This window comes from Primulina huaijiensis, chromosome 3, assembly GCF_012295235.1.
Source record: "Primulina huaijiensis isolate GDHJ02 chromosome 3, ASM1229523v2, whole genome shotgun sequence".
Classification (NCBI taxonomy): Eukaryota; Viridiplantae; Streptophyta; class Magnoliopsida; order Lamiales; family Gesneriaceae; genus Primulina; species Primulina huaijiensis.
Genome location: NC_133308.1, coordinates 6,333,731 through 6,405,819, shown reverse-complemented (window position 1 = coordinate 6,405,819; position 72,089 = coordinate 6,333,731). Strand labels below are relative to the sequence as shown.

General features: G+C 33.6%; 2 protein-coding genes across 3 annotated transcripts; one reads left to right on the top strand and one right to left on the bottom strand.

Moving 5' to 3' along the window:
* Positions 1 to 19,810: 19,810 nt before the first annotated feature.
* LOC140973381 (protein SPIRRIG) lies at positions 19,811 to 38,830 on the top strand. 2 transcript variants are annotated; one of them, XM_073436123.1, is made up of 19 exons: positions 19,811 to 20,388; positions 21,614 to 21,683; positions 21,799 to 21,884; positions 22,452 to 22,587; positions 22,695 to 22,751; positions 23,393 to 23,569; positions 24,731 to 24,922; positions 25,050 to 25,115; positions 25,458 to 25,572; positions 25,714 to 26,888; positions 27,277 to 27,976; positions 28,060 to 28,162; positions 28,262 to 29,376; positions 29,485 to 31,135; positions 31,296 to 34,340; positions 35,576 to 35,884; positions 36,016 to 36,322; positions 36,412 to 36,558; positions 37,110 to 38,830. In XM_073436123.1, the coding sequence occupies exons 1-19, from the start codon at positions 20,195 to 20,197 to the stop codon at positions 38,286 to 38,288; spliced, it is 10,824 nt and encodes a 3,607-aa protein (XP_073292224.1). In that variant the 5' UTR covers positions 19,811 to 20,194; the 3' UTR covers positions 38,289 to 38,830. The 2 variants fall into 2 exon arrangements, with proteins under 2 accessions (XP_073292224.1, XP_073292223.1); XM_073436122.1 differs by having other exon boundaries at positions 21,611 to 21,683.
* A 7,417-nt stretch (positions 38,831 to 46,247) lies between these two features.
* Positions 46,248 to 46,736, bottom strand: LOC140972154 (uncharacterized). The gene has a single exon (XM_073434622.1). The coding sequence runs from the start codon at positions 46,734 to 46,736 to the stop codon at positions 46,248 to 46,250; it is 489 nt and encodes a 162-aa protein (XP_073290723.1).
* Positions 46,737 to 72,089: the final 25,353 nt, after the last annotated feature.

The window sequence follows — 72,089 nt, the reverse complement described above, 5'->3', positions numbered from 1 at the left end:
TTTGATCAAATAATACTAAACAATTAACACGAAATTATTTTCAATTTAGAAGAGTCGTTCTATTCGAAAGGGAAGTTTTATTTAGATTTTTTCTATGTAAAATATGAAATGGCTTGAGGAGATTTTTACTAAGATAAGAAGGATAATTATGGAATTAAATATTTTGATTTCTTTAAAATAGTCAATCTAAAAGTCTCACACTTAATACTATCGTATGGATTATGTTTGGTCATACGGATGGTATAATCTAATTTAGTGTTTTTGTACAATTTTTTATTAATTATTTATTATATGATTATATCATCAATTATTTATCTCATATCTTATTCAAATATTTTAATAGTCACAATATTATTTATCAACACGATTCTATGAAAAGTGATATTTTTAAAACTCATACTTATATAAGGTCAATCATCTTTATACATAAATAAATATATATATATATATAATAATTTTTTATTTAGAAGTCAAGAGTCATATTATAAGGTCAATCATCTTTATAAACTCATTAAATGAACTTTGAACCCTTCTGCGTGTAAATATTGCTGCCTAGTGCCTACATTAATTAATCAATTCTCTCTTCTTCTTTGGTTGGTGCTTTCCGTAACACTTTTTGTGGTCCAATTAATTATTGGTGAGCAGAGGAAGATATTAATTTTGTAATTCGAAATATAGTTAGAAAATTATTGTAAGACACGCATACATACATACATACATATATATATATATATATAATTAATTATTGGTGAGCAGAGGAAGATATTAATTTTGTAATTCGAAATATAGTTAGAAAATTATTGTAAGACACGCATACATATATATATATATAAATATATATATATATATATCTTTTTGGTTCTCTAATTTTACTTGTTTTCTATTTTGGTTTTGTAACTAAGCAAATTTAAATAATTATTAGGCTAGATGGATGTGTTTAAAACAAGTGAATAAACACATCACAAATTATTCATCTTACAATGTATGGCGTTCAAAACTAGAGTTAGCAACAATAAACTAATCTCGATCTACTGAAAGTGGAAGGAAATTTTTTGAAAGAAATGCAAAAATAGTCTCACCGGATACAATGAATCAAAATACTTCCGAGAATTCAGTACACCAAAATGAACAACAAGGATGTAATTGCAGATATTTAAAAACTCGGAGACTTGTTTCTGGAAGTTCGAAAGATAAATTCTTTCTACGTCTTTTTTTTTTGTTTTCAGAATGTATCACTATAATATTTTGATTGATACAACATTTTGTACAACGCACTTTGACATGACTTACACAAATGCCTACCGAAACTTCTAGTATAAAATTTCACTTAAACAAACGACAATTTTGTAGGACTCATTCACACAATTACAAATAACTCAAACTAAGAATTTTTTTTAAAAAAAAAAAAGTCGAGATTGATAGCGAGTAAATAATCAGCACATAATGATCATTCAAATGATCTGATAAGACTTTCGGTGTGTGCTTTTCAATTCAGTAGAGCTTCTTGAACTTTTTGACTATTTGAATTAAATAAGATTGATCTCATAGTGTAGAATAGATTCGAGTCTTGAAACTACCTTATAGAGATTATTTACAACGTTTAAATTTGAATGATTATAATTAAATCATACATGGTCATTATCCAAAACCTGTACTCGGTGTCATGTTTTTTTTTCATTTACCAAAAAAAATAGTACGCCGCATTAAATGTCTGATACACTGATATCAAACAGTCGTATTTAATTTGTTTTACACTCCAAACATTATCTGAAATTTAAATTTTTTTTGATGATTGGGTTTTTGGCCATTTAAGGATGAAATCAGAGGTATGCTAATTTTGAATTCTAGTTCCGGCAAAGGCACTTAGACTTACTTGACGTCTGCTGATCTGAGCGTACTAAATTATTTTACTACTAGTTTTATTTTCAGCACATCACCGAAATTTAAAATGTTCCAACAATTTTTCCAATTTTGTTAATGCCAAAAACTCATGCAACGATATCAATACAACAATATCGGGTAAGTAGATAATAATTCCAGATTCTCAATTCAATACAATAAATAAACAAAACATCAGAAATAATGAAAATGATATGGTTGAACATAGAAATCTCTAGGTTCTGGTACATCTTCGTTTCTTGCTTGAGAACTTTCACCTCTTTCCCTTTTTGGGTATCAACACTCCGGAGATATTGGAGGAGTTCGAAGAATTGTGAAGTAACCAACACTTGAGAGTGTTTATTTTTCTCATTGAGCATTAGAACTCTGTCCATCTTGGCATTAAGCTCTTGAATCATAGCTGAAAGGGAAGATTGAGACTGAATGAGCAAGGACATGGAATCAATATAGTTGGTTCCAGTAGCGGAGCCAGAAATATGGCTCTGTCCGAACTAGAATTTTAAATTTTAGAATCTTTTAATATTTTAAATTGATCTAGCTAATATTATATTATTCTAAAATTATACAAAATTTACATATAATTAAAAAAAATTGAACCACCCGAACGCTTATATCTGCATGTGGCTCCGTCACTGGTTGGCTCTGCCACTGATTGGCTCTGAATTTAGATAGAGACACTTGGAGGCAATGGCGGAGGTACTTGAGGACACTTGGACTGTAGCCCTGATGGCCCAAAAAAATTATTTTTATATATTAATTTTGGCCAGACATGTAATTAGCCCAGTGGACTAATTGTAAATATAATATATGTATTTTCAACCCATAAGAAAGTGGGCTTCGAGAAAAAAGATTTCAGAATTATATTGCCATCATTTTCCTCTTCTGCTCTTCCTCTGGCTAGGTATTACGAGTACGCCTTCTTGTGGATGATTTTTGGTTGTTCAGCTTCAAGTAATCTTAAGTTTTAACACTAGATTTTTTTATGTTTCTCAAACTATTTGTTGATTGATTTCCACGATTCCATTACTACGTTTCGATTTTTATAGGCGATAAGCACGAAAGTGTTTGATAATGAGCAAGCACGAAAATGTTTCCCCTCTTGAATATATCGGGTTCACACTTGATCTCANCTAAGCAAATTTAAATAATTATTAGGCTAGATGGATGTGTTTAAAACAAGTGAATAAACACATCACAAATTATTCATCTTACAATGTATGGCGTTCAAAACTAGAGTTAGCAACAATAAACTAATCTCGATCTACTGAAAGTGGAAGGAAATTTTTTGAAAGAAATGCAAAAATAGTCTCACAGGATACAATGAATCAAAATACTTCCGAGAATTCAGTACACCAAAATGAACAAGGATGTAATTGCAGATATTTAAAAACTCGGAGACTTGTTTCTGGAAGTTCGAAAGATAAATTCTTTCTACGTCTTTTTTTTTGTTTTCAGAATGTATCACTAGAATATTTTGATTGATACAACATTTTGTACAACGCACTTTGACAGGACTTACACAAATACCTACCGAAACTTCTAGTATAAAATTTCACTTAAACAAACGACAATTTTGTAGGACTCATTCACACAATTACAAATAACTCAAACTCAGAATTTTTTTTTTAAAAAAAAAAGTCGAGATTGATAGCGAGTAAATAATCAGCACATAATGATCATTCAAATGATCTGATAAGACTTTCGGTGTGTGCTTTTCAATTCAGTAGAGCTTCTTGAACTTTTTGACTATTTGAATTAAATAAGATTGATCTCATAGTGTAGAATAGATTCGAGTCTTGAAACTACCTTATAGAGATTATTTACAACGTTTAAATTTGAATGACTATAATTAAATCATACATGGTCATTATCCAAAAACTGTACTCGGTGTCATGTTTTTTTCATTTACCAAAAAAAATAGTACGCCGCATTAAATGTCTGATACACTGATATCAAACAGTCGTATTTAATTTGTTTTACACTCCAAACATTATCTGAAATTTAAATTTTTTTTGATGATTGGGTTTTTGGCCATTTAAGGATGAAATCAGAGGTATGCTAATTTTGAATTCTAGTTCCGGCAAAGGCACTTAGACTTACTTGACGTCTGCTGATCTGAGCGTACTAAATTATTTTACTACTAGTTTTATTTTCAGCACATCACCGAAATTTAAAATGTTCCAACAATTTTTCCAATTTTGTTAATGCCAAAAACTCATGCAACGATATCAATACAACAATATCGGGTAAGTAGATAATAATTCCAGATTCTCAATTCAATACAATAAATAAACAAAACATCAGAAATAATGAAAATGATATGGTTGAACATAGAAATCTCTAGGTTCTGGTACATCTTCGTTTCTTGCTTGAGAACTTTCACCTCTTTCCCTTTTTGGGTATCAACACTCCGGAGATATTGGAGGAGTTCGAAGAATTGTGAAGTAACCAACACTTGAGAGTGTTTATTTTTCTCATTGAGCATTAGAACTCTGTCCATCTTGGCATTAAGCTCTTGAATCATAGCTGAAAGGGAAGATTGAGACTGAATGAGCAAGGACATGGAATCAATATAGTTGGCTCCAGTAGCGGAGCCAGAAATATGGCTCTGTCCGAACTAGAATTTTAAATTTTAGAATCTTTTAATATTTTAAATTGATCTAGCTAATATTATATTATTCTAAAATTATACAAAATTTACATATAATTAAAAAAAATTGAACCACCCGAACGCTTATATCTGCATGTGGCTCCGTCACTGGTTGGCTCTGCCACTGATTGGCTCTGAATTTAGATAGAGACACTTGGAGGCAATGGCGGAGGTACTTGAGGACACTTGGACTGTAGCCCTGATGGCCCAAAAAAATTATTTTTATATATTAATTTTGGCCAGACATGTAATTAGCCCAGTGGACTAATTGTAAATATAATATATGTATTTTCAACCCATAAGAAAGTGGGCTTCGAGAAAAAAGATTTCAGAATTATATTGCCATCATTTTCCTCTTCTGCTCTTCCTCTGGCTAGGTATTACGAGTACGCCTTCTTGTGGATGATTTTTGGTTGTTCAGCTTCAAGTAATCTTAAGTTTTAACACTAGATTTTTTTATGTTTCTCAAACTATTTGTTGATTGATTTCCACGATTCCATTACTACGTTTCGATTTTTATAGGCGATAAGCACGAAAGTGTTTGATAATGAGCAAGCACGAAAATGTTTCCCCTCTTGAATATATCGGGTTCACACTTGATCTCAGCTGCTAATTTAATATTTATAAATGACTAATTCAGTGTATATTTTTTAATAACATGTTGGATGTGTGATACATTTACAAACAAGAAATTTTATTCATTAATTATTGCAAAAATTAATGCATGACAAGTGAGAGAGAATTTAGTTTTTAATGCTTCCAAATTTATATATTAAATTGAAAGAGATTATCTACCCAAAATGCCCTCGGGATGGACAATTCAAATTTTTCGAATATTTTTATTGTGTTTGTGGTGGGCCCGGTGGGGTCTGAGGATCTTCAATCACTCCTGAATGTTGGCGCCATCACGCGTTTGAACTTTTAATTAATTAATTTTTAAATTAACAAGAAGAACGTGTGGGGCTGTAGTCGAAAATAAAACGCTGATTGAATTAAATATTCTCGTGAAAAGTATAAAAATTATTTAAAAAATAATATATATTTTATTTAAAAAAAATCAAACACATTCTTTTTTCTTTTTTTTTTTAAATCCTAATCTAGGAATGGGGAGGACTCGAACTCGAGTCTTTACGCGGAGAAATCCTAGGTGAAACTACTGAGCCAAGCGCCCGGTCTCAAAAATCAAACACATTCTACCTCTATAATATAAAAATTGGCAGAGGATTTTTAAAACACGAGATCTAAAATATTATTAATTTTATACAAAGTGTTTTTATAAATAAATAAATATAAAATATATGGGAAACCAAAACTTCCATTACTTTGTTAACATGCTTAAGCCAACTCTTGTAATGTTTAATTTCTTCTTTCATTTTCATATTCGACAGGAATTAAGTGGGATGGTGATGGGGTTGCTCTTTGTACTCTTGTAATGTTTTAATATAAAAAAAATTAACTTTTATTTTTTTAAAAAATGGATAAAAATTGAGTGAAGACTAGATTATTTGTTATTTATGTTTGTGTTTTTTTTATTGATATATTTTATGTGCATATATATGCTTGAAGGTTGATAATTTGTGTTATTTGCCAGATTTTTATAATTTGTTTTTGTTCATAATAAATTTTTCTCGTCATTTATGTGTTCGATTGGTAAAAAATGTCGTATTGATAAGATCGGTGTAACAATTTAAATAGGTGGTAAATAAATTGTTAGTGAATAGTATGCATGCATGCTCGTGAACTATTCAACTTGGAATTTTGATTTGGACAACACATTTCCACATACTCGACTCATATGATATATATACACAATTCATATTTTTTCCGACAAAGTCAATAAACAAATATGATATTATTCATAACTCAACAAATCAAACATTGTAGGTAAGTTGATGTGAAGAAAGAGAGACGTTAAAAGTTAATGCAACTATCGGTTATGGCACAATTATCTTTAGTATTTAGTATTATGATGTAGATTATTGGTTTGTAATTCCTTGATTTTTGTGATAATAAAGAATATCTAACTATTATAAGATTCAATCGTTTTTCTATATATTTACATATACCGGATTAGAGTTCAATAAGTCTAACCGCAGTCTTCTAGAACTAGACTGCTCAAGACTGGATTATATGAGTGCTCAAACCGGATGATGTGTCTAGCCGGAGTGTTCAAGCTGGACTATTTAAGTATCAAACCGGATTTCTCAAGTTCAACTGAACTCTGCAGGCCTCAGTGCATTTGGTCTTTGAGCTGAACTTCACAAAGTTCAAAGCAATTCTACATGCTAACTTGGTTATATCAGAAGATCTTTTTGACCAATCATGCACAAAAAACGAAGTCATCAGAAAACCATAATGTCTCTCAATAAGATATAGAATTGCTTTAGTCTTCTTTTACATGAGTATCAACTTTTCAAAGCCATTTGTTAGCATTTTTGAGTTTGGCAAGACATGGGACTCGAGGATAAAATGTATCGAGAATTGCCTCACATGTTCGAAAATTCCACAAATTATTCTATATACTCTAATTTTCCTATGTACTATCAATGGTAGAAGTTAAGGCTACTTTGTATGTAAGATGTGTTGTGTTATGATTTCGAAGACAAAATCTTTTATTATAGTGGGAGAAATATAAAGATCGTATGTTAATTATCTACAATGGTGAATTAAATTTTAACTTTAAAAATCTGAAACTCACTCTTAAGTTGTGGTGTCGGATACGGATCCATCCACATGATGAGTAGATATATGTATCACGTGTATTTCAACTACGAGAATACATAAAACTCCGGGCTTTTTTAAAAAATAATATAAATTAAAAAACTATTTATTAAAATATTCCAAAAGTGAGATTGTTATCAAAATAGTGTAATCCGGGACAGATTCTTCTGGATTCTAATTTTTTTTTTTTAAAAAAAAAAGAGGTCAGGGATTCTATGACTCCATCCGCTTTTATATTGCGCCCATTTCGTCTATTCATTTGCTTACATTTCCTCCGGGTTGCCACAGATTTTTGTTTTCGATTGTGTTTTCCGACTACGATGCGTTGGTTTATCGAGCATCAATAATTTTGAAGTATTTGATATGTATTAATTTATTTGTATTATTATTGAAATAATTTTGTTTTATAATGTTATTTTTTTTATAAGAATGTTTAACATTGTTTGGTGATAATATTGTTCGTTGATTTTGTCATTCATTTCATTCGAGCGATTCTTAAAAGGTAACGTTATTATATTTGTTGATAAAATTGAAATTATTTTCGTATTTAGTGTTGTTATTATTATGAGAACAATAAAAATTTTTATTTAGAGAGTTGTTAGTTGTACGAGATAAATTAGCATTTTTTGAGAAATAATTAATTATGAATCATTATTTTGTTTGCAATATGAGATAGACGTCGTATAGTTTTTATTTTTGTTTGTTTGTTTGAATGACTGTAATAATATTTGAGTTATATTAAAATAGGCGGACACAGAGGTGAATCCTAGCATTATGCAATCTCCAAAGATATTTGTCTGATCGGCTGGAAGTATGAGTGCATCCATGTTTTCAGCGTTGATATTATTTGAAATGTGTCTACCTCGCATATACAACACATTATCCGTATTTTCAGCCATCTTGCAAACAAAAAATCATGATATAACAAATATTGTATTTTTTTCAACAAAATGTAATTACATATTTTATATTAAATAAAATTATTTTGTTTCTCGGTCGTAAATAATAAAATGTAGATATTGATGATGAATTGATAAATGTTATAAAGGTGATTAATTTATTTTAAAAATAATTAATAATTATTAATACGTAAATAAGCTAATTAGTTTAAATGATTAAGTTGATCTTTAAGTAATATTAATTAAAAAAATTGATCTAAAATATTATTGTAGTATATCATACTAAAATTAACTAAATAATTTAAAAAAAATTAATATTGTTATTATAATTATCATGTGTAATATTTAATTCAGTCAATCAAATTTTTAAAAATATGTATTAGATAATAATATATTCAAAAATAATATAGATATTTAAATTAATCTTAGTTATAGAAAAATATATATATTTCCGTTTATTCTTAATTATGATTGACAAATATAGTAAAAGCCATTTTTTTTCAAAAACGATTATTATACTTTATCTAAATATGCTATTTTAAAATTAGTACTGTTTGCTAAATATTTCACAATACAACATTCTATAATTAAAAATATGCCACTCTTCAATTTGTAAGATTTTTTTAATATAAAAAATATATAAAAATTGTTTTAAACAAAAAAAAGACTTCCCAAAAAAATAAGAAAATTGGGATATATTTAAAAATATAAGAATTAGTCATTTCAATAAAAACATTATAATGAAAATTTAAACAAGTATATTTTATAATTTGGTGTACCACAACATAACAAACAATTCATTTACAAATCGTGTAGGAATGAAAATCACTAGTGATTGAGTCATACATTGATATTGGTTAATTCAAAATATTTTAATATAACTCAAATATTATTACAGTCATTCAAATAAGAGAAAACAAATTTTAAAACTATACGATGTCTATCTCATATTGCAAACAAAATAATGATTCATAATTAATTATTTCTCAAAAAATGCTAATTTATCTCGTACAACTAACAACTCTCTAAATAAAATTTTTTATTGTTCTCATAATAAAAACAACGCTAAATACGAAAATAATTTAAATATTATCAACAAAAATACTAACATTACTTTTTAAGAGTCGCTCGAATTAAATGGATGACAAAATCAGCGAACAATATTATCACCTAACAATGTTAAACATTGTTATCAAAAAATAATATTATAAAACAAAATTATTTCAATAATAATAAAAATAAGTTAATATCTGTCAAGTATTTCAAAATTACTGATGCTCGATAAACCAACGCAGCGTAGTCGGAAAACACAACCGAAAACAAGAATCCGTGACAACCTTTAAGAATTTTGTGCAAATGAATCGGAGGAAATTTGCGCAAATGAATAGACGAAATGGGCGCAATATAAAAACGGATGGAGTCATAGAATCCGTGACTCTTTTTTAAAAAAAAAATTAGAATCTGGAAGAATCTGTTTCGGATTGCACTATTTTGATAACGAGTGGGTCTCATGTGAGACCGTCTCACGGATCTTAATCTGTGACACGAGTCAACCCTACCCATATTCACAATAAAAAGTAATAATCTTACCATAAAAAATAATACTTTTTCATGGATTACCCAAATAAGATATCCGTCTCACAAATTTGACCCGTGAGACCGTCTCACACAAGTTTTTGCCTTTGATAACAGTTTCACTATTGCAATATTTTAATAAATAGTTTTTTAAATTAATATTATTTTTTTTAAAAAGCCCTAAAACTCCTTCAATATGCACGTGAGCTTCATTCAAAAAAATGCAAAGAAAAAGTATTAATTAAGAGGAGAAATTAAATTATTGTATTTGGATGTGCGTTGATGAGTCATCTCGAACCCTCGTATGTTTTTTTACATATGATTTTGTTTTCTTTTTATTTCCGACATATCATTTATATTTGAATATAAAATTGAGTTAACTTTATCTCCTTATTTAGGTTCATAAAATCGGCATAAACTTGAGTGAACATTTCGAAGTCTCACTTCCCCAAAATCTGGCGGGGTGTCAAAATCAAATACGACTTATCAACTCGACACAGTTTAATTAAAAAAAAATCAGGTTTGAGTTTTGGGTATTCGGGTTCGGGTCAGATCGGGTTGGATCTGATAGCTGACCTGATAAAAATGATCGGGTTGGGTCTGGGCGATCCAGGTTTACCCGAAAATTTTAATTTTTTTTAAAAAAAAAATTAATAAATATTACCTATATTTTTATATATTATATGTCTGAAAAATTATTTATTGTATATTTATATCATAAATTTTCATAATTTAATATTTATTTTGAACATTTTTATTTTTTAAACAATCGTTTATTTGATTTAGTAAATATACTTTATTTTTCTACAATTAGACTTTCAAATTTAAATCATATATATGAAAGAGATTTTGTTATTATGTGTTTAAATTAAAATATTATTATTATTTTTTTGAATTTTATTTTGAAAAAATTCAAAATCGGGTTGATCGGGTTGATTCGGATTCGGGTTCGGTTTCGGTTGAGAGTTTTCGAGTTTGCTCGGATTTGGATTGGGTTCGGGTTGAGTAATTTTTGAATAATACTATTGTTCAATCCAACTCAACCCACTCGAATTGACACCCCTACCATCTGAGCTTACAATTTGAGTTAGAGTGTCAAATCAAAGAAGAATTTGAGTCCTTTTGTTGAGATGTATAATTATTAATTCTGTTTTAAATGTAGATCCATGGTCACAATTCTTATTTCATAAGAATTGTTTGAAACAAATTTTATAAAATTTTAGTTGAATTTAAATTGTTATGAGATTGTTAAATGATAATAAGCTAATTTATAGTTAATATTCCAATTATTTGTTTGAGTTGGCATTTTCATGTTTTTTCTTGAGGAACTGTGTTATTGGTAATTGTTTGACTGAGGTACATAAGTGTCAATTATTTCGAGATGTCTGACAGAGGTACGTGATGATCACATGTATGATTTATCTTGTATTTGTTGATTTATGTGATATTATATGTTGATTCACATGTCATCAGTAGGTAATTTATGTACAAAATAAAATAAAATTTTATGTGAATATACCAATTTATCAAAGAATATGAATCCAACACAATAAGTTGACATTTGACAATTTATAACTTTGCTTAAACAAAGACCAAATCTAACCTAACTTCGTATTTTATTTATTAGCAACCAATTAAAAGCCAAAGTTGTGGGTGATTTGTATTGACCCCATGCGCCCCTCTTATGTTGGAAATTTCTTGTAAATAAATGGGTTTCGATTGACTTTTCCTACTTCTGTTATTTGTTTTCACAATCCATGTCTCTTATTTTAAGGTATACTTATTATTTATTTATTAAAAAATACCTTATGAGATCAGATAATACCATTCGCTTTATCAACAATTGACCAAAATATATACTTAGCAAGATACTGATCATTTTATTTTAAAGTTTGTGAGATACCGACATTGATAAGTCTTGCTGAAATAGGCAGTTGCAAACTGTTGTAATCGTCAAAGTCTGTTACTGAAATTCTTCTGTGAGGAATAAGGTGTGTGACGTATGAGTTATTCAAATATCCGAACATCTAAAAATAAACATGTGCAAATTACATTTGCAGTTACTCTGCTTTTCATTTTCATTTCATAGCCCAACTATTTCATACTTAAGCTATTTATTGTGTTCAAAACGTGTCAGTGAGCTTCATTCCGTAGAGTACCCAACTGCTAACTTATTGATACCCAACTGACGAGTATTTCATTTCAAAAGTCCAACCGAAATATTTTTAAAAATTGTTGATATTGTTTATCTCCCTTTCAAAATCAATCTCTGATCCTAACAATATAATATCTATCTTCTATATAACATTACACTGAGCCCGTTTGACTGGAGAATTCAACAAATACTTTTTTTAAAAAAAAAAAAGTTTTTTCTTTAAAACTATATTGTTTGGTTACAAAATTTTTTTTTCCAAAAAAAATTACTTTAAAACATATAATTTTACAATTTAGAATTTGTTGGGATCGAAAAAAGTTTAGAGAGGGTGAATGAACTCTTATAAAATTTCTTAAAAAATTAGAGCTAATTTTAGCAATTGTTAGTTGTTAATGTATTTTCTTGTGTGGCTAGAAGCAGCTGGACCACTTTAAAAAGTTTTACAGAAGCGGTCTTGTTAGACTAGTGATGATATATAATTCAATGTAAGCAATCTTTTAACAAGTGGGTAGATAAATAAATCCAAGAAGAAAGAAAGATGAAGCTCAAAGTAAAGAACACAAGGTTTTTATGAATGATCGGATATTAACAACTCATACGTCATCCTTTCTTCCATTTAAGAAAGAATCCACTAAAATACTCTGATTATATAACTCTTGTACAAATCTACTTTAGATAAAACTTATCACTGAAACTCTTAATATCACAATACAAACACAAACTATCTATTGAATCATCGGTTCAGACATATACAACACAACTCTGAACTGAGCAGCTTGATATTAAAAGAATAAAGTGATCGAGATCTTGTGGATAATAGATTATAAAAACTTCTATCTTTTAGTATTGTTCTTGTTTGCTTATTGTCTTGAATTTGCCTTTTTATACTGAAATTTCTTCCAATTGTAAGAAACTTTTCAACGATCATGTGTACTTTCTTCTGACATGAGAGCATAGTCAACTTCTATTTGTAGTATGCCATATTTAATGCTCCTTGTGATAAAAGGCTTAGACTTTTGAAAATATTGATTCTTGACATTTTAGAAAACATTATTGTCAACGAAAGTTGTTGGATATTGTGTATGATATATCAAAGGTATTTATCTAATGTATATGATCAACTAGGATCAGTCTGCGACTTGTGCTTCACTGATGAGGTCCAGTTAGAGCGTATCTTGAGCTGAAACAAATGTGGATGCCGCTTGACTTAATACGGTTCAACTTGAGTTTTATCTAGAATGTTGTCTGAATCGATTTCACGGTGTCCGGATATAAACCTGTAAATACAAGTAAAATAGCAGTTGAATCCTGAAATAGCTCAATGATGTTTGTTATCACAAAAAACATAGGATATGTTCAAAAATAAATTTATTTTTTTTGGTGATAACAAAAATTAAGCTATAGACTATATGCATTGATACATATGAAGTAACTTAAAAAATATCCAAACACAAATAAGAGAATATTGTATTTCATTGAGCAAATGAAATTACGTTTATATAATTACACAAAAGATTTAAAACTTAATACACCAATATGGAAAAACTTATCTTATGTCATTAACGCTACCACTACCACTGCCTCTATTCATTCTAGCATCCTCATACTTAATTTTTATTCATTCATATTTGACCCTCTTGGCTTCTTTATGTTCTGCTTTTTCGGCCTTTCTCTTCTGATCTTCTAGCTTTTTGTAATCTTCTTTTTTTTTTTGGTATCACCATGCTGCATATATTCCAGAGTTTCTTGCAACTGGCTGCCAAGGATGGACTGAAATTGATCAAGCCGCTCATCTATATGATTTTTTCCATGTTCATCTTTGCAGATTTCTTTTTCATAGATTTTTTATCAGTGCTTAACAGCTGGAAGTGTTTGCCAATATAGCTTATGTCTTTGAGCACTTGAGACTTGAAATGATCAAATGTCACAAAAAATGCTTAATTTTCAAATCATTGACAGCAGTTGCAATTCATTCAACATCTGTTGAGGCAAAAGATCTTATTCACTAAGGCCATAGAGCTCAGATAAATCATTATTAATTTGGTAAGAAGAGGCACTTTGAGTTATTCAGATAGGTTCTAGCTATGATTTAGGAGGTGGAGATGCAATCCTAACTACCAGTTCTCCATCAGTCAGATATGTGAAGAGAGATCCTCGTCTATTATGGTTGTTGCTTCATTGGATGGAATGGCAATATGAGTGATGAGAGTTTCTTCGTCAGGCTGCAGCTCAACCAATTCTTCCATGGGTTCAGGGCCCGGTTGGACTTCATCAAAACCAAATTGGGATAATGACTTCACCTCATCATCCACAGATTTTAGTGGCATTTCTGCCTAATGTTGCATTTGAGACGGAGACGGAGACGGAGGCGGAGATGCATGATTTGATTCTTTTTTTTGGTATTGGAACATCCTCTAGAATGGATTAACATATGGATTGTCGGAGTACCCAAATAGTTGTTCAAAAGAAGGAATGTCAACTTTTGGCTGGATGGGAGTTGGATAAGCTTGACTTGTGGGGAGTTCTTCTACAGAAGGATTCTCAACAGCCTAATTAGATAAATTTCCGACTAAAGTGTCCTTTGTAGGTATCTCAACCTCTAAACTTTGTGAAACTGTGGCTAGAAAGCTCACCTCTTGTCTCGTAGTATCAATATCCGGCTGGCCACAAGTGAGAGTCTCTTCCTCATAAAAAACGGTCTGAGAGTCTTATTCTTCCTCTACAGGCAGCTCATACTCTTGTCTTTTCATCTTCATTGAAATAGATAGGGAATCCATTTTTAACTGCTGAATAATTGTTTAATCATCTAGGTAGTGAAGGTTGCGGGGATTGAAATTCTCACATTTTTGCTTAATGATCTCCCACAAACAATTTTTGAATCTCCAATCCTATAAAGTCTCTTATTTGTAGAGCTTCAGAAACAAGTTTGGTTTTTTCCTGATCCAAAATTTTATCTTCAAGCTCAGCCACATCAGTGAGCTTTTTATTTTTCTTGATAGGTGAGAAGTGAACGACGATCTAATAGTTGACCCACTTGTCAAATAAGCCCAATCTCATCTACCCGTTTAATAGTCACATCAATTGCGACTTGATCGTTTGAGACTTTGGAAGATACTTCCACTAGCTTGGATTAGCCTTACTCCTTTGGGTCAATTGTGGGCAATCTGGACCACGTACCTATAACTTCCGGCTCAACAATATTAACTACTTAACAATCTGGAGATTGAAACAATTAGAATTGGTGCTGGTTGGAGCTGTTCAGATACATGCTTTATCAACTTAATCTTCTTTACCTTAGGTTTTTATACTTTTTATTCTATTCAGTAACTTTCTTTGATTCTCAAAAAACTTGTGTTAGGGGAACCTTCTCCCTGCCCTCATCATACTCTAAGTCTGACAACATACCAAGTTTTCTTTTAGTATATCTAGCTAATGTCTTGGGAGGTTTGAGTTTCTTCTTTGTGGCGTCTTGTTCTTCCATTTTCTCTTTGTTGATTTCCAACAACTCGATTCCTGTTGGAAGATTCTTCTTCTTAAGCATATTGACGGAAGTAGAGTTCATCAACTTGATCAGATGGAGCTTTGGAACATCCACTAGAATGACCTTGTGTTGTTCAAGAAGATAGCACAAAAAGAACAACAAATCCATATGGTTGAGGGATTCCCTTTACCATGGTAGTTAAAATAGAGAAAAAATGTCTAACCATTTATCCTTATGCGATAGACACCATCACCAAAAATTTATCGAAAACTACCTTGTCAAAAGCTCCTAACTTGGCCAAAATTGAATCGCTCACCAGATCGGCGAGTAGATGAAATTCTACTTTCAAATTTTTCTTCAGACATGTGGAGGAAAGTGGAAAGCCATAAAACGAAAACTTAGTTATCCAATGAGCAACATTATCCTCTAGAAGGCTTGCCACATGTGCTAGTCCAACAGTTGGCAAATCAAACTTTTCGGCAAACATCTTCGGTGTGATATTCAGATTTGAGCCTTGAACCGTACACAGAACCATACCGTGCTTGACCTTTGTTGATGAGAAAAATTCCTTGAGAACTGGCTCAGACACCTTCATGCTGCACCCCAAGAACTTCCTTACTCTGATCACCTCTAGCATTTTGATAATGCACACCGTGAATTCATCTTTCATTGATAGGACATATTAAAAGTCCACGACCAAAGTGTTGATGGAGTAGCTAATCTTTTTCGGATAGTTGTTGAAAACAACTTTAGTTGATATGTTGAAATGTTAGAAGGCACAGAAAGCAATGAAATTATTTTGCAAATAAATTTCAAGTATTAGAAAAAGAAAATGAGATATCAATATTTAGAATATATATGACCTGAAAAAACAACTATGTTAGTCTACATGTCTTCATGTTAATGTCTTTTTTTTGAAAAAAATTGAAAAGTCTGAAATTGTCTTTTGGTGGGTTGTATTTGTCCTCATGAAATTTAAAAGACATTTAAAGTGCTGATAATAAAAGAATATGCAATAAATCTAGAATTTAAAATTTGAAATAAATTAAAATATTGGACAATTCAATAAAGATTTATATAAATTATGAAGGTCAAACAGTCAGTGTATTTGGTGAAGTCAAGCTTCTGAAAACTCTAGCCGGAACAATCAAAATTGTGTACCAGCTTGGTATATAATTTCGCCATCTTGAATTTTATTCTTCCTAAATTTATGCAACTAATTTAACTATAAAAATTTAAAAATATTGTGAAAATATGAAAACTTAGCGTCTGATAATAGCTAATGAATATGTCCACAACTTGTTGATCTATTGAAATGTACTCTAGCTGGATGTCCTTATTCATTACACGATCTCAAATACAATGATGTCCAATGTCAATATTTTTAGTCTGAGAATGCAACACATGGTTATATGTGATGGCAATAACACTGATAGTATCACAAAATATTGGAGATTCAAAGGAGTTAATGTCATAATGTCAGAGTTGTTGTTGAATGTAGAGTAATTGAGTGCAACAACTGCCTGCAACTAGATATTCAGCTTCTGCCGTAGAGGTAGCAATTGAAGTTTGCTTCCTGATTAACCATGAGACCAGTCTGTCTCCAAAGCATTGATATGATCCACTGATGTTTTTCTATCAATTTTACAACCTACATAATCTGAATTTGAATATCGAATTAGACTAAAACTAGTGTCTTTGGGATACCAAAGACATAGACAAAGAGTACCCTCTAGATATTTAAGAATGTATTTAGCTGCAATATAATGTGATTGTTTAGGGTTTCAAGCACGATGTTTGGCCATCTAGCAGTCAGATATAACAGTGACCCAATCAAACCTCTATACATGTTTACATCGACTTAGATTCCCCCATCTTTGTCTAACTTTATTGATGAGATAATAGGGGTGGCAGCAACGAAACAACTTCATGCCAAACTTCTTTAACAATTCTTTAATGTATCTTGTCTGATTGTTGAAAATATTGTTGTCTAGCTGCTTGATTTGCAATCCAACGAAGAAAGTCAATTATCCCATCATACTCATTCTAACTTATCTTGCATCAACTTAGATAATTTATCACAAAGTTTGGGGTTAATGGAACTGAATATGATGTTATCAACATAGGTTTGTACCTATAAATAATGCTCACCTTTAGTGAACTTAATATGGTTTTATCCAAAATTCCAATGATAAAGTTACGATCAAGCAATAACTTAGATAATATATCACACTAAGCTCGAGGAGTTTGCTTCAATCCATATAATACTTTATCAAATTTAAACACACAGTAAGGATTAATATGATTCACAAATCCAGACGATTGTTCAACATACACATCTTCATTTAATAAAACATTAAGAAAAACATGTTTGACATCTATTTTGATATACTTTTAAGTATTTATAAGTAACCAATGAAAGAAATATTATTTTGGCCTCAAGTCTTGCTACATGAACAAAATATTCATCAAAATCTTTACATTCTTCATGTATATCCTTGATCAACAAGTCTAGCTGTATTTCTTATAACATATCCGATTTCATCTAGTTTGTTTCTGATCATCTATCTGTTTATAAATAAAATATTGATTACAAGATCTGAGAATTAAATGTCAAACTTTATTTTTCTAAAACTGATTAAATTTTTCTGGCATAACATTTATCCAGTTTTAAGTTTTCTAAGGCTTCATCTATCTTCTTATGTTCAAGTTATAATATGAATGCAACATCCACATAAACGCAAACACTTCTGCTTCTACTTCTAGTTAAATATAAAAACAAATACTTTTCAACATTTATTTAAATGCCAAAATCGTTTTTAATTTTTGAATAAAAACAATAATTAAAACTAGAATTATTTAAATGTTTTTTAAACTACTGTATCCAAACTTGTATTATCAAGATTTGAACTATTTCGGATTCAAAGCGATGAACAAACACTGCATGTAAATAAAAAAACAAAACTTTAATAAAACATCGTTACTAATTATTATTGATGAAAAAAAAGAATTGAAATATATTCTCATCTCATTATGTTCAATAGAAATACAAGTGCATTATTTGAGAGACTTGAATTTTGAAATTCAAATTCGTAACGCCATCAGGATTCAAACTTGGCCAAACGAACCTGTTCCAAATGGAACAAAAAAAACTATATAATCAAGAAACGTTATAAATAGGGATGGCAATTTCATCCGAACCCGTTGGAGGATCCGATACCCTACCCGAATAGAAGAGGGTATGGAGGGATTTTTAGACCCGATTAAATAATTGGGTAATCGGGTATGGGGATTTTCGGGTTCGGGTATGGAGGCGGGTTTGATATAATCCGACCCGAATACCCGTTTAAATTAATATATATATATATATATATGTGTGTGTGTGTGTATATATATATATAGTAATTATATTTATTTATATTAAAGATTCATCAGTCAATCGACCGATTTACGGAGTTTTCAATACATATAATCATAAATTTGAAAATTAAAGAAAACGATGTTTTGTCTATTAAAAGAGAAGAAAATATATAAAATTTCATTATATATATANAGGATGGATGTATGAAATCCGACCCATACCCTACCCATTGCCATCCCTAGTTATAAATAAAATAAATTAACTATGACATAGAAACTATCATAAAAACTTTAATTAATGATTAGTTACTTCAATATAGTCACGGACTAAACGATAAGCAAAATTAGTATGTCGCAATCAATAAATAATCCTGAATCTTTCATTAACACGTAATACATAATATTCACGTGCAATCTACATATCAGATAATTCTCACCTGACATAGTATAAATTTTGAAGTTATATATGGATAAATATATGATATAAACTACTTAATATTTTCTTAACAAAGTTGCATAATGTAATTATTGAATATATAAATATTATATTTATATTAATATAAAAACTCCGTGGTCAATTTTGTGAAACTAATATTATATATGTGTCATGCACGAAAAAAATATTACTTTTTATGTCAAATATATTAATTTTTACTGTAAATATAGACAAGAGTGATCCGTCTCACGAATAAAATCTGTGAGACCGTTATATTAAATAACAAGAACCAAGATTAATGAGTTTTTTAAAAAAGTATTCCTCACAAATAAATGATGTAAATATAAATTAGCCGACGGAGCATTTATGCCACGTGGCATGAATCCCACGCTGACATGGCAATGAAAGGTTTAAGGGAAATATAGAGAGCGTATATAATTATTATAATTATATATATATATTTTTTTTCATGAGAGAGAGAGAGAGATGTGAAGACTATATAGAACGAGAAACGAGGAAGAAGGAAGCCATCCGAAAACAAGAGAGAGAGAGCCCCCACTGTATTCCACGCTGACGCCCAATTTCTAGGGCAAAATCCGAGGAAGTTGACCAGTCAAGATCATCTGATCAAGGGGATTACTATATCGATTGACTCTCGCTTTCTTTCTTTTGATATTCCGCCCGAATTAGATGAATTCACGCTGATAGGAAATATTTTTCGTTTACAGATCTTTCTGCTACCGATCCCTGATTTTGCTCCGACAGATTACATTTGATCTTGGTCTTTTCATTTTTCTGTATTTATTTGTTTTTTTCCCTGTAAATACAGTTCGGGGAATGAGCTGGAGATCCGTCTAGAAACAATCTGGAGGGTCTGGATTTGGATTCTGGATCTGATCTCCGGGGTTTGGGAAAGGCGTTGTTTTGTTCGTCGGATGAGAGAGCGTTTGCGTTTTATGTACTTTCTGCCATTTGTTTATTGTGATACTTAGTTGATTATATATATATATATATATATATGTTCGGGAAATCCAGTGGGGGAAAAACGATGAAATGGGCATCATTACTTAAAGACTTGAAAGATAAAGTCGGTCTTTCCCAGGCTCCTTCGTCAACTTCTTCATCTCCATCATCTTCGCCGTTCAAAGATAGCAGCAGCAATGTCAACAATATACTGCCGTCCGGCCAAGACATTTCGTCTTCGCCCTCAAGGTATTATCTTTCTACTCGAATTTTCGAATTTATCTTTTTGAAACGTCTTTACGGCCAGGGAAGAGAATTTAATTGGCCAACTACTTGATGAACCGGGACTTGGTGAAGTCATTCGATGCTGAAAAAACTCCCCTACCGTTGTCGGTGGTTAGATAATTGTAGGCTATGATTAACGAGTTTACTTCATCTCGTGAGATTTCTTTAATGTGCAGTTTGGAGTGTAGGCTCTAGTTATGTTACTGGAATGAGTGAGAGTGCGGCGAGTATAATACTAACAACAAGTATACTTGTGATCAGCATAGGTCAATTGCTGCTTCATTCTTCAAGGTTTGATTAAGCAGATTAATCTCAAACCTATTTTTCTTTACTCACTTCAACAAAAAAGTGTCTTACGGATGTTAAAAGGGGTACAAAGTGGCATGTTCTTTGAATACTCGATTTTCCGGCCAATTGGGCAATCAAGTTAACAGATTTAACTGCAGATTCTTTGGTGTGTTATATTCTGCCGTATGGGTTAGATGAAGTGCCAATTGGCCATCTCCTATGCATCTCCTAATCAACTTTATCCAAACGAGAATCTTATAGAATATCGATAAGACAAGAAAACCTCCTTTTAAGTTTAAGCATTTGTTAACCTAAGTAAACGAAGTGAAAAGTGGCATTTACTCCTTGTATTTGGTATGGTCGATTGGAATTCCTGGGAAGTATGTTTCCCTAATTTCTTTTGTCGAGTTCAATACAAATACACGATAGAGAAATTTGATGCAAAATTTCTGAGAAGATTATGGATCATTGTCTTTGGTGACAATATTTGCGACCCGGACTGTGGGTTTCTTTTGACATGTTCAAGACAAATACCTTGTAGAGAAAATCGAAACAAGATAAAAGATTTCTAGAAGATTATAAAATTTCTGAGAAGATTATGGATCATTGTCTTTGGTGACAATATTTGCGACCCGGACTGTGGGTTTCTTTTGACATGTTCAAGACAAATACCTTGTAGAGAAAATCGAAACAAGATAAATGATTTCTAGAAGATTATGGATCTTTGTCTTTGAAGATAATCATTGCCACCTGGAGTTTTTTTTCCTGCATTGGGAATTGTACTTATGATACTATTGATGCTTCAAGTCACTGTTTCGTGTAACAATAATACTTGTTTTGGCTTTTTTGAAACCAATTTGCAATCTGTGATTTTCTGTTATTTTGAATTTGTTCATAGCAGAGACAAACACGAATTGGAATTGCAATTCAAGAGCTATTGGGAAGAGTTTCGGTCATCTAGTTCTGAAAAGGTACTGCAAAATGCGTTGTAAAATTGCACTATTATCCTTAGTGCTTTTAGTAATGCGTTCCTCCTTATGAAACTGCTATAACCAATATAATACAAGTCTTTTTTCATGTATGCAGGAAAAAGAAAAGGCCTTGAATTGGACTGTAGAAATGTTCTGTAGATTAGTGAAGAAGCACACAAATGTTGCTCAGTTGATTACCATGTAAGATGAATCCCATTTTTCCTTTTTCTTTTTATATGTAGAAAATAAATAGGTTTAACCAGATTGTGTGTCCAGGCTTGTGCAACTTGCTAAATTTAGTCGTCACCAATTTGCATAATGACTAAATGCTCTGACAATGTTTTGTTTCAACTTTTAGTGTATTAAATATCCTATCCTTTCCAGGGTTTTGTTATCATCAGTGACCCACAGTGAGAACTGTTAAATTATTGCGTTGGTTGGATATCTCAGCAAATTTGTCTATTTTTGGAGTGGTGTGTTTTTATTACCTCTTTCTCGCAATCTTGGATTGGTGTGTAATTCATGCAATCTTGGAGTGGTTGGATATCTGAGATAATTATAAATTACCGTGTCAGTTGGATACTCAGCAAATTTGTCTGTTGCAATTTCGGGACTGGTGTTTTTATACGGTTTTGTTTCATGAAACACATTATGAGATCGAGACAGATATTTACTCAAATTGTCATTAGAACTTTTAATCATTTGCTATTTGATTCTGGTTGCAATAATATTTTTTCTGATATCTGAACCAACTACCAACTATTTCAGGTTAGTAGAGACACATATATTTTCTTTTGTTGTGGGGAGGGCATTTGTAACAGATATTGAAAAGCTGAAGCTCAGCAGTAAAGCAAGAGCATTGGAAGTTGATAAACTTTTATTATATTTCTCGGAAACCACAAAGGTTATTGCTAAAATTTTATGCGAAAAATCAGTTTATTTCCTCACCCTATATATTGTGTGTGTGTATATATATATACATACGGCAACTTACATCCTAGGTTTCTGCAGGATGGTATCAGACCAGGTGCAAATCTATTACGTGCTGTTGAAGCCCTCGTATCTGGGGTATGCACATTATCAGCTGACAATATGCAAATTAAACTTTTCGGATTATCTCATATTCAAGTTGGAGTTATCACAATAACCAACATTTGATTATTTTGTATGTCCTAGTTTGGGTTCTTTATAAGACTGAAACTCAGGCAGCAAACTGTATAATTTGGCGGCACCTTGTGCAACCTTGCCATTTCATTCACCTCCTTTCCGATGAAGATTTTGGAATTAAAATTTTTACTCTTTACAGTATAATCTATCTAGGTGAAAAACCAAATGTAGTAATTTTAATCCTTATGAAAGTACAAGTTATTCTTAACCCTTTCAGGTTTTTGTTATTAGTTAGGGACCTATTTGATGTTGTAGGAATCCTATATTTCAATCGGCTGTGGTCAAGCCAGTTATTGTGCCACTAACATCTAACGTTCTCGGTTATCATGAAAATGAAGTTTCGAAGCACGTGTTGGATCCTATCATACATAATTGTTTTATGCGATTTGTAATAGAACAACGCTACCTGTTGATATCTTTTTTTTGCTTATAAACTAACACTATGGTGGTGAATGTCCATTTTTTCATTGTTTTGGTGTCTTTCCGTTTGTATTTCTTTTTATCATTTTGGTAACTGATGCAAGATGGTAATTTTTCTACAGCCAATTGATAAACAATCGTTCCTTGATTCTGGGATTTTAAGCTGTCTCATTCATGTCTTATATGCTCTTCTTTCTCCTGATGGGGATGGTCAGAGGCAGAAACTGAATAATAATGACGAGTTGCTATTCACAGAGGAAATTCGTGATGCTGAAAACAGACCAGTCCGCCGTCTTGAGGTGCCTTAATTTTTTTATAAAGATGTTACCACCTTTCTAAAATGATAATTATATTTCTTTTTTTTTGTTTGTAGTTTGTCCTATTAATTCTTCAGTTAATTTACCTAGTTTTTCTTTTCCTGTTAATTCGTCAAGTACGTTTACTTAACTGCCGGTTAACTCATCAAGACGACAGTTATCTTTTAATTAGGTTGATTTTCTCTGCAAATCCTCTTTGTTTTGATAAATTTTTTGTTCGTCTGGCAAAGTGATTTGTGTGAAAACTGAATTGCTACTGCATGTCTAGAAGCACCTGGTTCCCTAGTTTACTTTTTCTTTGTATATATTACCGTGCCACTGCAGAAGTGATAACTGGTCTGTGTTATAACATCGTCTTAACTCTTAAACCATCAAATAGTCAATTTTTTCTTCGCTAAATTTAAAATGTGCACTTCCTTAGGTAGATACTCTATGATATTTTTCTGTAATTAAAATTTATTGACCTGAAGCTGAATTAGTATTATATGTGAACTCGGTTTAAAGCATGTTTTTGGTGCCCCACTCATGTCATGTATGCTCAACAAGTAGATCATATGGAAAGTGATCTGAGCAATTTGTAAGGGAAGTGTTGCTACCTTCTGTTTCGGTAAATTGCTTTTACCAATTTGAGGCAGGTATTAAACCTTGGGTGGAATATGGTGTATGATAACTGATATCATCAGTATTTTTGTTCAGGATGTATCCCTTATATTTTCCATCTTCATATTTTCTGACACGGGGCAGTGGTCTCTACTTCTTGTTTTGCTCTTAGTTGAATGCATTATGATGAGGATGTATTTATCATCATTCTTTCACTTCTATTCTCCTGGAAGCATTAATGTGTCCCGAGTCATAAGTTTGTGTATCAGCGTTAGGTGCATATGTGCCAGAAGTGGTCCAAAGCATGCATAGCACATTTTAGTTTATTCTACTGGTTGATGCCTGGTAATACGAAGTAGGAGGAATGAATGGATGCTAACTTGAAAAGCCTATGATGTAGTTCTTTGTATCTTTTGATGTAGCTACCATGACCATTATGAAGGATAGTATTTCATTGGTTTTCTAAATATTGGTAATGTGATCTGCTGATGCTCTTGCTATACAATTGCTATGATTTTTTTACCACTGTTTGAATTTGATCAGGTTGAGGGAAGTGTTGTACATATCATGAAAGCACTGGCTAGCCATCCATCAGCTCCTCAAAGTCTGATAGAGGATAATTCACTTCAATTATTGTGTCAAATGGTTGCCAATGGTTCCTTAGTTGTGTTTTCTCAATTCAAGCATGGTCTTGTTCCATTACATGCCATTCAGCTTCACAGACATGCTATGCAGGTATTATAAAATATTTTTCCAGCTATGTAAGTAGCTATATTTCTGTACCTGAGATTCGAGGCATGAGCTCATTATTTTACATTCCATTATCGATGATCTAACTTTTCTTTGTATTGTCGACATCCAGATTCTTGGTCTTCTTTTGGCTAATGACAATGGCAGCACATCCAAGTATATACGGAAGCATCATCTGGTATGTGCACATGCACTTGCATATATGTCTACATTAGCATATTTCTATTGTTTCCGCTGATTAGATGATATTTTTCCACATTTACAGCTTTTTGACACCTCTAAGAATATCTCATTTATGTTGCATCCTTATGGTTGTTGGACCTTCTAGAGATTTAATTTTGAGAATCATGTTCACTCCTAGTTTCTATGATTGATATTAGATGGGAAAAGCAACAACTTGAAATTCAAATGATTATGTGAATGAACATTCATGAACAAGTCTTATTGGTTATTTTTTCCTAACTTATTGCTAATGCTTTTAATTCTTTATTTTCGACACTTCTTATTTTTCTCTGTGCAGATAAAAGTGCTTTTAATGGCGGTTAAGGATTTTAATCCTGAATGTGGGGATCCTGCCTACACTATGGGCATTGTGGATTTGCTTCTTGAATGTGTTGAATTGTCATATAGACCTGGTATGTCGTAGTTTCTGCGATGATATAATTTTATTATAATAAAGTTGTGTATGTGACGGATTGGCTAGTTAGTTATCATACCTTGTTAGGCTACTACTTTTTATTTAAGGGACACTGATTGTATGCATTCTTTGCCTGTAGAGGCTGGTGTTATAAGACTCAGGGAGGATATTCATAATGCTCATGGCTATCAATTCTTGGTCCAATTTGCTTTGACACTGTCAAAGAACCAAGCTGGTCAGACTTCTTGTTCCAAATATCTTTCTGAAGATGATCATGTTTTGGATGGTTCACAAGCAGTTGGCAGGCTGGAGATGAAGAAACCAGAAGAAAAGGAAGAAAACGATTCATCACACAGTCTCTCCCCCACACTTTGTAGGCTTCTTGATGTCATTGTTAATTTGGCCCAAACAGGCCCCTCAGGTTCTCCTGATTCGGCTGGTGTAAAAGCTTCAAAAAATTCTCACACAAAGCCTAATGGACATGGCAGAAGTCGTACATCATCCTCTGACCGAATAGCTGATGAAGTTTGGGAGAAGGATAACGACAAAGTCAAAGATTTAGAAGCTATTCAAATGTTGCAGGACATTTTAATCAAAGCAGAAAGTAGAGAATTACAGGCAGAAGTATTAAATAGAATGTTTAAAATTTTTTCCAGTCATCTCGAAAACTATAAGTTGTGCCAACAGTTGAGAACTGTGCCTCTCTTGATTCTCAATATGGCTGGTTTTCCTTCATCTCTGCAAGAGATAATCTTGAAAATCCTTGAATATGCAGTAACTGTCGTGAATATTATTCCTGAGCAAGAGTTGCTTTCACTTTGTTGCTTGCTTCAGCAACCAATTACTTCTGAATTAAAGAACACGATTCTGTCTTTTTTTGTAAAACTTTTATCATTTGACCAACAATACAAGAAAATACTAAGAGAAGTTGGTGTACTGGAGGTTCTGTTAGATGATCTGAAGCAGCACAGATTTCTACTTGGCCCCGAGGAGCTCACTGGTGACCATGATCATTTGGAGAGAAAGAGTAATTCTAGCAGCTTCAAGAAGCACTTGGATAGCAAAGATGCAATTCTTTCTTCTCCAAAACTCTTGGAATCTGGTTCCGGGAAATTCCCACTGTTCGAAATAGAGGCCACTATAGCAGTTGCTTGGGATTGTTTGGTATACTTATTGAAGAAAGCAGAACCCAATCAAGCATCATTTCGCTCTGCTAATGGCGTAACTATCACACTGCCTTTTTTGGCATCTGATATACATCGTCCTGGTGTTCTGCGGTTGTTGTCATGCTTGGTTATTGAGGATGTCAAACAGGTAAACATGTTTTTTTTTTCTATAAAACCTTTTTATGTGATTTTCCACTGTTCTCTTTGAGTTCAATTTAGGTTTACTTGAAAGTGTATCGGTTGTAGTCTCAAATGTTTGCCCTCTTTCCCCTTGTTAAGTTTTATGTTTTGATGTGTAATTTGGTGGGAAAATATCTAGGCATGTACTTGGTCGTGACACATCAAGATCAGGAATGGCTTGGTTGTGTTGGGATTACACATGAAGAAAATTCTTAGGTTCTTTTGTCTGTTGTAGGTCATAATTTTACCCGAGTTTTCAAGGAAAACTTTGAACTTAGTCAGTAATGACTAAATGCATCACTTATGAAGTTAGTTAAGTTAGAAGCATTACTTATCAGTGCCTCTGTTTTAATCAGGCTCATCCAGAAGAATTGGGGGCAATTGTTGAAGTTCTTAAAAGCGGGATGGTTACAAGTGCTCTGGGATCCCAATACTCCCTTCATATTGATGCAAAATGTGATACTTTTGGAGCCTTGTGGCGCATATTAGGGGCTAATGGTTCGGCACAGAGGGTTTTTGGTGAATCAACTGGGTTTTCTCTTTTATTGACCACCCTTCATTGTTTTCAAAATGACCAAGAACAAAACAATCAAACTTCTTCAAATGTTTTAATTAAGCTGTTCACGTACATGCTGCGGGTTATGACGGCTGGTGTTAGTGAAAATGCTATTAATCGATCAAAGTTGTATGTAATTCTGTCATCACATAGCTTTTATGATCTTCTTTCCGAGTCTGGTATAATATGCGTTGAATGTGAACACCAAGTCATACAATTGTTGCTGGAACTTGCTCTAGAGGTAGTGCTTCCACCATTTCCTGTGTCTGAAGCTGCAACAGTATCCGGTAACGTTGAAAATGAGTCATCAAGTTTTCTTTTCATCACACCATCGGGACCTTTCGCTCCTGATAAGGAACGTGTGTATAATGCTGCTGCTGTCAGAGTACTCCTACGTGCTTTACTGCTCTTTACTCCAAAAGTGCAATTAGAATTGTTAAATCTCATTGAAAAACTTGCTCGTGGAAGTTCTTTCAATTGGGAAAATCTCAGTTCTGTAGGTGCGTACTTGTTTAATTATGGTTTGTACGTAATTTTTGTAACTTTAAATGCATCCTCAGTATTTTTACTTCAATGTTGCTAGGTTGTGTGGAACTTCTATTGGAGAAAGTACAACCTTTCATGTCTAGCTCTCTACCTTTGGTTTCTCATGCGCTGAAGATAGTGGAAGTTCTTGGTGCCTACAGGTAACAGCATTTGATTGGAGAGTCCCATGGAATTCTTTTGCATTACTTTGTATAACAACTAACTCTATTGATCCGAGACATCCAATTCTTTATTGACAGGCTATCAGTATCAGAACTTAGAATTTTACTTAGGTATATTTTGCAAATGAGGCTGGCGGGTCCCGGCTCTTCTCTTGTTTCAATGATGGAAAGATTGATTCTTTCTCAGGGTATGGGCTCAGAAGATGTTTCTCTGGCCCCCATTGTAGAGTTTAACATGAGCAAGATCGGACATGCTTCCATTCAAGTACCATTAGGGGAAAGGTCATGGCCCCCTGCTGCTGGTTATTCTTTTGTTTGTTGGTTCCAGTACAGAAATCTGTTAAAATCACAGGTCAGGGAGACCGAAGCACCCAAATATGGATATTCTAAAAGGCATAGCATGGCTAATGGGCAACAACTTGGATCTCAGACTCTACGAATTTTTTCTGTTGGTGCTGTAGATAATGGTAGCACATTTTACGCCGAACTTCTTTTGCAGGATGATGGGGTTCTTACCCTTTCAACCAGTAACTCCTCCTCCTTGACTTGTACTGGGTTAGAAATGGAGGAAGGTCGGTGGCATCACCTAGCAGTTGTGCACAGCAAACCAAATGCCTTGGCTGGATTATTTCAAGCAAGTATCGCTTATGTGTATCTCAATGGTAAGCTACGACACACTGGGAAACTTGGATACTCTCTGTCTCCTGCTGGAAAGTCTCTGCAGGTAACAATTGGGACACCGAGTTCTTACGCAAGGATAAGTGATATGTCTTGGAGTCTCAGGTCATGCTATCTTTTTGAGGAGGTGCTATTGCCAGGTTCTATATGTTTTATGTACATTCTTGGGAGAGGATATAGGGGCCTTTTTCAAGACACCAATCTTCTACAATTTGTTCCAAATCAGGCTTGTGGTGGGGGCAGTATGGCCATCTTAGATTCTTTAGACACCGATCTGCCTTTGAACTCTAATATGCAGAAGTATGAGAGTGCTGGCAAGCAAGGTGTCTCTAAGGTGAATCATAGTGGATTTGTCTGGGATTCTGAAAAGTTACGAAGTCTCTCACTGCAATTATGGGGTAAAAAACTGATATTTGCATTTGATGGAACAAGCACAGAAATATTCCGAGCATCTGGAACTTTATCCATGCTTAATCTAGTCGATCCACTTTCGGCTGCTGCTTCTCCTATTGGGGGTGAGTGAATTAATTGTCTTCATTTCTATTGTATAAGTGTTGTTGATTGCTTGGCTTTATAATTTATAGATGTAATTACTCTTAGATCATATCTATGGATTTCCCCAGGCATACCACGTTTCGGTAGACTTTTTGGAGATATCCATGTTTGCAAGCAATGTATCATTGGCGACTCAATCCGTCCAATTGGCGGCATGGCTGTAGTCCTTGCACTAGTTGAAGCATCTGAATCAAGGGACATGCTTCACATGTCCTTGACATTACTTGCATGTGCGCTTCATCAGAACCCACAGAATGTGAGAGACATGCAGAAGTACAGAGGATACCACTTGCTATCTCTATTTCTTCATCGCAGAATGTCATTGTTTGACATGAAAGCACTTGAGATCTTTTTTAAAATTGCTGCCTGCGAGGCTTCTTTCTCTGAACCTAGAAAACTTGGAATTGTGCCAAGCTCTCTGTCACCTGTTGCCACAATTAGTGAATCAAGCTTTGAAGATCTTAGTTTGTCCAAGTTCCGTGATGAATTTTCATCTGTTGGTTCTCACGGAGAAATGGATGATTTTTCAGCACCAAAAGATTCATACAGTCATGTTTCAGAGCTGGAAAATTCAGACATACCAACTGAGACTTCTAATTGCATTGTTCTGTCAAATGCTGATATGGTTGAGCACGTCTTATTGGATTGGACCCTTTGGGTTACAGCTCCAGTCCCAGTTCAAATTTCTTTACTCGGTTTTCTTGAGCATCTTGTCTCAATGCATTGGTATCGCAATCATAACCTTACAATACTTCGTAGGATTAACCTTGTTCAACACTTGCTTGTAACCATGCAGAGAGGTGATGTTGAAGTGGCAGTGTTAGAAAAATTAGTTGTGTTGCTCGGTGTAATTTTGGAGGATGGATTTTTACCTTCTGAATTGGAACTTGTGGTAAGGTTTGTGATTATGACATTTGATCCACCTGAACTATTGTCGCATAATCATATTTCTCGAGAATCAATGGGGAAGCATGTAATTGTAAGAAATATGTTGCTAGAGATGCTAATTGATCTCCAGGTGACCATTCAATCAGAAGAGTTACTTGAACAGTGGCATAAAATTGTTTCTTCTAAATTAATTACATATTTTCTGGACGAAGCAGTTCATCCGACGAGTATGAGATGGATCATGACTCTTCTAGGTGTATGCCTTGCATCTTCTTCTACATTTGCACTTAAATTCCGCTCAAGTGGAGGGTATCAAGGTTTAACGAGGGTGCTTCCTAGTTTCTATGATTCTCCTGATATCTATTACATTCAGTTTTGTCTAATATTTGGAAAGCCTGTATATCCAAGATTACCAGAAGTTCGCATGCTCGATTTTCACGCTCTCATGCCAAGTGACAGTAGCTATGGAGAGTTAAAATTTGTTGAACTTCTGGAAACCATTATTGCTATGGCAAAATCAACATTTGACCGGTTGGTTATGCAGTCAATGCTTGCACATCAAACTGGCAATCTTTCTCAGGCTGGTGCTAGGCTTGTGGCAGAGCTTGTTGATGGACATGTTGACGTAGCTGGAGAGCTCCAAGGCGAAGCTTTGATGCACAAAACTTATGCTGCTCGTTTGATGGGTGGAGAGGCGTCGGCACCCGCTGCGGCTACTTCAGTTCTTAGATTTATGGTTGATCTTGCCAAAATGTGTCCTCCATTTTCAGCTGTCTGTAGACGAGCTGAATTTCTTGAGGGTTGCGTTGACCTCTATTTTTCTTGTGTCAGGTTTGGTACATGTGTTATTTGTGTTATTTTTAGCCTTTAAGTGTTTATATTTCTCTTTAATTTTTTATCTTACTTCCAATTTTTGATACTCGCTGTATATGAAATCAATGAAGTGGGAGGTTTCGTTTGTCTAATTTAAATGTTACTGTCTGATATTCAGGGCTGCCCAAGCTGTGAGGATTGCCAAAGAACTCACGGCGAAAACTGAAGACAAGAATTTTAATGACTCTGATGATACTAGTAGCTCCCAGAATACATTTTCTAGCTTGCCTCAAGAAAATGAGCAGTCAGCCAAGACCTCTATTAGCATAGGGAGCTTTCCGCAGGCGCATGTTAGCGCTAGTTCTGAAGATATGCCTATCATCCAAAATAAAGTGGTAACTGAGAAACTCGAGGTTGATGATACTGGAACCCATCAGGAATTGGACAAATTGGAGAAACTAATGAAAGAGGATGTCGATTCTTTGGGAAATGTTGACGTCGAAACGATTGACCACGTGTCCAACGACACTTCTGGGAGTAATGAGTTTAATTTTCGTGATATGAGAAGCACATCAGATAATGTTCATCAGAACGATTCACTCAGTTCTGCGTCTTTACCTATTCCTGAGTCTCCTATTTTGTCCGAGAGATCAAATTCCAGGATCCCACTTAGTCCTTTGTCATCTCCAGTTTTTGCATTGACATCTTGGTTGGGTGGTGGCAAGTCAACTTCTACTCCATCTATGGAGTCCTTTATGTCTGTGAATGAAATGGATTCTTCTTCAGACTTGACATCTAATACTCAGTCTCAAAATGCCTCACACACTTTGTTCTCGATAAGTTCAAAGCTACTTCTTGAAGTGGATGATTCTGGCTATGGAGGCGGCCCATGTTCTGCTGGTGCGACTGCGGTTTTAGATTTTATGGCTGAAGTTCTTTCTGATTTTTTGACTGAGCAGATGAAAGCCGCGTCAGTGATAGAGACTATTTTGGAAAGCGTACCTCTGTATGCTGATTCTGATTCTGTATTAGTTTTTCAGGGATTATGCCTTACTAGATTGATGAATTTTCTTGAAAGGCGTCTCTTACGTGATGATGAGGAAAATGAGAAGAAGTTGGATAAAAGCCGTTGGTCCCTTAACTTAGACTCACTTTCCTGGATGATAGTGGATCGTGTATACATGGGAGCTTTTTCTCGGCCTGCTGGCGTATTGAAGACTCTTGAATTTTTGTTGTCAATGCTGCAGTTGGCAAATAAGGATGGTCGAATTGAAGAAGCAATTCCTGCCGGTAAAGGTCTCCTTTCTATTGGGAGAGGAAATAGACAACTTGATACTTACATACACGCACTCTTCAAGAATGTGAATCGTATGATACTGTTTTGTTTCCTACCATCTTTCTTGGTTACCATTGGGGAGAATGATCTTTTTTCACGGTTGGGTTTGCAGAATGAACAGAAGAAAAGATTTTTATTTTACCCTTCACTGGAAGATGGAGGGATTGATATTTTCACAGTTTTACAGTTGCTGATCGCCCATAGAAGAATAGTATTTTGTCCCAGTAATCTTGATACAGATCTGAATTGCTGCCTTTGTATAAATTTGATATCTCTTCTTTATGATCATAGACAAAATGCGAAGAATGCAGCGGTTGATATTCTCAAGTATCTACTGGTTCATCGTAGAGTTGCCCTTGAAGAGTTTTTGGTCTCTAAACCAAATCAAGGGCCATCTTTGGATGTTCTGCATGGTGGATTTGATAAACTTTTGACTGAAAAATTATCTGCATTTTTTGATTGGCTCAAGAGTTCTGAGTCCACTGTCAATAAAGTGTTGGAACATTGTGCTATCATTATGTGGGTGCAGTACATTGCAGGGTCTGCAAAGTTTCCTGGTGTGAGGATAAAGGGCATGGACAGTCGGCGTAAGAGAGAAATGGGAAGAAAAATAAAGGACATCTCAAAATTAGAACAAAAACATTGGGAACAGGTGACTGAAAGGAGAATTGCGCTTGAATTGGTACGCGATGCTATGGCTACTGAATTACGAGTTATCCGCCAGGATAAGTATGGATGGGTCCTTCATGCTGAAAGTGAGTGGCAAAGTAATCTCCAACAGCTTGTACACGAGCGGGGAATATTTCCGTATAGTAAGTCATCCATGGAGGGAGAGGAGCTTGAATGGCAGCTGTGTCCCATTGAAGGTCCTTACAGAATGCGCAAAAAACTTCATCGTAGTAAATTAAAGATAAATACTATCCAGAACGTGCTTAATGGACAGTTTGATTTAGGGGAAGGAGAACTGTCAAAGGAGAAAACTGATGATGAACACCATGGCTCTGATACCGAATCAGATTCCTTCTTTAACCTTCTAGCTGATAAGTCAAAGAATGAATCTTTTGATTCTGAGTTATATGATGAACCAACTCTCAAAGAATCAGATGATGTACAGGGTATAGCTTTTACTGGGATTGGATGGAATGATGATCGAGAAAGCAGTATAAATGAAGGAAGTCTTTATTCAGCTCTTGAATTAGGTGTGCAGTCCAGTGCTGTATCCACACAAAAAGCAGAAAGTGTTCGAGGGAAGTCTGATTTAGGATCTTCTTCAGTGAGAATCGATGATGCAAGAGTGTCAGATGACAAATCTGGCAAAGATCTAAATGATAATGGTGAATACTTGATCAGACCTTATTTGGAACCTCTTGAAAGGATTAAGTACAAGTACAATTGTGAGCGAGTTGTCGGCCTTGATAAACATGATGGTATATTTTTGATTGGAGAACTATCTCTTTATGTCATTGAGAATTTTTATATTGATGAATCTGGGTGCATATGTGAGAAAGAGAGTGAAGATGATATATCTGTCATTGATCAGGCTTTGGGTGTAAAGAAAGATTTGTCTTGTAGTATGGATTCCCATTCCAAGTCGACTTCATCGTGGGATGCTACAGTAAAGGCATTTACTGGGGGTAGAGCATGGGCTTACAATGGCGGTGCCTGGGGAAAAGAAAAAGTATGCACCAGTGGTAATGTCCCTCATCATTGGCGTATGTGGAAGCTTGACAGTGTCCATGAGCTTTTGAAGCGTGACTATCAGCTTCGACCAGTTGCTATTGAGATTTTCAGCATGGATGGTTGCAACGATTTACTGGTTTTTCACAAGAAAGAGAGAGAAGAAGTTTTTAGAAACTTGGTGGCCATGAATCTACCCAGAAACAGCATGTAAGATACATAAGCACTGTCTGGTTGGAATCTCTCTTTTTTCTTCTCAAATTGTGTTTGTGCTATTGTTTTTGCTGTGAATTCTTTTCACATTTTCCATATCACAGCATTTATGTGTCGAATCATTATTTTCATAGTTAATTCCCAATTTTAGTCAGTCACCCTTATTATATAAAAAAATGGGACATCAACCAACCGTGCCTAAGTTTATCTTGGCTCAATTAGATTATCATTATTTTCATAGTTAATTCCCAATTTTAGTCAGTCACCCTTATTATATAAAAAAATGGGACATCAACCAACCGTGCCTAAGTTTATCTTGGCTCAATTAGATTGTTCCTTTTATCTTACTGTTCATCACTGCTACTCTACATGTTATTTGGGTTTCATCAGAGCTAATTTAAAAATCTGTGCATCCTAATATTGACTACTTTTGTAGTTTCTCACCTAACAGATTAAACTGGCTAATTTCTCAGTGATCTACTGATGAAAATTCTGATTGTTTTTATTTGAGGAGTTAAACTGACTTCGTTACCTTAAATATAGCATATGGTACAATCAGATAAAACAATCAACATATTATGGTGCCGAAATGTAACAATTATGAACGTGAAAACTGTATTTGCTTCTTGGTCTACATGTTTTTGATTTCAGCTACTTCTATGTTAGTTTTATTTGTATGAATAACGGTGGACTTCTTTGCCAAACTTAGCGGCTTTAAGAGTTATCAGCACATATTAAACTTAGCGGCTTTAAGAGTTATCAGCACATATTCTGGGTCACACAATATTAAGTTCCTATTCCACATTTTGTAGTTCACGAGAAAACTTCTCTTTTCTGAAGTATTTGTTACCTCCCTATATTTTGGTTAAGTTACAAGATGTAGTCCTAGAAATACATGAAACATTCATCTCTGTTTGAGGGGGTAATACTGGAGCAGCATCTGTTGATGTTAATATCATTTTAGAGAATGTATGGATTAGAGTTCTCATAACATCAAAGTATCATAAAAAACAGGCTTCTTTGTATTAATAGAATATCCTTATTAGAGTTCTCATAACATCAAAGTATCATTAAAAACAGGCTTCTTTGTATTAATAGAATATCCTTATGTTCTGATGTCATGTGACCACATCATGCTTCTTCATCTTCAGCACCAATCTACGGTCTTTGCCTTATAGGCTTCCTGTTCTCTTGAAACCACATTTTGAGTTCATATTTTGTTTGTGTAACAGTTTGGATGCAACAATATCTGGCTCAACAAAACAGGAAAACAATGAAGGCAGCCGTTTGTTTAAGGTTATGGCAAAATCCTTTTCCAAGAGGTGGCAAAATGGAGAAATTAGCAATTTTCAGTATATTATGCATCTCAACACTCTGGCAGGTCGAGGATACAGTGATCTCACACAGTATCCGGTGTTTCCTTGGGTCCTGGCAGATTATGAGAGTGAGAAATTGAATTTGTTAAATCCAAAAACATTCCGTAAACTTGAGAGACCCATGGGTTGTCAAACATTGGAAGGCGAAGAAGAGTTCAGGAAGAGGTTGGCTCCTGTTCTGGCAGACTTATTGACCCGTTTACTACCTTCTGATGTTGCATTTGACCTCCCCATCCCCTGCTATATTTTAAATCTGAATATATCATTTTATCTGATCTATCTTTTCTATCTTGCAGATATGAGACCTGGGATGATCCAGAGGTTCCCAAATTTCATTATGGTTCTCATTATTCCAGTGCTGGGATTGTTCTCTTCTACCTCTTACGTCTGCCACCATTTAGTATCGAGAATCAAAAGCTTCAGGGAGGACAGTTTGATCATGCTGATCGACTTTTCAACAGCATACGAGAAACCTGGTTGAGTGCTGCTGGGAAAAGCAACACATCAGATGTCAAGGAACTCGTTCCGGAGTTTTTCTACATGCCAGAATTCTTGCAAAATAAGTTCAATCTTGACTTGGGAGAAAAACAATCAGGAGAGAAGGTTACTCAAAGTTTTTAAATACTTGGTATTGCTGTTTATTTCCCAGAACTGTTCCTTCACATTTCTTTTTTGATATGAGATGGTGATAGGTTGGTGATGTTGTCTTGCCTCCATGGGCCAACGGCAGCACTTTCGAGTTCATTAGGAAGCACAGAGAAGCACTGGAATCTGATTATGTTTCTGAGAATCTGCACCACTGGATAGACCTCATCTTTGGGTATAAACAGAGAGGAAAGGTCGGTATTTTTTTTTCCATCATTGGGTGATGAACATTAGTTTTAGCGATGTTAAACTTCATTAACTACCTTAGATTTGTTTTTTGTTGACCAATTTTTTATTGGGTCATTTAATTTCCGATCATTTGTCTTTGGGCCTCTTTATTATTATCCTTAACAAAGAAGAAAATGCTCCAATGTAGTTCACCTCAGACCGTGGTCCCAAGATTCAAGTTTGTTATATTTTTCTTTCTTCTATTCCTTCCACTAAATTTGTTATCCTTAGTGAATACGAATCACATTTCCGTAAGGATAAAAAAGAGTGGAAGGGGACTCAAAAATTTATTTTACGAAACTCCAAATTCTATGAAATTTTGATTCCTACTTAGGCTATGCGCCGAATAAATATTTGAATCCTGTACTGGGTATTTTTTTTTTGATGCGCATGCGATCACTCGTTTAGCTCAATTCGTCAACTTATCTTCCTTGCGTCATCTATCTAGTTTTCCAGTCATTCTTTTTGCATAACTATCTTTTAATTTTAGTAAAAGTATTATTTATCTGTTTAACAGGCAGCTGAGGCAGCTGTTAATGTTTTCTACCACTATACCTATGAAGGAAGTGTTGACATTGATTCAGTAACAGATCCTGCCATGAAAGCATCAATTCTAGCTCAAATTAATCACTTTGGACAGACTCCAAAACAACTTTTCTTGAAGCCTCATGTTAAAAGACGGACTGATAGAAAGCTTGTTCCTCATCCACTGAAGCATTCAACACTTCTTGTTCCTCATGAAATTCGTAAGAGCTCGTCTTCTATATCTCAAATTATGACTTTTGGTGATAAAATTCTTGTTGCTGGTGCAAATAGCTTGCTTAAACCTAGAACGTATACCAAGTACGTTGCCTGGGGTTTTCCCGATCGCAGTTTCCGATTTATGAGTTATGACCAAGATAAGCTTCTTTCTACTCATGAAAATCTTCATGGAGGCAATCAAATCCAGTGCGTCAGTGCGAGCCTTGATGGCCAAGTTTTGGTTACTGGGGCAGATGATGGTTTGGTTTGCGTTTGGAGAATCGAAAAAGATGGACCTCGTGTAATTCGTCACTTGCAGTTGGAGAAGGCACTTTGTGGTCACACTGGTAAAATCACCTGCATTCGTGTTAGCCAGCCCTACATGATGGTAGTTAGTGGGTCAGATGATTGCACAATAATATTATGGGATCTTAGCTCGTTGGTTTTTGTCAGGCAACTTCCGGAGTTTCCTTCACCGATTTCAGCAGTGTATGTGAATGACCTGACTGGTGAAATTGTGACTGCAGCGGGTGTCGTGCTTGCTGTTTGGTCAATTAATGGTGACTGCCTTGCAGTTGTGAACACGTCACAACTTCCATCAGATTTCATTGTTTCTGTTGCTGGCTGCAACTTCTCTGATTGGCAGGACACTAACTGGTTCGTCTCAGGTCACCAAAGTGGAGCTGTCAAAGTGTGGAAAATGGTTCACACCTCAAGCGAGGAGTCTTCCCAAAGCAAACCATCTAGTAATCCAACGGGAGGGCTTCGTCTTGGAGATAAAGTACCCGAGTACAGATTGATCCTGCATAAGATACTGAAGTCCCACAAGTTTCCTGTTACTGCCCTTCATATATCTAATGACCTTAAACAGTTTTTGAGTGGAGATTCTGGTGGCCACCTTTTTTCGTGGATATTACCGGATGAGAACTTGAGATCTTCCATGAACCAGGGGTGATTGTAGGATGTGCTTGTGGTTATTGGATGTTTGTGGATAGATTTTTCGCCAAGAAACTATACAAGATGGAATTAACGCCCTCAGCGTGCTAACAATGAGATCAAAATATAGCTTTTAATCGGGTTGCAGGGATCCATGTGGCAGATCCGAGAAGAAAAAAGATCACCATTGTCCCTCAGCTTCACAACTAGGACTCGGGCTGATTGGTGAGTGAATATAGTCATTTTGGTGATTGATTCCCAGCAGAAAGATTTGGCTTTTTGGGCGGAAGATGTATGTTGTACATAGGGTGATTCTTTTTTCCGTACACAGTTTGTATAGAAAATTATTTGCAGAAATATAGGTTTCACCGAAAACTTGCCCCTGTTGGGATTTTGGGTTAGCTTCATGAGCAAATGAACTTGAGCAGTAGATTTTGCTCCATTGTTTTGTTGTGAAATATGTTAGTACTTTACATGCTAAAACCGAAGGGTGTAATTGATTAGTCATTCCCCACAATGTTTTCTTGTTTTATATCATCTTGGCACGTCATTTTATCCTCAGTTTTTTTCTTATCCTCGCTACAATTACTGGTTTTCTTATAAATCAATCTATTTTTGGCCCTGGTCATCGTTTAATTTGGACCCCATATTTGAAAGAATCCAGAATCTAGTTGGGTGGTACTGGTCATTCCCTTCAAGGAAAGTCCTCTCGCCACCTTGTGCATGGAGAAATCAACATTTATCACTCAGACTAGCATGCCGCATGCAATACCTCGACTACTCTTTTTATTTTTCTCGAATCATAATTATTCTGACTACGTTCATTGAGGTTGAATTTGTATTCATTTAAGAACAAATACTTACGTTTGGATGCATTCTTAGGACATTAGCATTGTTCGAATTATCCATTCGAGAGAAGGATTTGAAAGAATATAATATTGATAAATATATGGATTTGAAATATATTATAATGATTTAAATATTTTTGACAATCAATGTATTTGTTGTTATGGATTTGAAAAGTCAATACAAATGCAACGAACAGTATCTGAATGATCTTTCATTACCATCTTATGCTACACTTTTTGAATGCATCTAAATTATTTTTCCAAATTATTTATTCTTTAATTTATGCAAATCCAAATCTTTAATTCAGATTAAAAATATGGGTTATTAAAACCATGGGTTTCTGAATAATCAAACATAAATATTGCTGGATAATTCATAATGGCCACTGTCAACAGTGTAGGCTGTGGGGTTTTTCTTTAGGCCGATTCTGTGCATCTCTCTCTTTTCTTTCTTTCTTTTTTTTTTTTTAAGGCAGACGTCGTTATGATACATGTCTATTTTATTATTGCTTTTTAGCATACCAAAACATAATTAATACTAGGCTACTTCTGTAACAATTCCAGTCTACGAATTTCTCTGGAACAAAACCAGAAAATAAAGGTTAGGACAGGACCACTTTATTATTTGTAAGTAGGGATTTATAGACTCTTTACATTTGAATGAACCCAAATTCGACTGCTTCTATTTTTTTTGTTTCCTATATTTTTTGTTTATAAAAAAGATCCTCATTTGATGCCAGCATGATCAATTCGACTGCATGAGTCTTGTGAGAATTTCTTGTATTGCATGGGATTCTTGGCATCTAAACGAATCATTTCACAAGCAGGAGTAATTTATTATAGATGGAATATCGTTTTCTCATATCGATGACGCAACACAAGTTCTAAATTTTTAGTTTCGACGCTCGAAACTTTCCTTAGGCGTCACATTAATTTAAACATCTATAAGGTGTTTAGAATTATTACTTTCGCATATTTAACGTTGAACACCAAACCAGTCCGGATTTAGCGGAGTTGGTATTTCTTGTATATCACTTCAAACATATTTCCCACCTTTGATCATCAAATTAAGTCCACAATCGAAGACTTTGTTCCTTGATTGGATTGCACTAGAAATCACAAACAATTTCTGCGTTAAAACCGTGACACACGAATTTCAGAACTTCGAAGTCGATGCGACGACAGCGGGCGATGGCTGTGGAAGCTACCGTCGGCCTAATATTTTTTCCCAAAAGTTTGTGTTGGCCGAAACTTGAGAGAGAAGAGAAAGGAATTTTGTGTTGTGTATTTTTAACTCTCTTGTATGTTTTATTTAAATATACAACATTTGATAACATATTTATTTACCGCCCATGAATATATAAAGCATATCTAAAAAACAACTTAAAGTTATTTTTTAATACTAAATAAACATCTCCTATTGACTTTGCAGCAACTCTTGCTTCAATTCTCATCCTCAAGAAGGTCTCACGTTCTCTTAGCTTTCTACTTCTTGTCATTTTCTGGAAACTATTGCATAGATGAGATCCACATTCAGTATCTAATACCCAAGAAGTTGAATTAATTGAGACATTTATTTCAATATAAAACATACCGTTTCTAGAACGCTTATGGGCAAGATACTCCTTGCATTCTCGCCTCCAAAGTTCAGGTTTCTTGCAGTGGAAGCAAGCATCTTCTACTTTATCATGCTTTGCGGGCTTTTTAAAAGTGTTTGTAACCTACTTCTTACTAGGTTTGTTCTTATTGGAAGGAGGAAAATGTTTCTTTCCCTTTCTTTTTGGCCATTTCTTTATCCCAGACGAAGAGCCTACTAAGAAAACATGTTTTTCCTTCTTGATAGTGGCTTCATAACTTGTAAGCATGTTGACCAACTCTCAAGGCTATCCTCCAACTTGTTCATATTGAAGTTCATCACAAACCCATCAAACAATGATGACAATGACAACAACAGAATGCCCATGGACAATTTATTGGAGATAACAAGGTTCAAGCCTACTAATTTCTCAACGATCTCAATCATCCTCACACCATGCTCATGGACCGAGGCCGCATTTTGCAAGCGTGATGTCATGAGCTCTTTGGCAGTAGTGTGTCTTAGCGGACGTGTTTGTTCACAATACAACTCTTGTAGGTGACCGTAAATGTCAGCAATATTTACAGCTTCTTCAAACCGCCTCTGCAACTCGTTTGACATAGAAGCCAACATATAGCTCTTTGCTTACAAATTATGGTCCAATCATTTCTCAAGTTCGACCAATTTCTCAGCTGGAGTAGTGGCAACAACCTCTTGTGGAGGAGTTTTCTTGAGAAAATATTTTCTCTTAATTTGAAACAATTTTTAAATTTCTTAGCCAGTCGTTGTAGTTAGGTTCGGTTACCTTATTTTGACCAAATATAACAGATAAAGGATTTCGCGATGACATCGTAGATATAATGTAATAAAACAGAATAAACATTACTACCATTTTAAAACATTTTGTGAGACATAAAATATGAACTATTATTTTTATGAATTGTTTCCCACTATTTTGATATTTTCACCACCTTTTGATGAAAACGGAAAATCCAATTTTCTTAGTGAGCAAGTAAAGTTCAATTGCTAAATTAAGATCAAGAATAATATCGGTCAATCACAATTTTCAAAATAAAAAGCCCAATTGCAACTATTTACAACCCTTACATAATTTTGTCTCACATTTGAAGAGGGTCCAAAAACATGATAGCCTTTCTCTTCACGTATCGAGCCTGATCCATCAAGGTCAAACCTTAGTGGACAGTCGTCATAAGATCACTCAATAATATGAGCCGAAGTTATAAGAGTTCCACATAGTTCACATCAAATATATAAGTGGAAGTCTCATCTTTCCACCGTCCTGGTCTCCCCAATAATATGAACAAGACACTGATCGCAAGTAGCGTACATCATGCAACCACCATTGATGGAAGGCAAAGAAATATTAAACTTTTTTTTAAATTTTCCTTTCAATGAGTTTAATTTAAATTTTGGATCTTATCCAAAATGAGGGATTTTATTTTAAAAATTTGTCTTATCATTTATTTTAAAAAAATTGTGTTATGATTAATTGTATGCTTGTCGGATTTATGTAACTATTATTATTATATTAATAATAACGCACATACTAATTATTTATAATATATCACATGTATTATAAATAATAAATATATTATAAATAATAAAATAATTGATAACCGAGAGATAACTGATCCATATGAGCCATATATGGACCTATGTCCAGAACCTAGGTAAATGCGGAGATGGAAATGCAACATTACATAAACCTTCTAGTATTTTACATGCATTCGATCTTCAAAACTCATTTAATTATGGGCCCACTATCTTCAAATCTTGATCTCCCACTAAATCTAATAATTACATTAAATTTCTACTGCTCATTGGGATACAAATTTAGGGGGTAAGAATGCACCATAAACCATACTTACTTTAAATAATTATAAATACAACATGTAAAATATCCTAGCAAACACCTAGCAAATTGGTCATGGTTCTCGATAATCCTTTAACCATATAATATCAAATATTATAATATTCCACAATATCACATGTTATCCACATATCATGTATCCTGTAAATTATCACAACCGCCATGATTAATAAGTTAAATAAATATTTTTATTTAACTTTAATTAATTAAATATCTCGTAAAATATTTTTTACTATAAATAATTAAAATCCAATTCTAATTATTTAATTTTGTAAGAAAAGTTCATAATTTTATGGAAGATTCATTCCTGGGGTAAATTCGATCTTATTTTAACAAAATATCAATTTAGCCCAAAATATTCGTAAATTTTGAAAATCGCCCCTGGCCCGAATTATTTGAGCCCATATTGGACAGGGTTTCCCGAGACTGTCTTAGGCAGCTTGCCCCGCTGCCCGAACTATTCATGCAGCCATCGACGGGCGGTTGCCCTGCGCACAATTTTTTTATTTAAAACTTTCTGGGCAACAGCGCTGCCAGATGTGCACCATTAGATTTTTTTTCTTAAAACTTTTTATATGGGCTGCGATTTCATGAAAAATTCTTACGCTGTTAACTCAACACGATTTAAACAATAAAATTATAAGATTGAGAAAAAAAAGCTGTGGAACTTCCTTATTATATATTGGATCGCTGATGAGACATCGGTTCCTTTGCTTGCGCAATGCCATCTACGTTGTCATAGTAGACCGCGACTGGAACAACTGTTTGAGGAATGACACCCAATTTTTGAATGAAATTCCTTATCCAAATCTCTTCATTTGCTGTAGCTGATGCAACTATGTATTCGGCCTCGGTGGTTGAATCCGTTGTGGTGTCTTACTTGGAACTCTTCAAAGAGACACAACACCACAATTGAGCTTGAATACAAGTCCAGATGTTGATTTCGAATCATCCATATCTGATTGGAAGCTAGCCTTCTAATTTTAATTCTCCACTCCCGTAGACCAAGAACAAATTCTTAGTTCTTCTCAAGTACTTAAAAATATTTTTACCACTTTCCAATGCAATGAACCGAGATTCGATTGATATCTACTTGCAACACTCAATGCAAATGCAATATCAAGCCGAGTAGATATCATACCATACATTATACTGTCTATAGGAGACACATGTGGAACGCGGCTCATTGTTTCTATGTCTTCATTAGTCTTAGGGCACATAGACTTAGATAAAATAACACCATGACACATTGAGAGATATCATCTTTTGGACTCCTCCATAGAGAATCTCCTCAGTATGATATCAATATATGTGGATTGGGTGAGCCTTACTATCCTCTTAGATCTATCCCTATAAATCTATATTCTTAATATATAGGATGCTTCATGGAGAATTTACTAGCTAACCATACTTTAGTTGATTGCATATTCTCAATGAGTAGCATGTCATCAACATAAAGTATTAGAAATGTCACTGCACTCCTTCTCAGGGTTTTTGGAAAAATCAAAATCTTTGATAGTGTTATCAAATCTAAGGCTCGAGCTCTTTGATGCCTATTTGAGTCCATAGATGGATCTCCGAAGTTTGCATACTTTATTCTCAATTCCAACTGATCTGAATCCTTCAGGCTGATACATGTAAATCTCTTCCTTAATGTCGCCATTAAGGAATATTGTCTTCACATTCATCTGCAATATTTCATAGTCATACCATGTTGCTATGGCTAGCAATATCCTAATAGACTTGAACATTGTGACTTGAGAAAATGTTTCATCATAATCAACACTTTGTTTTTGAGTATATCATTTTGTTACCAATCTTGCTTTGAAGGTCACTACCTTCTCATCCATCCCGAGTTTCCTTTTGTAGATCCATTTGCATCCAATGGGAAGAATTCTCTCAGGCGGATCTACTAAAGACCATTCTTGGTTCGAATACATGGAGCCCATCTTGGACTGCAAGGCTTCAAGCCATTTAGATGAATCAGCATCAGACAATGGTTCTTTGAAGTTTCTTAGATCACATACATGAATGTGCTCATCTTGGCCTTCTTCAAGAAATAGGCTCATCTTCTTAGCGGCCTTGAGATCTTTTCGAATATCATAAGAGCTTGTGTTTCTTCAACTGTCTATTGGGGTGTGGGTTCTAATTTTCAGAAGTAGGTGGTTCCCGAATCTTTTCGAGTTCAATCACCCTGCCTTTTCTATCAAATATAAACTCATTCTCTAATAATGTGAATTCCTTGAAACAAACATAATTGTTTCACTTGGATCATAGAAATAATATCCAACTGAATTCTTTGAATATCACACAGAGTAGTACAAATTGGCTCTACTATCCAATTTTTCTCTCGCTGTCTGCTTCACGTAAGCAGGACATCCCCATATTCTTAATAAAGAATATTTTGGTGGCTTTCACATCCATATCTCATATGTAGTTTTATTCACTAACTTTGTATGGACTTGGTTCAAAAAATTTGCCGATGTTTCAAGCACAAATCCCCAAAGAGATGGCGGCAATTAAGTGAATCACATCATAGATCGAACCATATTCATCAATGTCTGATTACAATGTTCTGACATACCATTCAACTGGGTGTGGCAATGGGAGTCTACTGTGAGAGAATCTTATTTTATTTAAGGTAGTCGTGAAACTCAGTACTTAAGTATTATCCACCTTGATCAGATCAAAGTGTTTAATACTCTTTTCTAATTGTTTCTCTACTTTGCCTCTGAATTCTTTGAACTTTTTAAAGGTTTCAGACTTGTATTTCATTAAATACACATACCCGTACCTCAACTAGTAATCAGTAACGCTAATGAAGTAGGATTGTCGATATCTCGTGCTAACACTTAGCAGGACACACACATCTGTATGGATCAAATCAAACAGAGCATGTGCACGTTCCACTTTCTCTAGGAAAAAGGGCTTTGGTCATCTTCCCTTTCAGAGATGACTCACGTGTCTCTAGAGAGTTTATGTCTGACGAGTCAAAAATTTCATCTTTCCCTAGCTTGTACATCATTATTTATAAATATAACCTAACCTAGAGTGTCACAAGTGTGCTTGATTTAGACTATCTTTCTTTTTTTTTTTTGTTTGTTGTTGTTGATATCGTGTTTACTTTGAAATGGTTGTTCTGAATATATTTTATTTTTAAGTTATAAATATCGTATTGTATTTCGCCTGTTCCAATTAAACATTCATTCTTAAAAATATTGCAAACACCTTTAGCAAATAAATAAGAAAATACATTTTTATCAAGGATAAAAATGAAAATAATGTTTTTAACCATCAGGAATATATAAAGAATCTCTAAAAACAACTTAAAGTTATTATTTAATATTAAATAAACATCTTCTATTGCCTTTGCAGCAACTCTTGCTCTATTTCTCATCCTCAAGAAGGTCGCACGTTCTCTTAGCCTTCTAATTCTTGTCATTGTCTCCAAATTATTGCAGAGATGAGATCCACATTCAGTATCTAATACTGAAGAAGTTGAATTAATTGAGACATTTATTTCAATATAAAACATACCGTTTCTAGAACTCTTATGAGCAAGATAATCCTTGCATTCTCGCTTCCAAAGTTCAGGCTTCTTGCAGTGGAAACAAACATCTTCTACTTTATCATGCTTTGCGGGCCTTTTAGAGTGTTTGTAGCCTACTTCTTACTAGGTTTGTTCTTATTGGAAGGAGGAAAATGTTTCTTTCCCTTTCCTTTTGGCCATTTCTTTGTCCTAGACGAAGAGCCCACTAAGAAAACATGTTTTTCTTTCTTGATGGTAGCTTCATAACTTGTAAGCATGTTGACCAACTCTTCAAGGCTATCCTCCAACTTGTTCATATTGAATTTCACCACAAACCCATCAAACAATGATGACAGTGACAACAGCAGAATGTCCATGGACAATTTATTGGGGATAACAAGGTTCAAGCCTACTGATTTCTCAACGAGCCCAATCATCCTCACACCATGCTCATGGACCGAGGCCGCATTTTGCAAGCGTGATGTCATGAGCTCTTTGACAGTAGTGTGTCTTAGCGGACATGTTTGTTCACAGTACAACTCTTGTAGGTGACCGTAAATGTCAGCAGTATTCACAGCTTCTTCAAACCGCCTCTGCAACTCGTTTGACATAGAAGCCAACATATAGCTCTTTGCTTGCAGATTATGGTCCAATCATTTCTCAAGTTCGGCCAATTTCTCAGCTGGAGTATTGGCAACAACCTCTTGTGGAGGAGTTTTCTTGAGAAAATATGTTATTTTCTCTTAATTTGAAACGATTTTTTAAATTTCTTAGCCAGTCGTTGTAGTTAGGTCCGGTTAGCTTATTTTGATCAAATATAACAGATAAAAGATTTCGCGACGACATCGTAGATATACTGAAATAAAACAGAATAAACATTACTACCATTTTAAAACATTTTGTGAGACATAAAATATGAACTATTATTTTTATGAATTGTTTCCCACTATTTTGATATTTTCACCACCTTTTGATGAAAACGGAAAATCCAATTTTCGTAGTGAGTAAGTAAGTCCCAATTGCTAAATTAAGATCCTGAATAATATCGGTCAATCACAATTTTCAAAAGATAAAGCCCAATTGCAACTCTTTACAACCCTTATATAATTTTGCCTCACGTTTGAGGAGGGCCCATTAACATGATACCCTTTCTCTTTAGCTGTCGAGCCCGATCCATCAAGGTCAAACCTTAGTGGACAATCTTCACGAGATCACCCAATAATATGAACCAAAGTCATGAGAGTTTCATATAGTTCACATCAAATATATAAGTGGAAGTCTCAGCTTTCCGCTGCCCTAGTCCCCCTAATAATATGAGTCAGAAACTGATCGCAAGTAACGTACATCATGCAACCACCATTGATGGAAGGTAAGGAAATATTAAACTTTTTTTTAATTTTTCTTTTAATGATCTTAATTTAAATTTTGGATCTTATCCAAAATGAGGGATTTTATTTTAAAAATTTGTCTTATCATTTATTTTAAAAACTTGTGCTATGTTTGTTAGTATGCTTGTCAGATTCATGTTACTTTTATTATTATATTAATAATAACGCACATATTAATTATTTATAATATATCACATGTATTATAAATAATAAATATATTATAAATAATAAAAGATGATTGATAACCGAGAGATAACTGATCCATATGAGCCATTTATGGACCTATGTCCAGAACCTAGGTAAATGTAGGGATGGAAATACAATATTACATAAGCTTCCAGTCTTCCAATATTTTAAATGCCTTCGATCTTCAAAACTCATTTTTGGGCTCATTATCTTCAAATCTTGATCTCCCACTAATCTAATAATTACATTAAATTTCCATGGCTCATTGGGATACAAATTTAGGGGGTGAGAACGAGCCATAAACCATAATTACTTTAAATAAGTATCAAATAATTATAAACACAACATATAAAATATCCTAGCATACACCTAGCAAATTGGTCATGGTTCTCGATAATCATTTAACCATATAATATCAATATTATAATATTCCACAATATCACATATTATCCACAAATCATGTATCTTGTAAATTATCACAACCGCCATAATTAATAGGTTAAATAAATATTTTTATTTAACTTTAATTAAATTAAATTTCTTGTAAAATACTTTTTACTATAAATAATTAAAATCCAATTTTAATTATTTTATTTTGTAAGAAAAGTTCATAATTTTATCGAAGATTCATTCCAGGGGTAAATTCAACCGTAGTTTAATAAAATATCATTTTAGCCCAAAATTTTCGTTAATTTTGAAAATCGCCCCGAGCCCGAAATATTTGAGCCCATATTGGACGGGGTTGCCCGAGACCGTCTCAGGCAGCCTGCCCTGCTGCCCGAACTCTTCGGGCAGCCATCGACGGGAGGTTGCCCCGCGCGCGCATAATTTTTTTTATTTAAAACTTTCTAGGCAACATCGCTGCCAGATGTGCGTCGTTAGATTTGTTTTTCTTAAAACTTTTTAAATGGGCTGCGATTTCCTGTAAAATTCTTACGCGGTTGAAAGCAATTAACTCAACATGATTTAAACAATAAAATCATAAGATTGAGAAAAAAGCTGTGACACCACTGTTAGAGTACCGTTTTGTCGTACCCAAGGCGCGTCAGAAGTTTTAAATTTTTAGTTTCGACGCTCGAAATTTTCCTTTGTTGTCGCATGAATTTAAACATCAATAGGGTGTTTAGAATTATTACCTTAAGGTATTTAACGCTGGACACCAAACCAGTCCGAGATTAGCAGAGCTGGTACTTCCGGTATATCTCTTCGAACAGATTTCCCGCCTTTGATCTCAAATTAAGTCCACGATCGAAGACTTTGTTCCTTGTTTGGATTGCACTAGAAATCACAAGCAATTTTTGCGTTGAGATTGGGACACACGACTTTCGAAAATTCGGAGTCGGTGCAAAGACAACGGGCGGCAGCGGAAGCTATCGTCGGCCTAAATTTTTTTTTTCTCAAAAGTTTGTGTTGGCCGAAAATTGAGATGGAGGATAAAGGAATTTTGTGTTGCGTATTTTTAACTCTCTTGTATGTTTTCAACATTTGATAACATAATTATTTAAATACACAAATTCTATGTCACAAGGATTCCTAATCCTAGTGTCCTTAGAACTTTTAATTTTCATTAATTAAAATTATGATATTATTATTAATATTATTATATCATCTATTAATCAATTTTTAATAATGCGTCATATATTTATCTTATACACACATCTTTATATCTCAATATAAAATATGTGTACATATAATAATACACATACACATGCACACATAATATATGCATAGACATATTAATTAAAATTAAATAGTCATTATTTGATTTCTTTTATTAACTTATTAGTTAATTAATTCTAGATCCCTCTAAAATATTTTATGAAAATATTGTACATTTTAGTAGTCACTACTACTAGTACTATTATTTAATTATTAAATTCTAAATTCATTAAATAAATAATTGTGAACTCATTATAAACTCGATCGATGAACTAACAGTACCAATGTATCAATGATGCAAATCTTGTTCATATATTAAAAATTAAAAATTTCGAAGATCAAATTTTCACTGTTCATATTTGACAGCTGCCAGTTTTGTGAACTCTTTAACCTAAACAGATAGTTCCACTCTCATTCCTTAAATAACAATTAAGCTAACTTTAATTTCTTCCATATTATGGAATCAACTTATAAACCGCTTTATAAGTATTCTGCTTCATCTTCATCAAACTACAGTCGCCAAATTCAACTCCTTGAATTTTGACATTCTCAACGAGAACACATGATCTGATGCTTTTGTGACACTCAATGATTCAGGGATATAACTAGTTGTGCGTTCAAATCTCCATATGATTCAAAATAAAATTTATTTCTTATTCGCGCTTACCTTAATTAGCCTCATTCATCAACAACTTGATCAAGAATTTCAGAACTCATTTCTGATTGCACCCATCGGATCATAGTAAGAGCATCTAGTAGCATCACCTCATGACCCTTAGGTATTATTGATAGTGCCTGCAAGAACTTTTAGTCATGGTTAGCGTACAATACGGTCTCTCCAACTCATATGTTCCGATTGAATACGTAATCATTGGTATATCGAGAGTTGCATATGAATTCGATAATGATGTGAGGTATTATTTGGGCACTAATAGTGACATGATATGTGAATATCAGAAAAAATCTTTCCAAAATGTACATGTCTAACTTTGGCCAGATATTCCTCGCACCATTAACTCGTCAGATCACATAAGATATCTTTACCCGTAGGCAAATAGTGAATCATCGACTACAATGCATTTGCTCCTACGTATTTTGAAACTACACCCAACCTCACCACCTGATGTCCCTAAATAGAGTTGATAAACGAATCAAAGTGCATGCTAGTACGTAGAGCCTCTACATCGTCTCGAGTCAAAAGACTAAAGGCGTACAACCATAACTATGAACTATTCCATTTGATAAATAATAACGACTTGGATAGTCCACATAAGGGTTGTTCAGTTAATTATGAAATGATCACTCATCTGTCTGAATGAAAATCTCAATTTCCTTACCAGTGAGACATAGTGTTTAAATTACATATAATAGTTTTAAGCTCAAACGACATTTATCCTTGTTTTAGGCGACTGATTCGACTAGTAACCTGTTTAGAATATATGGTACACTTCCTAATTAGTTATATGGTCTTACGTTGAGAGGAAGACCTTATGGTACCTATTATATATTCAAAGACTTTATCTATATTACTTGCATGTCTATACATACAAAGTTAATGTTATAATTGGATAAAAATTATTAAAACAAAGATCATTTTTACATTAAAGTTAATAAAACTTAAATCACAAATCGATTAACTAGACATTTACTCTAATAATTATCAGCTTATTTTTCGCCTTTCAAGAACCAAATTTTCTTTGATCCAATTATGTAAGATCTTCTAATGCGAAAAGATTAATGTTTGATTTGATCTGTCCTCCAAAAAGCTCAACATTCAGTAGGACGATCAGCAAACAGTAAAGATTCCCTCGGTCAAAAACCTCAGCTATGATGTTAATAACAAACAATATATGTCTAACCTATTTCACAGGCTACCTACTATAGCTAAGCTTAGCTGTAATTAATTTTCTCTATTGATCCATCTCTTTCTTAGCTGCCCACATGCATGACTCACCTTTATATTCACTGTTTACTCATTTTAGTCTTAATTTTGCAACCTTTCTCCTGCTTGCTATAAGTAACATCCAATCCCTTTCTTTGTTATTTCCCCTTCTTCACCACCGGCCTTATTAAAGCAGAAAACCCTATTCCTTTTCTGTTCCGTCTCTTGATTTGCTGCTGCTTTCATAACTTGTTTTCTCCTTATCTATATGAAGTTTGATTCATTCATATTGTGTAGCGAAGTTTTGTTTCTGATGTTTGAGGGTATGAAATGCGATTGTTTATATTCCGAGGAAGCTAGCTAGGCAAGTCGGAACAAGTGAAGCTGCCAGCATGATCTATCTTTGGATGGCTTGCAATATTTTGTGTATGCATGTATATCTATGCTGACCATAGCTAGGTCATGCTCTGACAGCCTCACTCCTTCCTCTTCGCTGACCAAACGCAACACGCATGTCTCCAAAGTCTATACGGATTTTGATGATATTATATTTCTGTTCTTGATTTAATCACTTTGTTCTCAAAGCAGTTGAACTTTTCAGGGCCTAATTATATCTATTTCTTTTATGTATTTTCTAGGAAATATCATTTTTTGACAATTTTCTTTGTTTTATTTAAAAAATATATTTTTCAGGGATTAATCGTTGGGTCATTCATGCTGCCAAAGTGGAAGTCGGAAGATGCTCATATGCTGGTGGGCACATACAGANATAAATAATACTGTCGTTATTAAAATAAAAATATTCGAGTTAGATGTGAAATAATATTGAATAAATAATAATATAGTTGGTTTAATTGATAAAATTTAATATTAAACATGATAAAATTACAAATCTTTTCAGTAAATGATAATATCGTTATTTTATTTGACGATTTGATTGAAAAAATATTAATGATTTGATTGACATAAAACCCAAAATTGTAACTAAATATTTGATTGGATTGGAAATAATAAAATCCTGTCAAATTAACCAAACATAACCTAACAGTACTGTGGGATGGTTTCGGGTTTTAACCATTGTGATGAGCATTCGTCTTGCTTCTACTTGAAGAGCACCTGAAATATCACTGAACAAAAAGGATTTCAGAGTAAGCTGTTAAAACCAACAATGTGTGTAAAGTCAAGCGATTTGAAATTCGAGTCCATTTTCTGATACGACGAACGAAAGAGTACCCATGTCACGTTCGTACGCAGTCAAGCCCCATTTTCCAGTTCAAATCGTGGGCCTTCTGCGTCGACGTACGCGAGAGAGACTCTTGACCAATCATTCTTACATTAACATTCCGCGTTTAAAATGTAGCTATTTTATTGTGAAATACTCAATAAATACCCTTTTTCCTACCCCGTAAAAGAAGCCCACGTACCAGTCTTCCGTCCTCCATAATTTAACACAATTTCACATCTATAAAAATAATATAAAACATAACATAGTTACACCATATATTACATGTCCTTACTAATCAATTTTTTTAATCACTCATTTATTAAATATTCGATAATCTTATCATTCGAACCAACGTTAAGATAGGCTGCACTAAACAATTTGATCTTGATTAAATCCGAACTCTCACTCTGCACAAGTGGATTGAAAAAGGGAAAAGGAAAGTGAACAAATTTTCCTTTCAAAGTACTATGTAATAAAATAATCTATATAAATAAATATATATATATAATAGTGAAATATACAGGTAAGACTAATACAAGTCCGGGTTCCCAATCTTGATGGAAGTAGTTTGTTCGAGACACGTGACCAACTATCTAATTATCATTAACAGTGATTAACAAAGGATATAAAACAGAGTTCCACGAACGGATGAACATAACATAAAAAAATTTTGTGAGATAGTCTCACGAGTCAGTTTTGTGATACAGATCTGCTATTTAGATTACTCATAAAAAAGTATCGCTTTTTATGCTAAAAGTATAACTTATTATATTAAATATGGGTAGGGTTGATCCGTCTCACGATATACGTATATACTATTAACATATATATAATTAATCAGTATAGTATATATGCAAGTGCAGATCGGGGCGAATACTTAAATTCTAGTATTAGGACAAAACCGTAGTGCGAAGGAGGACCATATATTGGCAACTTTTGGTTAGAATATTGAACTTTTCCCACTTTTTGATAAGATGACATGCGGGTGACCCTCTCCGCATGCAATTATTATCGGTTTCTTTATGCATGGACCTAACCCAACAAGCAACAACGTGAATAAAAGACAAAGTTAGAAAAAACGTACAATATTATGTCAATATCTCATAAAAAAAAATCAACTTTAAGTTGTATCAATTAAATTTCATCCTTTTCTTTTGGCTTATTATGTTATTATTATTGTAGCGTGATGTGATCAATATNTAATAGGTGAGTGACACCTCATCGGTGCCCACATAAATGTGCACGATAGGTGTACATCATATCAAAACTCATATAGAGTTGGATAGTGGGAATGGGCATGAACAAGACAAATTTGCTTTGTATAGTTAGGTGACAAGAGTTGGATAGTGGGAATGGGCATGAACAAGACAAATTTGCTTTCCATGAAATGTTACCTTCTTCCAAGAAATGGGAAGATACCTATTTGGAAACTAGAAAAGGTATACAATATATATCCATATATATATAATGTATATAATGTTGTGTGTGAGGCTAATTAGGGGTGGGGTTCGATGAGATGCACTTTCCTATAAAAAGAAACCATGTAAATGGTCCTGTTTGAGAGCTCATTTATTGAATATATAATATTTCTTTTACAAACTCTAAGTTAGATATGTTGTGTATATATTGATATCACATAATGTTTTGAGTGGGTCTCATATGAGACCGTCTCACAGCCGTGACACGGGTCAACCCTACCCATATTCACAATAAAAAGTAATACTCTTAGTATAAAAAGTAATACTTTTTCATAGATGACCCAAATAAGAGATCCGTCTCACAAGTATGACCCATGAGACCGTCTCACGCAAGTTTTTGCCTAATGTTTTTGTGCTACATAAATTCCAAAAAGGAGGTCTTGCATGCATATTTTTTTTTTATTTTTTTAAAATCAAACTTAGTGAGAATAAAATTTATATTGTACACATCAATATTTATCCAAGCAAAATAGGTAAACGAAAAGTTTATTCCTCCCATTTTGAAATATTTAATGTCGTTTTGTTCTTACTTTTCCTCTTCTTTGTTTTAAATTTATTCTAACGTATGTGATATATGTTTATTATCACTATATATGAGAGAATCAGAATCAAATAAACAATATTCGATGAGTTCATTGGCTTTTGGCAAAAAATAAAAGAACCAAAACAAAAGAAAAAACCAAAGTTATTCGATGTAAATCAAACTTTAACAAGTTACACGACTAAAATCCAAAACAATCCAACCTACATGACTAAAATTATAATTTTTTCTTTAATATATTCTAATAATGATTATATGCATCTTTAATTTTCTATTTAAACATAATCACAAGCTCTAAAAATAATGAACTATAGAGTAAATTCATATTACAAAGTTTAGTGCTATATCATTATTTGATGTTAGGTGGTGAATAAATGCTACATCAATATTAAAACACGTGGGATGAGATTAAATTCATTTTAGCCTTGTCAAACACCAAATGACACAAAACAGTTTAGGTAAAAACAAATTAGCAAATTAATCAATGAGAAAACTGCAAATTTTATGATTTATTTATTTTATATATGTTGGTTATTCATTTATGTTGCCAAATTTTAGTTTTAGTACGCTATTTTTTTTAAAAAAAATTAGTCTTTTTCTCACTTGTCGTTGATGTGACCGTAGTGACATAAAACTAACGTGTTATGTAACGTCATATAAACTAAAAAAAAAAAATCAAAATCTAAAATAAATTAAAGCCACAGAACTAAAACCCAATTTCGATTATATAGATAATTAAAATTACAACGAGAGAAACACAAAATTATCCTCATAGATTAAAATAAAGGGAATCATTCCTTTTAAATCTCAACACTTTATGGAAAATTATTGAGTCCATATATTATATATTTACGATAAAATATATTAAAATAAAAATAAATAAAGAGGTGGTAGCCTAGGTCAAATTTAGGGAGTCACGATCTGATGGCGGTGGGGGTGGGCATGACAATATTCAAGTTGTCTCTTTACATGGACCACTTCTCATTAATTATTCTAACCCTTCTACACTTTCATCAAAACCTAACTCACTTCTCATTAATTATTTTAACCCTTTCTACACTTTCATCAAAACCTAACTCAGGACCTTTCTACACTTTCATCAAAACCTAACTCAGACTTTACTAAATCAAGCACGACTTTTTAGGTAAATATTTGACCAATGATCAGGAGTTCGATTTTTTTTACAAAAACTTTCTCAAACGAGCATATCACATTAGGTTTGACCAGTGTGATTTACCTGGCTAGCATGATTTACAAGTTATTGCGTTAGCCCAGAGGTTTACTTAGTACGCACAGAATGATAACGATTTTGGATTCCATCGTCATAAAAAAATTTAAGCACGACTTATAATTTTTGTATAAAAACTATATATATAAATTTAAAGTTTTTTTTTATTTAATATATAATACCATAGGATATGAGCCTTCCTCACCATCTATATATATCCATCCACCCCACTTCCAAAATTTCACTCTGTCTTCCTTTATATATCATCTTATACATATATATTCTGTATACATAGATTTACATACACATAGGTTCTTCACCCTGGCTCTGCCACCGTAGTAGCTGCCAAAGAGATCAATAGAGATATGTACACAATACATGAATTGCGTGGGTCACTAGCGGTTGAAGCTGCCAGCATGATCTTAACTTCCGTTTCGTTTCGTCGAGGAAAGATCAGATCATATGGCAGCTTCACCTGTTGTTGGCATCACGAACATTAAGTCTTTTTAATACATCAGTTCTTCTCTATGATCCATTCAATATTATATATTGTTTTATGTGTATCTATGTATATGTATGTATATTAATTTGTTTAAAGTGTGTGAGTATATTTATTAATATATATGCTATCTTCATAGATATGAATATTCTTGAAATTAAGAGCTATACTTCAAAATTTAGTTGAGTGGACGTGAAAGTAGAATATATAGAGGGAGAATCTTGTCAAACTCGAGCGTGGGAATCTTCAAGAGATGGAAGACATTTATGTTAGAATTCTTGGTGACAGAATTTCTTGTGTCTGGTCATGTTTGGTGCTTTTAAGATCCCTTCTTATCCTATACAAATAAATAAAATCAATATTTTTTTTTATTTGTTTTACGCATACTTTTTCTAATTTGCATCTAATTTGTGTAGCCATGTATATGTTAGATTTTGTCCCCTTTTGATTATGTTAATTATATAACTTTATATGTGTGAGCTAGTGATTAATTTTTCTTTATTTGATACTTAATTAAATCAAAAGTGAAGGTAAAAAAAGGGGGTTGCTTTTGGTATTTCTTTCTTGCTTTTAGTGAGATGGCATATATTAAATTTGTGAATATTCACTTATTAACCACTCTTGTTGTACTGTACTATGTGAGAGTGTTGGTGGTGTGAACTGTAAATTTTGTCACATAAATCTTGAAGGTCATGACTACACCAAAGCTTGGAGCTGCAACTCTAGATGACCTCGAACGCCTGTTCTTTAGCGTCGTAATTTGAATGAAAAACCGTTCGACATTAATTTCTCATTCACCCCATTTCGATTTTGAGAACGAACATCTACTTGCGATAGCATAGATTTTTGCGAGTCCAATTTGTTTTTATAACAGTCAAACCTAATATTTTTCAAAACCACTGCTTCTTTATTAAAGTTGGAGTTGGATATACCTTAAAATGAGCTACATGTATTTTGTCCCTGAATAAATACATGTTTTCCGAGTAAATCTTAAATGTAAATATTCATATATTCTTTAAGTTGAACTGTTAATTTCTCAAAATATTATGATCGAAAAATAATGGACAAATATGCGTGAAATATAATTAAATGGAGCAGAAATACCTCAAGGTTGCGAGTTAAGCGGGTCAACTCGTCAATTTTTTTTTAAATCAATAAAAATATGAAAGCAAACTCAATACTTGATATTTCAAATAAAAATGTTAACAATGATGTTATATAATAACAAGTAATTACAATGTCACAATCAAACAAATTACATGAGATTTAAATGGCACCGATTATATTTAGTATAAAAAACTACATACCCAAGCAATATAAATAACAAAAATAGAAACTTAATTATATATAAAAAAAACAAAAACGTAAGTCATTAAAAACACATCAAATACTAGTTTTAAATTTCCAAAATACATACTCTAAAAATAAGTATCTTGACATCACAATTCACTAATCATCATTTTAATTGTGAACTTCATATGACACTATTAATTGTTCTATATCACGAACAAAACATTTTTCTAACGGACAGATCCAATCTTTTCACTATGAAAAAATGATTAAAAAAAAATAATGTCCACGACGAACAAATCATAGCATTTTACTTACAACAAATGTAAATACATATATACAACAATGGATACTTGAAATTAGGTGCTGCCATGGATAAAAAAGGCGCATCAAGTGGAGAAAACATAGAATCTGTTACTGCCGCAGGTAAATTGTTTTCTTTAATACGTATGATTATAAGAGAACTGTGGTTTATCTTCGAGTCTGATGTTTTAAAAGAGAACTCGGTTCACGATAAATTGACAATTTACTTTCACTTCGGGGTTATTTGTGTTAGACAATTTAATTTTGATGATAACAAACAATGAATTGTTGTATTATATCAAGCTTTCTTTGCATGTATTACATGTATTCGCCCGTTCTAATGAAGATTCAGAAGAAGTCATTCAATCGGTCTCAAGATGCAAAGATATCCAACTGCTTTAGCCTTAGCTGTTGATTTGATCTACTCGACCGCTCGAGCTTATAAGTTTGTGGCATATGACCACTCAACTATTCACTCTATCGAAACATATTTGAAAACGGTTGAGTAAGCACTACAAGAAAATTTTAAATCAACAACACACCTACGACAACGGTTTTCACTAAAACCGTTGTCGTATGCTTTTTGACAACGGTTTTCACTAAAACCGTTGTCGTAGGTGTGATTTTTATGCAAAAGACAACGATTTTTATAAAACAGTTGTCTTTTAGGTGTAAAAGACAACGGTTTTTAGGGTCAATGACAACGGTTTTATATTTTTGAGCGTTTTTTTAGGGTCAAAAACAACGGTTTATAGAAACGTTGTCTATTAGCGTGTTTTTTTGGACAATCGACAACGGTTTTCTTAAACTATTGTTGAATTGTGTGATTTACAACGTATTTAGCGACAATGTATCCAAAACCATCGCTAATTTAATATAGCGACGGTTTTTCCTAAAACCGTCGCTACGTTTAGCGACGATATAATAACCATCGCTATATTTAGCGACGGTTTTACATAAATCCGTCGCGTGTTTTAAATTAGCGACGATTTAATAATAATCGTCGCTAATTGTAGCGACAATTTTAGCAAAACCGTCGTTAAATATATTAACCAAAACCCGTCGCATATTTAAAATTTGCAACAGTGTTTTTTGACCTCGCATATTTAAAATTTGCAACAGTGTTTTTTGACCCGTCGCTAAATTTAACGACGGTTAAACCAAAACTCGTCGCGAATCTTCTATAAATACCAACTCTTTCTGTCTATTTTAACACACAATTTCACAACACTTAAAATTTTTCTTCTTACATGATTTTAGCTTCGACTTAGGGTAAATTGTTTCGTTTTATTTTTTGTTAAATTTTTAAATTTCAGTTAAGATTTCATATATTATTAGTCTATTCAAATCACAAGTTTTTTTTATAATTATTAAATTGTTAAAAGTATTTTTTTTATTTTACTTAAAATATTAGCGACGGAAATCATGATCTAACCGTCGCTAAAATTAGCGACGAAACTTATTAACTAACCATCGCTAATTTTAGCGACGGCGTTTTAAAATCGTCGCTAATTAGCGACGGCTAAATTTATTTGGGACGATTTGTCAAAAACCGTCGCAAATTGTACCTTCAACAACGGATAAAAACCGTTGTCTTTGAGCGCACTCTTTAACCACAGGGGCTTTAACAACAGTTTTAAAAGACCTATAACAACGGTGAAAAACCGTTGTCGTAGGCCTTTTTTTTTGTAATGAAGATATCTTCAGATTCAAACCACACATCTTACAAAGATCCTACCTACTTTATCAGAAACATTTGTTAATTGATCGCGCACTACAAACAAAATATCAAAAAATTAGAATGTTTTCCTAAAAAGACAGCTTAGAGTCAGTTGCTTTTTGCTATCAGCAGCCATTTCTTGCCGCATTTGGAAAATGCCAAATTGCTCATGTATTGAAGTGAAAGAATCAAGAAAGAACTGCGACAACAATGCTTTTTCATTAATGAGGTACAGTCTGTAAAGAGAATTGTAATTAGATGATGCCAAAAAGAGATTTACACACAAAATTGACACACATTTGAAGCAGTTCTTTAAAGCTTGCATTCCCTGAAAGATTTTGATTCACTTTTCATACTCATATCCAATACTGTTCAACAATCCTCGTTTCAAAAACATCTATCAGATCATCTAGGGCTTCTATCAACTACTCAACCATTTCTTTCAAGACTGTTCGAGAAGTTGCTTAAATGTTTCAATCCAAGGAATCATCTTTTCTGTGTATTTGTGTTGTATTAGTTGTGAGACTTGTTGTCTTAACCTTTGACGAAATTTAATTAGGAGTTTCAACTTAAGCAGTTGATAAGTCATAAGGTTGAAGAAGGGGAGACATAGAAGGATAATGCTTTCGAACTTCCATATATCTTGTGTCATTTTTTTACTGCACTTATTTATCTTGTTTCCTTGTTATATTTTAGTATAAAAGCTTCATAAAAAACCTCGAGCCATTTTCCGTACAATTTGTGATCCGACCATTTTTAAGTGTTGAGAAAATTAGATCTTGTATAGCTAACCTTATCAAGACTATTTTCATTATTCGTCAGTGTTTCAGATTAAAAGAGTTTATTTATCTCCTCTAAACAAATCCTCGATCCTAACAATTTGGTTTCTATGAAATCTCTTATTCCACAAGAGACAAAATTTTCCTATGTAGGTAGTAATATCCATTCTAATTGACACGTTTCATGTTATCAGGATATATGTTCTGGTGTTTGATGAAAGTTTTTGATGATATGATTTTCTTCTTCATTGTCATCTTCTAAATTTATATTTGTAAAGAGATTTATGAGTTTAACTGGATCAGTTGACTTATCAGTTAGTACATTTTAATCAAATACGACATGTATGGATTCTTTAACATTTAGAGTGTGTTTATTGAAAATTCTTTAGGCTTTGCTAACAGATGAATATCTTAAGAATAATCCTTCATCCGATTTAACATCGAATGCTGTTAAGTGATTTTTACCATTGCTATGAATAAAGCACTTACACCCGAAGATTTTAAAGTATGAAACTACTCTTTTCTAACCATGCCAGATCTCATATGGAGTTTTTAAATGATTTTTGTTAATCTTGATCTGTTTTGAGTGTAATACGAGGTATTAACTTCTTCTGTCCAAAATCTTTGATAGATACCCGAATCAACTAGCATTGTTCTTGCTGCATCCTTAAGATTTCGATTTCTTCGTTCAGCTACACCATTCTATTGAGATGTTCTTGCAGCAGATAACTCATGCTTGAATCCTGAGTTTTCAAGATATTGAGATAAAGTCTGATTTACAAATTCAGTTCCACGATCGGATCTTATTCGGTTAATCCCGACTGATTTTTCATTTAAAAATCTCTTAAAATGTTTGATCAGTTGAGAAACAGTTTGATCCTTTGATTTTAGAAAGATGACCGAAGTAAATATTGAGAAATCATCAACAATCACGAGAGTGTATTTCATTTCCTCTAAGCTCATGATTGGTATTGGACCGAATAAATCCATATGCATCAGTTCTAAGCATCAGGTTGAAGATTTACTACCCTTGTTTTTAAAATAGGATCTAGCTTGCTTTCTGAACTGACAAGCTGAACAAATTTTGTCTTTTGAAAAATCACTTTTGGGCAAGCCAGTTACCAGCTCGTGTTTGCTCAGTTGTCCAATGGTTTTGAAGTTTAGGTGGTTTAATATCTTGTGGCATTGCCAATTCTGAGATTGATTAGAGGCTACTAAGCAAACTGGTTTATCATATGGATTGCTCCAACATACTTTGTATATGTTTCCACATCTGTTTCCTGTTAAGATTAACTCATCAGTTGCATTTTTAACTGAACATGCAAGCTTACTGAATTCTACTGAATAATCATTATCACATAATTGATTTATGCTGATTAAATTGTATTTTAAGTTATCAACAAATAATAAATCATTGATGATTATGTTACCATGGATAAGCTTACCCTTACCCACGATTTTACCTTAAGAAGCATCACCAAAGCTGATCTTCGGTCCATAATATTTGATCAGTTGAGATATCAGTTCATCATTTCCAGTCATATGTCTTGAACATACATTGTCCAAGTACCAGAATGAATTTTTGATCAATTTAACTATAACCTGCAATCACAAATGATAAATGAATTTGGTACCAAAATCTATTTGGGTCCAGAACTGATTAGTCTTTTAAGAACCTAGATTTGGATCAGTCGAACTGATCTACCAGTTTCTGTGTTCCAAACAACATTTCCTAATTTGTGTGTGTTTTGTGAATGCGGTGGGAATGATACAACATGTGTTTGAGATTTTTATTCTTATTGCTAATTTGGTATCGCTTATGAACATGCTTGCTATTATAATAATTGTAACAATAGCTTTTGATTGATCTTCTTTTGGCATGACTGGACCTTTCGGATGCCCAGTTATTTGATTCGACTGTACTTTTGGGACTATACTCAATTCCATGTCGCCTTGCATTATTCATATTCTCAACTGATTTTTCAGTTGGTTTTTCTTCTTTATTTTTAATCTCCGGATTTTTATGTACCATAACTGATTTGACAAAATGAATATATTTTCCTTTGCTTATGTTCAGTTTTGGAATTGTACCACTAATTGAGGGTTCATCTTGGCTACCAAAGTCCAGACCAGTTTTATCTCCAACTGGTTTTGGCAAACCCTTCATTTCAGTCAGTGTGACTGACAATTTGTTCCAAGCCTGAATTATTTCAGTCAGTTTAGAGTTTTCAACACTTAGCTGCTGAATTAATATATCATTTTCTTCTTTTTTAGATTTTAGTTCAACAATCTCCTTTTTTACGTTTAAGCTTTCAACTGATTTAATATTATCAGTTGTGTCGTTTGAGGAATCATCTTGCTTTACTTTAGCTTCCTCAAAGGAGATATCTTGTTTGCGGTACTCACTTACCATTCATGAAGTGCAGAGATAAGCTGCTCTTTGGTAAAGTCAATGGAGCTGAAATCGAATACTGATCACTGCAGGATTCCAGCTCAGCATCATTAGCCATGAGGCACTTTACCTCTTCTTCATCGCTCGAACTGCTATAACCTTCAGTTTCAGATGCTTCACTGTCTGAGTCAGTCCACTTCGACTTGTTTTCTTCCGCTACCAGAGCTTCATGCTTTTTTCTGGATGACTTCTTTTCATCCGGAACCTTCTTCTGTGCTCGAAAGGCTTTTTACCCTTCTTAACTGATCTTTTACTGTCCTTTTTAGGCTTTGGACAGTCAGCAATGAAGTGACCGGTTTTTATACAGTTGAAACATGCATTTGGTTCCTCTTTGGATTCACTCCTTTGATAGTTTCTTTGATACGAGCCTTGGTTCTTTCTCATGAACTTTTCAAATTGTTCTGATGACTTCTCGGTCGAAACTGATGGTCCCAGTTTCATTGCACTTAAGGCAGTTGTAACTGGTGGAATGGTTGATTCGCCTTCTCTGTTTGCATTTCAAATTCGTAGGCTTTTAATTTTGCAAACAGATCGTGCATTTCCAGTTTGTTCAAGTCCTTAGATTCCCTCATTGCCATGGTCTTTACATTTCATTCCTTGGGAAGACCTCGCCTCACTTTTAGAGCAATTTCTTTATTTGAGTGCACTTTTCCATGTGCATTCAGTTCATTTATTATGCTGAATCTGATTAATGGATTGCGTGGAATCTGGTCAATTAATAACTTGCCAAAACTGAATCTGGTCAATGGACTACGAAGAATAGAATTTGTTAAGAGTCATGTATGCTCAGCATGTCAACTAGGTAAACACATAAGATCTAGTTTCAAGAATAAAAACAGTCATGTATGGATTTATTTGGACCTATACTCGTGATGAGCTTAGGGGTAATGAAATATATGTTGGTTATCATTGATGATTTATCTATATTTACATGATTAATATTTTTGAGTAGTAAAGATCATGCATGCTCTCAGTTAATTAAATTTCTCAGACGTATTCAAAATGAAAAATATGTTTCAGTAGTCAAAATAAAAAGCGATCACGGTACTGAATTCACTAAAAAAACCTTGGAAGTGTATTTGTCAGAATAGGGAATTTATAAGCCAGAAATCCTCAGCAACAAGGAGTTGCTGGATGAAGAAACAAAACACTAAACAAAGCAGCACATAAAATGCCGGCTGATTCAGGAATCTCGTAAAGATCTTGGGCAGAAGCAGATTACATTGCCTATTATACTTAAAACATGGTAAGAATAATTTAACTGCTTTTGATTCAAAATCAAATGCTGGTATATTTCTTGGTTACTCTGCAGTCAGTAAAAAAGTTAATCAAAAAACCTTAAATTTTGAAGAAACTGAGCATGTGGTTTTTGATAAATCTTCAAATACTCATTATAAATCTAACATTAACGATTTGAGTATTAGAATGGACAACATTCAGGTAGAAGAAGACAGTCAAGATGATCTATCAAAAAGATCTATTCAATTCCCTGAACCTAATGTTCGTGAGTTGTAATCAGTAACAAAAATCGGAGAGGACGAGATCAAGCGCATACTGATCAAACTATTCAAGAGGATCATGAAGATATCCCATTGCAAAATGATATTGATCCAACACTGGCAAACACGTTCTCATAACCAAGCTACAAATGGAGTAAGACCCATAATTCTTCACTTGTAATCGGTAACCATTCTACTTCTCTTAGAACTAAAGACAAATGCTAAGTGAATACATGTACGCAACCTTTATTTCCCAGCTAGAACATAAGAAAATTGATGAGAACTTTACTGATTCTAGTTGTATAGAAGCTATGCAGGATGAATTAAATCAATTTAAGAGGAATAATGTTTGGTAGCTAGTTTCTAGAGCTAATCATCTTATGGATCATGTGAACACCTGCTAAGGTGCTTCAAACACAATATTCTACATGAACTTCAATATCTCGTGTTCTAAGAATGTAAATATCGATGAATTAAATCGAGTTTGGTGTTAAACCAAGCGAAAATTACTCTGGAACGTTTTGTCTTTAAACTCTTATGCAACATTCAATATTGTCCTTTTGATATTACAATTGTTTTTGTACCTTTGTGCACTGATGGATTCCATTTATGTAAGCTTGTCGGCAAGTGCAAACTAGTTTTCTCCTAACTGATGTTCTGAACTGGTCTTGTTCTGATGAGGTGAAATCAGTTGGCTTGTCAGTTGAACTAATTTCATTGATTCATTTGGACTTGTCAGCAGGGCTCTTCATCAGTTGAGCTCTTTATCAGCTGACCGAGCTTCTGAATGTTTTCTGCTGAACCACATATCAACTGGACAATCAGTTGAACTAGTATTTGATACATCGGTTGTAGCTGATTCTGAAACGACGTCTAAATTTTTTTTTTCTAATCTTAAATCATAAATTCTAAATTTCTAACTAAAATAATTTAACACAATCATTGATCATAATAGTTTAAAAATTTAAATCTCAAGTGCATAAAATAAATCATCAACATAATCTTTAAATCATTTATCTATCTAGCTAGTGTGGAACATAAATGGCCCTCGGGTGTGTACTGCTGCACTCGATCCACTCAATCGTCACCGCCTCCAAAATCATCAAATCCTGCATCATACAAACCTAGCGAGTCTAATGACATATCACGTTCTAAACATAGATAGCAAATAATACATATACACTCACATGCATTTAAAAATTATATTTTTATTTAAAATATCTTTTGAAAATAAATAAACCATTTTAAAATAACTTTTAAGTATAAATAAATCCTTTAAAAATCATTTAAAATAAGCTTTAAGCATAAATAATTCATTTTAAAAATAATTTTAATCCTCATCATAAATCATATATCATAAAAATCTTTTTTATCATAAGCTTTCAATCATATATCATTTTGGGTGAAGTTTGATCCTTGAAAGTGACTAGCTTTTATCTTTTTGTCAACTGGTCTTTCTTCAACTCCACATGGCCCATGGGGGTGTGCACTAGGCTCCACCATGGAAATACGATCGTCAAGGTTCTCTTGGAGGCCTTTTCCCAAACATGGGTTCCCTCTGGGGCCTTTTCCCCTCACGTTATCCCCACAAAATCATATATCATAAATCATATCTTTTGTCACAATCAATTCATATCCCTCGAAATATTTTTCATTTTCTTTTAAAGTCATAAAATAGCATAACTTTCCAAAAATAACAATTTAAACAGTAAAAATTACACAGCTTTACCATAAATCATAAAAATATATATTATCATCAAAATAATCATTTTAAATCATAAAATATCATTTAACATGCGTTATGATCCTTCGGGACGCTGCCTAGCGATTTCGTATTTTCTTAAGTGTAAAAAGATCGTTTTGCCCTCTGGACGTAAAAATTCTCGAATTTATCTTTTTCTCACTTTTAATGACATGGGATTATTCTAAATAATTATTTAAGTCTACATGAATTTTCTCATATTTTTATTTGGCTTAAATCAATGACTTTTAAATTAATCTTTAAATATAACATATTAATGCGTTTTAATCCCCAATTAAACCAAACCTTAATATAAAATTTCAAAATTAAAAACTTAGACTTTTAATAATTATTTGAGCTTAAATATAATTTTCCATAATTTTATTAAACTTAAATATGAAGTTTCAATTAATTCTTTAATTAAAGTTTCGTGAGGCGATTAAATCTCGGATAAATCCAAAACTCATTATTTTGATCCCAAATTTTAAACATAGCATTTTTAGTATTTATTCTACCCTTCCAACTCATGAGCCACACCCGTGGACCCATGTATTCAATTTTAGCCTTTTAATTTTTGAATTTGACACCTTATCGAACCACCCGAGCCATCTCCCAATTTACTCTAGCCACGCCCAAGCCACCTCAAGCCAAACCCTAGCCAACCCACCTAGGCACCCTACTGACCAAGCCCAAGTCCCTGAACCTAGCCCTAGCTCGCTCAAACCATTTGGAACCTGAAGACCCGAACTGCACACATGGTGAATCACGCTCAAGAACTCCTAGCCAAACCTGGACCCTTCCAGCCGAGCCACCACCGAGCCCACACGACCTTAACCTTCCCTGGACCACGCCCAGACCCAGCCTAGACCAGCCCAGCCCCTGGAACCCCAAGCTCGAAGTTCTGAACCAGAAAAAATACAGCCTGCGCGTTTCCCTTGCCTCCTCACGATCCCATGCTTCGCTCGAGCTAGCCACCAGCCCAGCCGCTCCATCCCCTGGAACGACCCCTGCCCATCTCCCTTGGACCCTGATGGACCTACCCAGCTCGTCCTTAGCCCCGCTACAGCCCCCTGTACAGGAACCGAGAGCTAGAAGTGCTTGGGGAGAGTCCTAACGTTCGTGGACTCCTCCCCAGCCTGAACCATGGCTAGGACTCTTCCTAGGACCTAGCCACGACCCTTAGGACCCAACCCCCAGCCCTGGTCTAGCTTTTCCTTCCTCCTATTTTTTTCAAAATTATGAAGAGTGTGTGTGGTGTGTTTCGGCTGTTTCAAGGTTGCAATATGGTGTTTTGAAAGCCTTGACCACTTTATAGATTAATTAATAAGCTAAATGAGCTTTTGGTTTTGGCTGTGCATGATAAAGGGTAATTGGACCTACTTAAATAATTAAATTGGGTCCAATAACGCTTAATTAATTAAATAATAAAATTTTATAAAATTAGTCTCCATAAAATAATATTTTTGATCTTTTAAAATTCTTTGTTTGCCCAAAACCGACTTCCCGGTAAAAAATCGAGCTCGACTCGTAACATAATTCGAACTCCAATATTTTTAGAAAAATTAAATCATTTTTAATCATATTAGGAAACCTTGCCATTATTTAAATAAAAATACATATTCTTGTCTTGGTCATCTCTGGTCTCCTTTCCCCTGCCTATTATCGAATATTCGGGTAAAATCTTTAATTTCATGTAATCATGTCATATAATCATTTAATCATATAATAAATATAATGCAAGCATTTAAAATCAATTAAATAAAACAATTAAGCAATTAAAATAATTTTGCATGCATGTGGTTTACGTAGACTGATTTTTCGGACGTTACAGATTCATTTTGAGCAATCAGTTGGCGCTTTCAGTTTACGTTTCGATAACTTCAGTTTTGACTTGATAACTGATCAGTTCGAATCCTGATCAGTTCCAGTTTCTGTGTACTTTGGTAAATTCATTATAAACAAAATAACAAGTTTTGTTAACATCAAAATAAAGATTGCGAACATGAAATGTTCTAATATCATCAATCTGTAATTGGTACTAAATGAGTTTTAAAAATAAATTAAATGAAAATGGTTTAGTAATTAGAAACAATACTATATTGGTGGTTCAAAGATTCAGACAAGATAAATTAATATATTTTTATTATATTTTTGCATCAGTAACTCGATTAGAAGTCATTAGAATTTTTCTTACTTTTGCTGCTTACAAAAACTTTAAGGTATTTCAAATGGATGTCAAAAAAATTCTTTCTTAAATGATTTGTTTTAAGAGGAGGTGTATGTTGAATAGTCTCGAGGTTTCACCGATCACGCTCTGCCTTACCATGTGTTCAAATTGCATAATGCTTCTTATGGTTTGAAACAAGTATCAATGGCATGGCATGCCACTTTGAAAATGTGAGCAGCGTCCGCGCTCTGTAAGCGCGGATTGCAGTAGTTTTGAAAATGTTTTTTTTTTAAAATTATTTTTGAAATTTTTTTAAAAAGTAAATTATTTTTTAAAAAAACCCGACAATATCCTATTTAAATTCATAAAAAATGATATATCTTGCGTTTTCAAATTTATGTAAATGATATTACTTTTGGATCTACTAACCCATAGTTGTGTGAGAAATTTTCAAGGTAATGCATGATAATAAATTCGATATGTGTATGATGGGATAACTAACATTCTTCTTAAGATTACAAGTCAGACATGGAATCTAGAATTTTTATCAATAAGGTGAAGTACACCAAGGATCTACTGAAAAAGTTTGGAAAGGAAACACGTTCTTTAGCAACGACCCTAATGAGTTCATCAACTAATCTTGACAAAGAAGGAGAGGAAATCTCGGTAGATGTAACAATATCGAGGTCTCATGAGATCCCTACTTTATTTGACTTCCAGTAGACCTGATATATTGTTTGTGTTATGTATTTGTGCTCGCTTTCAATCTGAACCTAAGCAATCTTATTTTCTTGACGCTAAACGAATTATGAAATATTTAAAAGCAACCCAAAATGTCATATTGTGGCATCCAAAAGATTCCACATTTAATTTTTGGATATTCAGATGTTGACTACGCAAGGTGAAAATTAATCAGAAAAATCATTGGTGGTTCATTCCGATTTCTCGGTAATCGACTGATATCGTGGTTCATTCCGATCTCTTTAGAACCAAGTACATTTATATCAGACATCACTTTATCAGAGACCACATCATGAAGAAATATATCATATTGGAATGTGTGTCTACTGAACAATAAGATGTTGATATCTTCACTAAACCCATGCCTAATGCTAATTTTTCTTATTTCCAAAATATTTTAGGATTGACTGATTTATCTCAATTATTATTCAGTTATATATGCATATTCTTATGGAGAATCGTGCTTGCATATTCATTATAGAATTTGTTGAATAACGACTATATTGATTATACTGATAAAACAGAGTCTTGTACTGAAATTGAAAATCCACTGAACTTCAGTGATTCTTCTTTTCAGTAGTCATTATCACATGGTGTAATTAGTCTAATTTACTCCTTAAAAATTAAATTGAAATTTTTAAGGAAAACCAAATGTCTATTTTTAAACTTTTAAATATTTAAAATTTTAAAGTTTTGAACTGTAAAATCTTTTATTTATTAAAATAAGTTATTTTCTGACATTTGAAAATAACCACAAACATGTTGACACGTGGAACCGTGTTAGCCTGAATTTTTATTTACCATATCTTTATCTCTTTCTATTCATTTCCTCAGCACTCTCTGCATTCTTTGCAAACTTTTGAAATCGTATACTTTAATTCAACTTTCTTTGCAGAAATGGCAGCCTACAGAATGAATGCATACCGAGTGAATTTTGAATCTGCTTATGGCCTTGAAGATATCGCAATTGTGGCCATGTTCAAAATTCTGGAAGATGTTGGACTACTACATTTCTTAAGATTTCCAGTTATAATCTATGAGGATAATTTATTGGACTTCTATACAAACTCCACCATCACTGATGAAAAACAAATTTCATATATTCTGGATGGCCAAAGTTTCCTGTTTAATGAAGCTTTGTTCGCTTCTACTTTCTCTTTACCAACAAAAGTCCTATAAGATATCTCTTAGCTGTCTCAATACGTTATTTCTCAAATGAAGCTGAAGTTATCAACCTCTGACAACGTTATATATGTTTCTTGCAAGAAAAAGAAGATGAAGATATAATATCATGTTTTGATGTATCTTATCTCCAAAGATTTACTGGTTAAATCCGGTTCTTTTGATGATAGTACACAAGAATAGTATTTTGTTATGGCTGCTATCACTTCAGGTGTAAGGGTTAGCTGGTCATCCTTTATGTTTTAACGTTTTGATCACTATGATTAGCAAATGCTCTAATGGTTTTGATGTTCAAATCAGCAGAATGCTTACTGTTCTTGGAGTTCCAGTTTATGCTGCTCATGATTTGAGCAAAACAAAATTTCTTGATGCCTCAAATGTCGGGAAATTTGGGGAAAAGGGAGTGCATTCTGAAGTATTTTAAAAAAAAAGATTCATAACTCAATTTACTTAAATGTCCTTGTGTTTAAAGTGTAAATATATCATTAAATTTGATTACATATATACATTTATTTTAAACACGTAATTCATTCTCATCGATCGACTCAACCTAAATCCTCACCGTCGACCCCATTTTCATTTCCTTTTCGACTATAATTCTCAACACAAATCAACATAATGGGTAATAATAATCTGATAATATTAACATTTATTTCGATTTATTGTTTATTTTCGTTGGTCGTTCGACTGATTGAAGAAGAAAATTTTGACAACGTTTTGGTCGACCCAAAATTGAATCGACCAAACTTAAATCAACCATCTATCCACTCTTGGATCTACCCAAGACCCAACAATGATAGACCAAAGACCAAACAATGATCAACCATTGTTTGGTCGACCAATGGTCGATCATTGCATTGGTCAAAGACCAAAACTTTGGTCGACCACAAATTTTGGTCTTTGACCAAACAATGGTCGACCAAATTGCTTTGGTCTTTGACCAAAGCAGTCGACCAAAGTTTTGGTCTTTGACCAAGCTTTGGTCGACCAAACAATGGGCGACCATTGAGGGTCGACCATTGTTGATTGTTGGGTCTACTCAATATCTCGATTTGGAGAAAAAGACTCGTAAATTTTAATTGAGGGAAGATGTGTGTCGACCGAGAAGAAAAAAAAGAGAGAATTAATTAAGTTAAAGTGTTTAATTGCAGTTAATGTAATAATCAAAAGTTAACTCCTTGTTTCTTAAAAAAAAATCAGAGTCCTTATTTTTTAAATACTTTTTATCTCACTCTTACTTTTTTAACTGAACCCTCAAATGTCTTGGATCTCTGTTCGAAAGTGTCTATCATCCCATCAGCTACTATCAAGAAAGAGTTTAGTGAGGCTCAAGCCTCTGCAAATACTAAGAAGTCAAAGTGCAAGCTTATTTTGGCCAGTGACTCTGAGAAGACTGCCTCATAAAATTTTGCTACTTTACCCATTAATCTACAAATGAAGAAGTAACCAAAAACCATTAAGGTTAAGGCTCCAAAGAAGACAACATATGTTGCTGCTTTCTTCACTAAGCCCTCGGTTAATTTGCCCTTTGAGGCATTTCCAAAAATTTAGGTTTCATCTTCTACTGAATCAGAACAAAAAATTCAAGCTCAACCTATTTTTGTTGTTCCTTTTAGGGCCGGATCTTCTTCCAATACTATTCTTTCCCCCCAGACCCAAAGGGTGTTGTTATCTGAGATTCTCTACCAGAATCCACAAGTTCTGGGTTGCTTCGCCCAAGTGATATTGGAAAAGGAAAAGGTAAGATGATCATCGACATTACTGCTAAAAAAAAGATAATGATATTATTCAGAAGCTCCCTGTGCAAACCCAAATCGATCGATCTGCACATGAAAAAATCGAAGTTTTTGTTGATCATGAATCGGTTATTTTGATGACTGGGTAAATTTCGAGCAGTAACAAGGCTTGTTGGTTTTGAGAAAAATCCAAAAAAGTTAAGCAAAGTAGTAAAGCTCGTGGCCTTAGTTTTCTCTCAGGCCAGGAACAATGTTGTTGCTACAGCCATAACCAGAAGAG

What these genes read in the sequence shown, in the direction of transcription:
- LOC140972154 (XM_073434622.1), bottom strand. Translation starts at nt 46,736, where the DNA reads ATGTTGGCTTCTATGTCAAACGAGTTGCAGAGGCGGTTTGAAGAAGCT.
- LOC140973381 (XM_073436122.1), top strand. Translation starts at nt 20,195, where the DNA reads ATGTTCGGGAAATCCAGTGGGGGAAAAACGATGAAATGGGCATCATTA. An exon ending in GTTGCTCAGTTGATTACCAT is followed by an intron (nt 21,885 to 22,451) that starts GTAAGATGAATC and finishes CAACTATTTCAG; the next exon opens with GTTAGTAGAGACACATATAT. An exon ending in TGCTGCTTCTCCTATTGGGG is followed by an intron (nt 29,377 to 29,484) that starts GTGAGTGAATTA and finishes GGATTTCCCCAG; the next exon opens with GCATACCACGTTTCGGTAGA.